General features: G+C 44.5%; 1 protein-coding gene across 1 annotated transcript; it reads right to left on the bottom strand.

Annotated features, from left to right (window-relative positions):
• Positions 1-8,337: 8,337 nt before the first annotated feature.
• On the bottom strand, positions 8,338-55,193 carry LOC149456827 (cytochrome P450 4B1-like). The gene is made up of 12 exons (XM_089684433.1): positions 54,962-55,193; positions 52,829-52,973; positions 52,342-52,386; positions 47,915-48,042; positions 28,553-28,677; positions 28,276-28,427; positions 26,059-26,165; positions 24,093-24,283; positions 20,620-20,753; positions 17,584-17,648; positions 12,590-12,672; positions 8,338-10,048 (listed from the first exon to the last, which is right to left on the bottom strand). Exons 1-12 carry the CDS (start codon positions 55,148-55,150, stop codon positions 9,871-9,873), a joined length of 1,542 nt encoding a protein of 513 aa, XP_089540559.1. The 5' UTR covers positions 55,151-55,193; the 3' UTR covers positions 8,338-9,870.
• Between the last annotated feature and the right edge of the window lie 16,896 nt (positions 55,194-72,089).

The following is a 72,089-nucleotide window of genomic DNA, read 5'->3' on the forward strand; positions in this document are numbered from 1 at the left end:
AGCAGGGCCCTCAATCCCCTCATGTTTTGCATTGTATTGGTATTGTTCTGTCACATGTTCTGTCCCCCTTTGTAATGTACAGCTCTGAGCGAACTATTGGCGCTTTATACATACTGTATAATAGTAATAATAATAAAGTAGTGTGCATGGACACAGGAGAACACTAGTTAGCTTCTAGGAGCAGGAAAAATGCTAATAAGAGCTTCTAGTAGCTTACAAAGCACTAGTGTGCATGGAGCCTTAGCTGTACATTTACAGGGCCATAAAATCACTTTAAATTATCTCATTTAGGTTATGAGTGAATCTAATGGGCCACTTCTATATAATAGGACAAATGGAAAAGTACAATATCCATAATTAGTCAATGGAATCCATGTTGTTACTATTTAGCTTAAGGAAACTGCAGTCGAATTAATCTCTGTGGATACAGATCTTTTCCCCTTCCCCAACTTTGCTGAAAAAGCCTATGGCCCATTAATGCTACCTGATAACAAATATCTTCTTTAATGTGATTTCAAGATAGTACACCGATGTCATCACTCTAACAACCATCCTATTCTTTATTTATGGAAAGGAAGGCAAAGGTAACTGATTCAAGTGTAGCGCTACTTCTTAGGGGCCACTAGATGATGTCTGTCCCTGGTTGTTGCCCTGACCTTGCAATTTCCTCAACAATTGTGACACCCTAGGTTCTGACATGCATAATGGCAGAAGTAATGCTCTCCAAATTGGTGATATAGAATATTAATACAGTGTATAATAAAAGCAAGAGATACAATTCTTTAGCAGCACTGTTATATTGTACAGGCTCCAAATAACAGGTGAATTGCCTGCACAATCTGAAAGGGAAACCTAAAATTAGTGAACTTTAACTACACTATAAACTTATAAAATTTTGCAAATAAATAATATTTCATCATAAATCTTGGCCAAAATTTATTCCGTTATCTTTTTAGTAAAAAAAAAAAAATACGCCAAATTAGTTTATAACCAAAAATGATAATTTTTAAACATATATTTTTACATTTTTATTTTTTTATATTATTATTTATGTTTTTTTTTTTTTACATACCACGGTGACACTGTACTACTTGTGGGGGTGATGAAGATTTATTTTTTTTTTTTACAGTGATTGCTTTTACACCCACAAAGGCTGTAAAAGCAATCATTTCTCCTCTTGGGCTGCATTCCTGCAGCCATTAAGAAATACTGTGAGAGCTGTGATTGGTCACAGCTTGTCACATGGTACAAGGCTGTTGTGAATAGCCTTGTACCATGTGATCTCTGTGATCATTCACAGATTTCACACATAGTAAGCAATGATGTCACAAGTGACATCTTGCTTACTACTTTGCATGTGATCACTGATTGGCCAATCAGTGATCACATGATCGGGACCTCGTACAGAGGTCCCATCCGACGATCAGTATTTCACTGTGTCTGGAGGACACAGCGGGCACCGGATCGCGGTGCTGCGTGCTCCCAGGGAGCACGCACAACTAGAAATAGCGGGTGCCGTTTATGAACAGCAACCCGCCCCTGGAGTGCCACCGCCCTGCCGTTTAAAAACAGCAGGCGGGCGGCAAGTGGTTAAGTAATAACAGAACCGCAATTTATATCTATCTAAAACAAGTTAGGTGCAATTAAAGGCAACTGCCAAAGTTCGACACTGAATGAAAGGGGAGGGGGGAGTTGGAGTTAGATATCTCCGAAATACCCTTTCTGGTTTAGTAATAACACACAAGGGTAGAGTGCTGGCTGCTAGCAATGTTGGGGCCCCTAAACGATGTTGGACATTTATAGGCCAGTACTACTAGGCTTCTTGTACACGAGCAGCTGCAAAATTCGAGTTTAGGAGCTTTTGGCATTTTTTTTGCCAAAGCTCCTAAACTCAGCTCCATAAAAGCCTGTGTGTCCATGCACACATAGGCTTTTAGAAGAGTTTAGGAGCTGCCACATTTAGTTGAGGTTAAACCGCCCTCTCCTGAATGTGGAAGAATCACATTCAGGATACAAACGTTTGACCGCCAACCTCGGGAAATCACAAACCGCAGCAAAACACGGAACTCGCGCTACCACGTTTTTGCCACGATTTGCATTTTCCTTTAGCTGGCTTTCAGGGTAGGCTCGTGTACATGAAGCCTTAAGCTGCTGAACAAATGGAGCGCTAATAGCAAAGGTTTCTCTGTGTATATAGATGTCTGCATGCAGTGTCTCTAAGCAGAGGGTTGGGCGTCTGCCAGTTCACCAATCCTGATATGGATACAGCCTCCGCGGAGGCTCAGATGAGAGAATGGTCACCCAGTGGGCTGCAAGTGCAGACAAAATGGCAGCATAAACGTGCAGATGGACCGTGTGACACCCAGTCTAATGAAATGTGTTACAGCTAGGCAGATCTGCTTTAGGCTGGGCATAAATTAACTTCAAAGCACCACCCAGTAACAGAACCACCAAACACATACAGTACTTGTATGAGAAATGGTTGTCACACTTGCTAAAGCTACGTTCACACCTATGCAGGTTGCGTTTGAGGCATTTCTGTATTGCATTTTGCGTTGCGTTGTTGCACTTGCGTTTTTGCCACTTTTTTAATGTATTTTGCATTTTTGTTTTCTTTTTTCCTTTTTCTTGTTGCTAGGCAGATTTTAAACGCAAAACACATCAAAAACGCATCAAAAAAGTGGCGAAAAGGCATCAAAAACACAATAAAAACGCAATACATGCTTTTCTTCAGTGTCCCTATTGAAGTCTATAGAACCAAAAATGCAATGTTTTCCGTTCAAAAAAGTCCATGACCCTTTCCAAAAAATGCACCGGGTGGAAACGCAGAGATGTGAACCTGTCCCATAGGAAATCATGTTAAATGGACTGTACTGCGTTTTGGCAAAACATGGCAGAAAACACTTAAGTGTGAACCTGGGGTAAGTGTCTGTGTAATTAGCATGCTAAGAGCTTTTGCTTTATGTAAGCTGAGTTCTCATAAAATAAGGTGTCAGGTTCTGGACGTTAAACAAAAGTTTTACATGTTTTAAGGCTAAGTTCACCTTTAAAAAAAAAAAATAATAAATGCATATTGGTTGCAGGTAACAATAATATGTGAGTTTATTTTTTTTTTCTTTGGAGCCTGTAAAGCATGACACCTGTGATCAGCAGATTGCAGTCAGCATAGTTGTCTGCCCATACCTCTCATATGGGCAGGCAGTTTGTAAGCGGGTTGCAATTTAGCCTAGTTAGGTGCTGCCCCAGACAGGAGGGTTAGGGATAACTGTATTTCCTGGGTCTTTTGCTTTGTGGGCTTTTTGGGTCTGATCCACTGGTCTTGTGCCTATAAAAAGGGACAGTGGTCCGGAGCCAGGCCTCTTGACTGGACGACAGTCACCCATAAGCCTGCTGTAAGGAACCTGCCATCATATAGGGGTGACCGCTGGGATCTTTGGTCCTCCCTGAAGACACCAGCTGCTGGACTCTGCCAATACATATAGACTCTACCTTTGCAGGTATACCAGGGCAGCACACAAGCCTGAGTTAGGGTTTAGGGACGTAGTAAAGAACTCTTTCTTGTGCCTTTGGACTCTGTCATATTTTGCACTTTTTCCTAAGTAAATCTGTCAAAAGGTTGCCTTCTGCCTGGTCTGAAGTTATTAAAGGAGTGTAGTGCATGTAACCAGCATCACACATAGGCTCCCGCTTAGGTCAATAGCACATTGGGGTGTTATAGCAGCAAGCAGTTACTAGTAACAGAAAGCAACGGTCAGTCAAGCAGCCTTTTGTTAAGCGTGTACCTATGGCAGGTGGGACAACTTCTAAGGGAGATGTTGTTGGCACTCCTTCCGCCAGTGGTCTGTCTCCCACAGGAAAGGAAGCAGACTTGCACTGCAGAGGTCCCCATCATGTGCAAAGAGGTACAGGATGCCAAGAGTTAAAGTGGCTCTAAAGGCTCAAGGCATTCTATGCATGAGGGTAAAAACCTTCTGTGTCTAGCAGCCCCCCTCCAGTCTCCCCTAACACTTACCTGAGCCTAAGCCTATCCCAATCCAGCGATATCGACGAGAGCCTCGGATCTTCAGGAGCTCTCACTCCTGATTGGCTGAGGCAGAAGCCACTGGCTCCCCCTGCTGTCAATCACAGCCATTGAGCCAATCAGTAGGTGGGGGAAGGGCCAAGCCATGCCTCTGTGTGTGAATAGACACGCAGAGCCATGGCTCAGAAGCATGCCTGCTTGGGTGCCCCCATAGAAAGCTGCTTGCTGTGGGGGCACCTGACAGGAGGGAGGGGCCAGAAGCACCTGCGGGGGACCCGAGAAGAGCAGGATCCAAGCTGCTCTTTGAAAAACCACTGCACAGAGCAGGTAAGCATGTGAGATGGGGAAACAGCTCTCATTGTTTGAACACTATTTGTGTGGAAGTAAATTAATGTTTTGACTGACATTCTGCGGTTTAGCCACAAGATGTCACTGTTTTTCTAACACAGCCTCAGACTGCATAGATATTTGTATATTCATGAAGAGGTGGGGTTTTTTTGCACACAGAGTTGGAGAGCAAAGGAAGGAGAGAGAGAAGCCATGTTTTGGGGCATGGTGAATAAGGGGCCCTGTGAGCTGAGAATCTGATGACATGCAGGTGTGAACGCGTCCCTCCGTAACCAGAGCTGCAGCTAAGTGAAGCTGATGAGATTGCTGCCAGGAATGCTGATGAGATTGCTGCCAGGAAGGCTGATGAGAGCAGAGGAACTAAGCAACATATATGGTGAGACCGCATGCTTGTTGGAGAGACATTTGTTCTGTTCAGAGTCACCAGCGGATGCAAATCAGACCCGGGTCTGTAAGATCATGCACGCACCTCATTTCAGTGTTGTTGCCTTGAGACTGAATCCAGACCTATAGTTAGTTAAGGTCTCTGTTTGTGTCAGGCCACAAGTGTTGTTACTGATCATTGGAAGGACTCCACAACTTAAAGTGACATTTCACATTGGAGAGCTGATAAAATCCTACAAACTCAAGCCAGACTGGCGTTTTGCTCAGAAGGAATACTCAGGCACGTGCTACAGGACCAGTTATGGGAGAGGGAATACTGTAGATTTGTGTAAGATTGTAAGCTGTTGTGCCTCACCGCAGGCTAGGCCATACCATACACCCATACGCAGGTAAAGTGTGGAAGCTTTGTTGTGCCCGCCAGTAGGTAAATTACTTCACTTTCTACCTTCATCCATCAGAAGGTGCCGTGCTGTGCAGCACAAGGGTCTCAGCCTTTGGGCTGGGTGTATGTAAATTTATGGTATGTTTCCAGCATTTGTGGTTGTGTTTATTTGCCACATCTAAGTAAAAATCTGTTGTGGCAAAAGCTGGTGTTGGGGTTGCTTTCCTCGTTTGTGACTTCACTGTATCCTGGGGAGCCCACCCCGGTACACGGCTTACAAGTATGACATGTTTGTTATTAAAAAAAAACTTTAGTATCACTTTAAGTCAAGTGCATGTATGGAGCCTGCACTAGGTGCATGGTGATCCATTCCGCTACTCGGAGTGAGATAGTGGAGAACTCTGGACAGGTGGAAGTGGACATCACAGGCTCAGCATGTCCCACCAAATTGCAACCAATTTCAGTGAAAGTGTATATTGGCATAAGGACCTGAAAGTTAACTTTAGGACAGTTATTGTGCAAGTGTACACGATGTACATTCATCTCGGAGAGAAGAGGCCCGCCGAAGGTTGAGTATTCCCTGCCGTTCCATGAATTCCATACGCTATATTGCCAAAAGCATTGGGACTCCTGCCTTTACACGCACATGAACTTTAATGACGTCCCAGTCTTGGTTCAATATTGAGTCGTTTCCCCCCCCCCCCACACCCCTTTGCAGCTACAACAGCTTCAACTCTTCGGGGAAGGCTGTCCACAAGGTTTAGGAGGGTGTCTATGGGAAGGTTTGACCATTCTTCCAGAAGCACATTTGTGAGGTCAGGCACTGATGTTGGACGAGAAGGCCTGGCTCGCAGTCTCCACTCTAATTCATCCCAAAGGTGTTCTATTGGGTTGAGGTCAGGACTCTGTGCAGGCCAGTCATGTTCCTCCAGCCCAAACTCACTCATCCATGTCTTTATGGACCTTGCTTTGTACTCTGGTGCGCAGTCATGTTGGAAAAGAAGGGGCCATCCCAACCCCTGGAAAACAACCCCCCACCATAATCCCCCCTCCACCAAACTTTACACTTGACACAATGTAGTCAGGCAAGTACCGTTCTCCAGGCTACCGCCAAACCCACACACATCCATCGGATTGCCAGACAGAGAAGCGTGATTTGTCAATCCAGAGAAACAAACAAACAAGAAATACCTGTGCTCACATCCCAATAGCTAGTATATGCATTTATCTATCAGGTGCTAAAGGGGTGTAACCACATATTAACACTAGAAATTCTGATGGACCCTCTGCACACTGGTATGTACCCTTTCCAGCAGACTTTGCAATAAAGAATAGGGATATTTGGTTCACACATATTGCAATACATGTTTAAGCCGGCCAACTGCGTCAAAGTAATCCCTCTCTGGCCAGTCCTACTCTGCTCTGCCTACAAAAAAAGCTACTGTGGACACAATACCAATATAGGGGAAAAGACACAATGGGGGAGAGCTACCAGGTTTAGTCTGGTCACTGACCAACAATACAACAAACAAGATATACCTCTGCTCACACATATTGCAATACGTTTCAGCTGGCCAACTGCATCAAAGTAATAAAGTAAAGTAATACAGGTAGTAATAAAGTAATATGTGTGAACCAAATATCCCTAATCTTTATTGCAAAGTCTACTGGAAAGGGTATATACCAGTGTAAAGATTAGTACTGTATGTAGTCACCCAGGTTTAACTTTTATATTTGATGCCCGTTGGGATGCACTGACAAATGTCATATTTTAATATGTCCTTAAAGTACTTTGACTTCTCTTCAGTGTTGTTTGTTTCAAGAATTTCATCCCATGTAGTATGGAGTGCAGTTTAGTAAAGTTGGATCTTCTGAAATTTAGCGTTCTTGTCCTAACCTGATGTCTCCTTTTCCTATAATTTATGGCAAACGTACAGGGGTTAGACAAAGGCATGGAAACACTACATCATTTGTAGCTGTAACAGCAACAGCATGTTTCGTGTTGAAAGTGGAAATGATGTAACATTCTTTTGCTTCCGCTGTGTGATGAGACACCTAGTTAACAGGTGGGTAGCCTCATTTTCATCATTCACTGTGTGCATTGCTAGTAATACGGAGTCATGTCAGAGCTTACTGAGCTTCAAAGATGGTGAATTGTTGGTGCCGCTTAGCTGGCGCCTCTGTGACTGAAGTTGCCAATTTATTTTCTGTGTCGTGGAGTACAGTATCAAAGGTTATGATGGCATATACAGTTCCATGAAGACTGAGATTGAGCTCTGCAGTTCCTTTTGCAGCAGCTGTTTTCTTATTCTGGTTCACAATCCTGCATAATGTCATTTTGTCTCTTTCTGTCAGTTAACCATGTTGACTTCGCTTATGCTTATCAGATGGCCGTTTCCCGGAAACTGTATATACCGTCATAATGTCAATAAAATATTTTCAACATCATTTTCCAGTGACAAAAACTAAACAAAAATTACTCTGAATTTGTGTCAATTGATGAAAACTATGACAAAAATCAATTCCAATTTTCGCTAACAAATGAAAATGGAACAAAAATGTGAAGGAGGGACGTTTTTACTTATAAAGTGAATCTAAATCTGCGTCTGTGTAGTTTGTTTAAACTTTAATACCAGAAATAATATCATATTAATCTATTTTTTTTTTTTTTACTCCAGGAGTATATAACAAGTTTGGAAATTCTAGAGAAATGCTTAAATAATACATTACAATTTACCTAAACCCATTAGGTTCTTAGTTGACTAAAATGCAGGAGATTTTAGTTGACTAAAATGTAGGAGATTTTAGTTGACTAAAATTTACTGCAGATTTTAGTCCACTAAAATACATCTAAAACTAAAACAATTCAGATGACTAAAATACGACTAAAACTAAAATGGCATTTTAGTCAAAAGACTATGACTAAAATTAAATCAAAATTTGATGTCAAAATTAACATTGAAGGTGACTCTGTCAAAATTCTGATTTAGCACCTGAGCTAAGAGCAGATGGATTCCAGGAAGTAAATGCTACACGAATCATCTGCCATTACTCAAAGACTGCCATGCCTAGAAATGCTAGAGGGATGATTTTTTTTCTAAAGTGATCTCTCAACAAAACATAGTATAGAGATATGGCTGCATGGTGGGGTAAGTCCTTAAAAATAATAGCTGAATGCTGCAGAATATTCACTATGCCAGTATTACAATGAATTATTATTTATTTCACGTACTTATATAACATCAATTTATGCAGTGATTTACATATATAGTACATTCACATCAGCTCCTAACCCACAAGGAGCATACAACTGAAGGTCCCCAACTCACCTACATACAAATACTAGGGCCAATTTACCTACCAGCATGTCTTTGGAGTGTGAGAGGAAACTGGAGTACCCGGAGGAAACCCACACAGGCACAGAGAGAACATGCAAACTCCAGGCAGGTGGTGACATGGCTGGGATTCAAAGCAAAATACTAACCATTTAGCCACTGTACTGGCCAGACACCCAAATATTATGCTAGCAGGTAAGCAACCGCAATACTTTTTCCCATTTGCTTTGTAGGGTTGAAAAGGGGAAAATAGCTCTTTTGAACTGAAATGTGATTTTGTTTTTTACATTGATATTTATTAATGCACGAGGTTATTTGAAAACTGCAATTATGTTCTTTCAGTCAGAAGATTTTGTTGATGGCATTTTTTGGTACATATCTGGAGATGTGGGATTTAAGGGAAGTTGTTTTGGAAAAAACTACAGGAAATGCAATGTTCTTCTAACATTTTCTGTATTTTCTGTAAATTAAAATCAAGGAAATTTAAATATATGTATTTAAAACAGCCACCAACTTAACCCCTTGACGCCGATCGCGCGCAAATATGTGGCCTCTCGGCGTCTGGGCCTTGATGCTGAGCGGCCACATATTTGCATGCAATTAAAAATGACATATTTGCTGAGAGTGCGCGCGCCCTGCATGCTACCAGCACATATGTCCGTGACTCCCAAAAAGGTCCCAATCTCCCCTTTCGATCGGGACCTTTTCCGATCATGTGACTGCCATGATGGCAAATCACTTGCCCCTAAAACCCTGCCCCGCCTCCCAGCTTCTGAAACTCTTAAAGGGCTGGGAGGCTTCGATGCCAAGAGGTTAAAGATCTATGAGTCCAAAAAGTATACATGTATAAGGCAGGAAATACAAACATCGCCAAAACGAAAAAAGGAAGGGAAAACAATGCTTTGGTGTGCTGGAGGTTGAGCATAAATGAACTTCATAGCACCACCAAACAAATACAGTACTTGTATGAGAAATGGTTGTTACACTTACTATATGTACTGTATTAATTAGCATGGTAAAAGCTTTAGCTTTAAGTATGCTACGTTGTCATGAAAAACGTTGTCAGGTTCTGGACCTTATAAAAGAACTGCTTCACTCATTTTATGGCTAAGTTCACCTTTTATAAAAAAATAATAAATGCACATTTTTTTTGCAAGTAAATAAATGTGCATTTATTATTTTTTCCTAGGATCCTGAAAAGATGGATTGGTGAGGAGGAAAGCTCTCCCTGGTGAGTGTGGCATCATGACAGAGTTTTTAAATGTACCTTCTAAAAAACAAAGTTATCAAAAGTTATAAAAAATAGCCACATTACACATACTGATGTATTTGTATATTACTTAGAAAGTACAGTGACTGCAGCAACATCACACACATGATATTCTTCTGTTTTCTGTGTCCTATTTTTTCTGTGATATTTTCTTCAGATATACATGGACACCATTTACAGATCGTAGAACGATCTTAGGAATTTTCTTTGGCACTATCTTGGGGTCTGGGCTCAGCTCAAATCTCTGCAATGCCAATGCGAGGGCAACTTTCATCTCATTCATGGCAAAGTTCTGTCCGATGCAGTTTCTGGAGAGGAGAGAGCAATAGTTATTTCATAATCATCTGTAAATGGAACCTAATAGAAAAGACCTATAAACATTATGTCATCTTATCCAATATTCTCATGAATGCAGCCTAATGGTACCTCCAGATAACAGGTATTCCCATTACCTTCATCTGGATCAACTGTTGGTATTGGAATATTGATATGGAGGTTATGTTTTTTTTTCTGTTGGTTGATCTAGTCCGATTTGTGTCTTTTTTCAACCAGACTTATCTATGTCTAATATAAACTGTTTCAGGGAATAGAGCTGTATGCACGCAGTGCAGACACATGATTGGATTTTGGTTAAAGAGAACCAAAAGAAATTGCTGGCTCCAAACTCTGCATCAAAAATGGCTAAAGGCCTGAGAGAAATAAAATTAACACTTTTTTATCATAGAAACAGAAGATTTACCTGCTGGCATTCTCACTTTCCTTTTTTAGAGATAAAAAAGGTACTGTTCCCCCCGTGACTTCCTTGATATAGTAGTCCAAGGATTAGCCAAAAAGGCATTTATATTCAAAAGGCATCCGCAAGAGATGCTTTTTTTCACAGAAGGTCGGCAAACAAACATTTGAGCCAAAAGATTCTCCTCATGTTTAACAAGGAGACCCATTTTAAATGATCTATTTAATTAATTTCTAGAGCACAATGAGAATTTTCCAAAGTGCACTTAGAAGTGCTGCTAGGTGATTGGCTAAGAATGGAGAGTGAGAGAAACACTGGCTGCAGCTGCTTTCTATGCTCTTACTGAAATGTTCATGCTGCACCTAGCAACATTGCCTGCCTCCATCAGTAGGGGGAACAGACAAGTCTAAAGAATTCAAGAGATCTCTATGCTTGCCACAATGGAATGTTGGAATTAAAGTTCAGGAAGGGAGCCATGCTATGTACTCGTATGGACCATAGACTCACATTAATCCTGGGTGAAAATTGCATCAATCCTATCTGAAAACATTTTTAAACAGACCCTCTAGTTTGTGTGAAATGATGGAAAATCCTCTATCCGCATCATGCAGTGATGAGCTCATTGCTTCCTAAAGGGTCACTTACCCTAAAAGAGATTTTGACATATAAAACTGGACACATAAATCTTGTGTAGTACCCTCCTAGATTAGTGTAGGCTATCAGGTAAATTTTGCTAGCTCCTCTGTAATCAGTGGACCAGGGGTGGATTGTTCATGCCTGCTCAGTGTCTCGCAGACTGTTGCTGCTTGAGAATCCCTTGTATTCTAGAAGATTCTAGAATTATAGTGGGAGGAAGAACAAAGTAAGCAGCCTGAATATTTATGAGACTTCAGTCAATCCCTGGTAAGCTGTGCCCAGTAGGTGGTTGGAGAGCCCATAAATTGTCTGACAGGGGAGAGAGAGTTCCTGGGCCCAGTTCTGCTGGAGGAAACCCCTATGCAAGAGCTCTGCCCCTGGGGCAGGAGTGCAAGAGGTGCCACTAGGAAGACTTTGAGGTCCCAGCTAAGCCTTAGCTGGAAGGCCTATTTGCAAGCTTAGTCCTGGAATCAGTTTGGATCTGGAGAAGCTTACTGGAAAGAACCAGGGGGAAGCTTTTAGAAAAGTGTCTAGCTGTCCTGTCGTGGTGTAAGCCTGCATCTCCCTCACTGAGAAGAGCCTGATGAATGTTGGAAGGAGGCAACCGATGATCCTGTGGCTGTGTAAGTAGATGATCCAAGTGCTGGAAAGTCAATGACTGTGTGTAGCTTTTTGTATCTGGGAGAATACATAGTCATCGCCAGCATAGAGGTCCTGTGGGACATTTTGTACAGACAGTAAGATAGCTTAAAGAGAAGCGCCAGTCTCCTATGTAAAAATTAAAAGTCAGCAGCTACAACAACTGTAGCTGCTGACTTTTAATAAGCTGTCACTCACCTGTCCCACAATCCAGCGGTGTACTCACCGCAGCCATTTTCATCTCCTACTGTCTGTCCCATGTTAACTGCGGGCACCCGGCTGTGACAGCTTCTGGATTCACAGCTGGGTGCCCGCTGCACATGTTCGAATCACGCTGCTCATTGTGAATGGTCCCGCAGCCTTCTGGGACCTGTCATGTGTCCCAGAAGACGGCAAGGAGGGAGGAGAACTTCCACTTGCAATCACCTAGGCAGTTGGAGAGCAAACCTGTCAAAATCAGGAACCCGCTTCCCCCTGCTCTCCAAAAGTGCCATTTATTTACCGGGAATGGGGGAGGAGGCCTTAAAGCAGAAGTTCCCCTTTTGGGTCGATCTCTGCTTTAAGGAGTCCTGAAAGTGTTTAGTTCTTCAGTTCTGGGATATCCCATGCGTCCTTCAACCCCATCCAAGTTCAAAGTTCCAATAAAAACCCTAAAAAAATACCCCTACACTATTTCTTCGAGCCAGTGGAAGAACGAAGAAAAAGTGCTGTGTGGCTGGCTGTGTGTACTTTAGCTGGGGGAACAGGACTAAGTTTGTCAGCAGCTCTTTAGGGGGGAACAACACTTGACAGAAATGAATGTAAAAGTTTTAATGCTGTAATATCAGGCTAAGACATATACCTTGATCCAGCTGAGAAAGGTACAAAGGCATATGAATGTCGGCCAGTGGAATTTTCTGGTGAAAATCTCAAGGGATCAAAAACCTGAAAGCATAAAATGAATCACAATGTGTGTACCATTTTATATATATCTGTAACAACATAAAATACCAATAGGGCAAGAAAAATAAAGTTTTCAACACTAGTTAGGAGCACCTATGCAGCATAAATATATCAGCATTCTCACCAGTATATGTACAGACCAATCTTTTTTTTTGTTTTGGATGGAATGTGAAAGGATTAAAACCCTGCCAAGTTTTTATTGGTGTCTGTATTCTCTCTGGGAGCGATTCACTATCTTGATTTGTCCTGTGACCATTGCCACCAAAACAGAAAATGATAAGAAATGCTTTTTTTTTTGTAGTTGTTACCAGAACAGGAGGCAAGAGTAAAGTAAGCCACAGGTTGCAGGGAAGAAAATTGCTTGATTTCCCCATCAACACAGTCAGTGTTGATAGGGGAATCCCTCCTGTAGCACTATCATGTTCTGCCAACGGGGAGCCTTCTCTGCCAGCAGAACACAATGTTCATTGCTGGCAGCAATAGTCACTGGAAATGATCGTATGAAAAAACTTCAACAGACTGATTGGACTGAAGTTGACCAATGGATTGATTTCAATACAACCACCCTGACCATAGATGGATCGAGTCTCAATCGGTCCCTGCTAAATCGGTCAAGATTCGATCCACCTATGGCCGACTTTAATCTTCAAATAGGAATAGGATACATACTCTTAACATGCTTTTGTAACTAGTTTAAATCAATTAGTTTCTGTACCGCCCCTTGATGACGTCGGTGTGACGAAACCGGTTGGGCGTAGCCTACTCGATGTGGACGTTAGAGAGCCTTGCTGTTCTGTGCTGTATGGGAGAGATCCACGGTGAGCGTTAACTGTATCTCAACCCTTTTTTTGCGATTGAAGCTGGTGTCTGTTGGACACCTTGTTTGTGAGTTTCCTTATACCTTTTATATTAAAGAGATTAATGAAAAAAACGTATTGCACCATTATGTTCTCTTTTTTGTCCCTGAGTGTACTGCATGCTCTCATGGAGGTATGAGAAAGAGTGGAGAAGTTCATCATAAGAGCTTGGGCTGCAAAGTTGTTTGTCTGTGATTATTATTATCTGGAAGTATCTGAAACATCACCATATCTGTTTGGACATCGGGTTCATTGCTCCCAGAGCACAAGCGCTGTTGCTGGTTTATTATCTGACCAGCCATTAGCTCTGGTGAGTTCATTTAATCTCCTTTGGTGGTGGATTTCTCACAATTGGTTCAAGTCACTGAAGATATATATATATTTTTTGGACACTAATTTATGTTTGGACACTATAATTATTTATTTAAAACACTAAATGTTTTTGGATGATGATATACACCTTTGTATAAGTTTGTTATTAGCTCATACCTTTTAATTAGGATTAAATCAATTAGTGCCCATTCACACTTGTGTGACTTGTCATGCAACTTTGGGGTCCACAAGTCGCACCCCATGTTTGTCAATGAGTACCATTCATATCTGTGTGACTTCAAGTCACAACAACTTGAAAGTAGTTCCTGCACTACTTTGGTCTGACTTTCATGTGACTTGAAGGCCATAGATTTCAATGTAAACCCCCCAAAGTCACATGAAAGTCGCACCTGAATGATATACATGCAACTTATTTGCGACTTTGTACAGCACAAACCAGCATCATTGGTCAAAGTCGCACTCATCTAAAGTCGCATCAAAGTCACATCAAGTTGCACTGTAAAGTTGTAATGAAAATTGAGGGATTTCGAAGTCCTACAAGTGTAAATGGAGCCTTAATGTACCCACGCTGTGACAGATAAATAAATACATACTGCATTAACCAATGATAATAATGTGCACTAAGAATAACAAACAATCTTGGCACTGCTGCTGTTATAAAGTTTTCCTCTTATTTTTATAGTCAAGTCATAGTTGAGATCTAGATAAGTTAATGATTTCCTATTGAAGATCTCAATGGAAAGAATAAGAGGAGAGTATGCACACCGCCCTAGTAAGGCCGATTTCACACTAGTGTGCTTCGTTCTGGCAGCACGGGTGTATCTATGATTTTTGTGAGCTCTACCCATGGTTTTAACCGTGGCCCCATACACTTTTTGATTTTGCCAGATTTCCTGAAAGTGCATCAAAAGTCTTGCATGCTGCATACTTTTGCTTTCAGAAACTGTGGCTAAAACACACAACCTAATAGGAAGTCAATGGGACAGCTAAAACTGCAGATTAAGTGCATGAAAATCGCAGATACACCCATGCTGCGATTAGGACACTGTGAAACCAGTCTAAAGAGGCCAGGAGGAGAGGGAGGCAGAGACTTAACCATAGTACTGCCGTCTATGAGACCTACAGAGCTTACATCCATACAGCCTGGAAATATAAGGACATTTGTCAGATATAGGATAAAGTCTCAAAAAACACAAGCAGAAAGGGTGCAAATGCCTAGTGCATTATCTTTAGCACTTCATTTGGTATAACAAATAAAAATATATAATTACAAACCAGATAGGCTGAAAGCATGTTAAACACATAAGGCACGAAACACAGTCGTCTGCTATCCAACTCCAACTTGTGAATGAATGACTGAGTCAGCTGAAGTGTTTCAGGGAACTGGCCCCCCGGTCTACCATAGCTCTAAGGAAGGGTGCCTTAGCTCTGACGAAGGGAGCCAGTTCCCCGAAACACATCAGCTGGCTCAGTCATCCATTTTTGTATTTCGTGCCTTGTGTGTTTTAAATGCTTTCAGGCTTGTGATTATATATTTTTATTTGCTTTACCAAATAAAGTGCTAAAGATAATGCACTAGGCATTTGCCCCCTTTCGGTTTGTGTTTATTTAGCATTGTATTTTCCTGATTTGAGGTGGACTGCACTGCTTACCCTTCCAGGTTGGGTTGCTTGGCTCTTGCATAACTCTGCAGCATAGGATGGGGCCCTCCACCATTTTTGAGCCTTGACGTGTCACATTTTTTGTCCATTTACAGTTATAGAAGAAAGCCTACCTGATGGGAGATTGCTTTTGAGGCAAAAAATTTTTACTCGCTTTAACCGAGGTAAGGTTCTTGCCAAAATTTCTTTTTTACTTCTTGATAGAGTGAGAAAGGATTAAAACCCCTTTTGAGGTTCCCATATGGAAGATTACGGACTTGAAGACTCAACTTTAACAGGAAATCTCTTCATAGAGGGGAATTTCTATCCCCGTTTGAAGATTTCCATTTACTCTTGACCGCTCTGAAATTTAGGAAGGCTTCCTATTACTTTTTGTACAGTCAATGATAGCCACCAGGACGAATAGATGTGCGAATATCCCCAGAAGAAGGACTGCAATAAAAATATGGCAGAGAATACCTTCTTCAGCTCTGTGAATACAAAGGAGCCTGGGGGAGCTCTTGTTCATAATGGGCATGGTATTGACACAGCTCCAGATGATCCACATTGGCTCACAACTGATATGATCCAAAAATATTTAGACAGAATAAAGGTGAATAAAGCACCTGGACCAGATGGCATACATCCACGGGTTCTTAAAGAATTGAGTTCTGTCATTTCAAAGCCATTGTTTCTAATTTTTAGGGACTTTAATGACTGGCATAGTACCACTGGATTGACGTAAGGCCAATGTGGTGCCAATATTTAAAAAGGGGTCAAAATCTTTACCAAGTAATTATAGACCTGTTAGTTTAACTTCTATAGTCGGGAAGATATTGGAGAGTTTAATAAAAGACCACATAGATGAGTTCATGGTGGAAAAAAATATTTTAAGCAACAGACAGCATGGATTCATGAAAGACAGAAGTTGTCAAACAAATCTGATTTCTTTTTATGAGGGGGTGATCAAAACCTTGGACAGAGGGGTGGTGGTGGATGTGGTATATTTGGATTTTGCAAAGGTGTTTGACACAGTTCCCCACACACAGCTAATGTGTAAGGTAAAGTCTACAGGCTTGGAAAAATCTGTATGTAAATGGATAGAAAACTGGCTAAAAAATCGTATTCAGAGAGTAGTGGTTAATGATTCATACTCTGAATGGTCTAGGGTTGTCAGTGGTGTATACCAAGGTTCAGTGTTGGGACCCTTACTTTTTAATATATTTATAAATGATATAGGGTCTAAGATTAATGATCCCGTTTTAGTCCTTGCAGATGACACCAAGCTGTGCAGTAGAATACCGTCCTTACAGGATGTCTCCAACATACAAGCCGACCTCAATGCGCTATTTAATTGGGCAACTATGTGGCAAATGAGGTTTAATGTTCACAAATGTAAGGTTCTGCACTTGGGGGCTAAGAATATGCATGCATCATACATACTAGAGGGAGTACAACTGGGGGAATAAATGGTAGCATTAGTAAATAGACAGGAAGATATATTCTATTTTCCTGTTTTACCTTTTTTTGTTTTACATTCCTTCAATTGCTTCCTGGTTTCTGGCCTAGGCCAAAATGATGTGATACATCCCAGGAGTCCTCTTGAGAATTGTTTTTATTTCAGCTGGAGGAGAGGAGGAGGGACTTTCTAAGCTAAGCACACCTTCCTTCATGCATGCCTGAGATAAGGGCAGATGGATTCCAGGAGGTGAATGCTACATAAATCATCTCACTCAAAATAGCCACAGTTAGAAATGCGGGTGTTTTTCAGAGAGATTTCTCAACAAAATAAAGCATGGAGACCTGGAAACATAGGCGAGTTTACTTTGAATGTTAAAAATGAATTAAATAGTATCTTCAGTTTGTGGTGCTCAGATACAATTTCATTCTGCTGTAAGGACACACCATGGATCATGCAATGCTGTACACAACAAACAATGTAAAACATGGTATACTTTATTAATGAAGACATAACTTGTTCAAGAGGGATCAGAATTTGCACAAAGCTTTTAATCAATTACATTTTATTATACACGTTAAGTTTTAAAGTAGACCAGCCTTACCTCTGGATCATCCCAGACAAGGGGGTTTCTGTTTATGAGAAATATACTCATAAAAACAATAGAATCTGCCAGATAAAAGAAAACAAAGCTTGATACATTGTAAACCTCAGATGTGGGAGGGTAATTTAATTTGATTATATATTTGTTTTTCAAGGAGTGCAACATTTTATGGGCCATATGCACACAAAATACAACTTAGCTTGTATTTAAAGGGACCCTTGTCAACACGGTATGGAAAGTGAAAAAGCCCAAATCTGTGGAAGAAGATGCTATATACTTATATAGCCACAAACACAGAATGCAGTTTTCCCTTCATCTATGTCATGCATTGCCATGGTGTGGGCAGGCCAGCCATTAGCATTAAAACTACCAATGAAGCTCCAAAGCCAGGACACAGAGCATCTCTCTCACACCATGGCTACACAGGATGCTGATCCCGGGCATGTGGCATGCAGGGCCTGTAATGGTTGCGCACATTAAGCACATGGAAGCTGTAGGTGACAGCCATCTTGTCAGGTCTCAGCTATTTTGTTTTTCCTGAGCTCAGCGATCGTACCTCTGCCTTCCTCCTGCAAACTATGGAATTCATAGCCTTAACTTTTAACATTCTTCAAAATAGCCTGTTATCTCAAATTAGGGACAGCAGACACCAGCACACAGATTGGGGTCAGAGCTGTAAACAGCTAATTGAGGTCTGACAGGATATCGGTTTCTATGGACCATAAAAAACTACAGATTAACACTTCCCTCCGACCTATCGTAAAACAATGACAAAATCCATCAGTTCTGTCACACATGATGTGTAAGACAATTAAAGCACTAGGAATGCATAGCATGCCATAAAACGTCTATCCAGAAAGTAGCCAGGCATGGACAACCTCTCTGAGACCTCTGCCTTATTCACAACTTAACAAAATCCACAAAAAATTAATAAAATCCAACAGGACCAAGAAACATTAATATTAAGTATATACAGTATTTGAATGGGGGATATTATACTGAACAAATCAAGGTCATACATGACTAAGCTAGCACATATGAAAGGGGAGATAGCAGTCTCCTGGGTGACAGACCCAACTGAAATACTCTGTTTGGTATCCCTGGACACAAAATATAATATTAATAATATTAATTATGATATTAATATTAGTATAGAACTGTGTGTAAGAGAGGGCATGATACAGTCATAAATAGGGCAGTACAGTGGCTAAATGGTTCCCGCCTGGCAGTACTAGGGTCGTTGTTTCGAATCCCAACCACAGCACCACCTGCCTGGAGTTTGCATGTTTTCCCTGTGCCTGCATAGGATTGTACACCCCGTGAGGGTTAGGGATTGATATGAATGTGCAATATACAGTATATGTAAAGCGCTGCGTAAATTGACAGTGCTATACAATTACCTGAAATAAATAAATAAATGTGGTGACCTCCCTGCCACCTTCCCTTAAACTGGGTAATTGGTCAGATGGCCTCTGTCAACACCCCCATGATGTCAGATAAAAAAGAGATTTCAAGCAGATTTGTCAGCTCTCATTTTAACATCAACCAAGGAACACCTAACTGGACTTGAGAGAGCCACTGCAATGTTTTTGCTTGGACAACTGGATGCTGCTAAAACCAAGGACTTTGCAAGTATTCTTCATTTTCAACTCTTAATTCTCTATTGCTTTATTTCTTTGTAACATCTTTTTTTCTGTAAATATTTGACCTTTTCATCATTAAACCCTATTTTGAAGTGTTAAACTGTCAATAAGGCTTTTAATGCAAACTAAAAGAATCCCTAACCCTCTGAATATACTTGTCTGTGGTGACAGTGTGTGTACAGATGTTTATTTTTCATATTCGTTCTTGCTAACATTACGAGTTCCCGCCTTCTCAGTTAAAAGGTGGTGGTGGCAGCTTAAAGGGTTAATTGCTAATCAACTTAAACCAGCAACAATCACTCTCAGGCTGCTGCCACATAGAATGTGGTCCCGCAAGCTGGACAATCTCTGTGCAGGGTGTAGCTGAGAGTAGCATTGTTAAAAAGGTGTGAGATTGGCTGGTCCTTTGAGAAGGGCAAGGGTTGGGCACTGCATTTGTTACAGGACCATCCCAGCATTCAGTAGGGGATGGACATGCAGCTCTGCCCAGAACGACTCTGCCTCCTGCCCCCTGCCAAGATGCTGGAGTAAGGCTCTGATGGGAGACAGGACTCTGTGATATGGAAACTGTGAAGGGGGAACTCTGATGTGATGAGGTGGCTCTCATGTTTATGGGAGGACTCCTGGACGGGAAGGGGAGGGCTTCTTATGTGATGGGGAGACTCTGATGTGATGGGGGGACCCTGATGGGAAGATGGGGATTCTTATGTGATGAAGGGACTACTCTCATACTGGTGTGATGGGGAACCTCTGATATGATGGGGAAGCTCTGATTGGTAAAAGGAAAAGAGAGAGCGCACAAACTCATAGTGCAGTTGACTTAATAAAATATTGTTAAAAACAAACATAAAAACACTACATTCATAAACAAAGGCTTGCATTTGAGATGACAATCACAATAATTGCTTGATAGCAGCTGTCTGAGCGATGCAGTGTTCACTGAGGACTGAATCATTCAAGTTTTTAGCTCACTGAAGTGATGGGGGGACCTCCTTTGTGAAGGGGGGCTTCTGATGTGAAGTTAAATTTCATCAAAGTCATTATGTGCATCACCACAGGGCTCAGGTTTCCCATCATTGGTAAGTAACACATGCATTCTTTTTACATTATAGGCTGGTTTGCCTCAAGATTTTGTGTATTTGTAATGCAGATCATGACTGACCAATTTGTTCATTAGCATGATGAAGGCATAACTTTGTGGCAACCACATTCTTGGAGTGCACCATTGATAAACAGTTTGTAAATGTGATGAGACCCTCATTATCTATTCAGAAAAATTTTACAACAGTAATGTTATAAGTGAAACCTCACAGAAGTATACTTTCAAACATAAAAAAAACAGTAGTTGGGCTTTAGAAACAGAACCCACAAGCTCAGTATGGTGATGACTGACCTTTAGGCAGACTCCGTCCATCAGGGAAGGTGACGGGTGAGGAAAGCTGACGGGCCACTCCTGGCACAGGTGGATACAGGCGCATGCTCTCCTTAATACACATGGTGGTGTATGGCATCTTACCCAGATCCTCCCTGATTACACACAAAAGTGAAATATATGTTAATATTTAAATCCCTACTCTTCGATTTTTTTTAAATAGTCTTCCGGACTATACTCAACTCTTACTTTTGTCTCCTGCAGTACAGGGTGATGCAGAGAGCATGATGACCATCATTGAGGACTGACCTTCTCTGAAGAACATCCAAAGGTAAGAGGATTCTACATGTCACATTCCAAGTCTGAAGAGTTGGCGGGAAAACCCAGAGTGGATTTTGCTCGGAGAGGCGGGAGAGCACCTCACGTGCTGAGAAGTGGGCGCTCAGCCTTGTCACTGCTGTGTTATCGAAGATTTGGGCATTACTCAATGGTGGTGGAAACAAAAAACAACACCTCATGCGCTCTATGGCCCAGAGCAAGGGTGGATAGATGGACACGGACCTTGAAGAAATTCACCACCAAAGCATCAAAGGTTGTGCGGCTCTAAACAAGGCTGGGGAAGCCCGACCAATACTGTACAGCGAAACAAAAAGCGCACCAACCTTGCGTTACCTCAGTAAAATGTGATTTTATTAAATTTGAAATTATACTCACAAACAGAGAAGTATAACAAGAGTGTAAAGTCCTTACTGAGACCAGCACGAGTCTTATCACGAGGGAAGATTCTCAAAGTCAGACTGACGCGTTTCGAAGGGAGTCCCTTCTTCATCAGAGCTCAATGAAGATGGGACTCCCTTTAAAACACATCAGCCTGACTTTGAGAATCTTCCCTCGCGCTGGTCTCAGACTCCTTGGGGTTTATTTACTAAAGCTGGAGAGTGCAAAATCAGACCCTTCTGCATAGAAACCAATCAGCTTCCAGGTTTCATTGCCAAAGCTTCATTGAACAAGCTGAGGTTAGAAGCTGATTGGTTTCTATGCAGAAGGGAGTCTGATTTTGGACTCTCAAGCTTTAGTAAATAAACCCCTTTGAGTCTCGCTAAGGACTTTAAACGGTTGTTATACTTCTCTTTTTGTGAATATATTTTCAAATTCAACAAAATCACATTTTACTGAGGTAATGCGCAAGGTTGGTGCGCTTTTTGTTTCGTTTTACAGTATTGCTCAATGGTCCCAGAGACTGCAGAGAAGCTGAAAGTTCAAATAGTCCAAACTCTCCCAAAACATGACAGGAGGGACCAACGGATATTGGAGAGTGGATAACATAGATCTCCTGTTACATTTGCTACCTAACAAGTAGCCCTCTGGTGAGTGCATAGTGATGGTGGATTACACACTGGACTCCAGTCAGTGTGTAATCATGGCAAAACCGAACACGTTTTGCCATGATTACTAGCATCACATCACTGATACACAGAACTATATTGGAAGGACTTTTTATTTATTATTGTATTGGTTGCACTGATATATATATATTTATTTATATTATTCTGATACGATACTTATTATTTATTTTTGTTAATATTAATATTTGTTTTAAGCGCTGCACTTTATATATATGTTTGTCTATTGAGATTTGCTTTCACTATCTCTGGTGCTAGTTGCTCTTATCTATATAGTGCTTGCCTTTTGCGTTTTGAGACTGATGTACTATAACAATTGGATTAAAGTACAACTAAAGCTCCTGTATGACAGTCTAGACAAGTGCCAGATCTAATTATGCACATGTATGATGTACAGTAAAAGCCTACCAAACAAAAAAAAAAAACTTCCTAAAATGTACATTCCCTGACTGAGCCTATTCCCCCTTTATTTGTGTCTCAAATGCTTTCCCTCCCAGACACTGCAGCTCAAAGTGGGAGGGTTTCAGTAACAAAGGCAGTGTTGTCAATCTAGAAAGCAGTGGGAAGCACTAGGTGTGGCCAGTTGATGATCAACAAGCTACAGGTGCTTGTGAATCAGCAGTGACAATGCTCATATGCATGGCTGTGCAACATATTTTCAACCCACTGTAGTTTAAAGAGGTACAGCCTTTAATAGAGTGACAATACTGCTTTGAATACAGGAGCTGTGCAGCATTGTTGCCACCCTATCACAAGAAGATACATTAGGTGAACTTCACTGACAAGATCAATGGGTAATTGTGGGACATTGCAGGGGAAACAAGAGAAAACTGTAAATCCAGATGCATTTATAATTGAGTGGTACAGCAGAAATGTTGTTTTGGAGGCCATGGTTTCATTTTTTTTAAATCTTTTTATTAAGATTTTTGTGGAAAAGCAATTACAACATAAACCAAAAAAAAAAGGAAAAATAACCAAGATGTTACCCATGCAGGGCTGTGTAATAAGAAACTTAGCAGTGATGTTAGATAGAAGCGTTGGCAACACTTGAACAGTTGTGGTGTGGCTTCTCAACGTTCAGCTATCAAGCCGCAGTAAGTAACTTATGAAATAATATAGTATATGTTACCACAGATGGGACATGTTATCCAGAAAAGCATTAAAAGGAGCTTCAGATCAACCAATCATGATGAAGCAGTAGTGGGGACCACTAACCATTTAGATTGTACTTTTTCATATTTAATGGGACATTCATGGTTAGTACAGGTGTCTTTATATAACAGGAGATTATTATTTACCAGTTGTTTCCAAAAGGAAATGGATGGGGGTGCTGTTTTTTTCCAGTGCAAGGTGATAGCCTTCCTGGCATAAAAATGGAGGAGACTAACCAAGGTTTCTCTGCCTTTGTAGGGATAAGCTTTTCCATTAATCCTAGGAGGCAAATTTCCATAGCTGAGGGTACAGGGGATGAAGTAATTGGATTAGGTATGACCACCATGTCTGCCCAGCACCCAGCAACAGTGGAACAATTCCAGAAGACATGGGAAAAATTACCCAGGAAATGGCCACACCTCCAGCACTCCGAGGAATGGGATGAATTCATTTTATGAAGCCTGGAGGGAGCAAAGTAGGCTCTGTGTACTATTTTGAATTGGATCAGCCAGTCATGCAAGGAAGCAAGTTTCCAGAATGAAAGATACTAGATGTCATCCCAGTGAGGCCATGGTTTCATTTTAGTAATAATCATGACATTGTATAATCGCAAACTATACATTCTTTTCTGGTCTCATTCTAACGTGAGTTAGGCAGAGTTAAATTTCAACCCCCTACTCCTCACTCACTATTACCATTGCTAAAAGGCACAGTACAACCAAAACTGATATTAATGCTGGGAATGGATAGGAGTGGGTTTAACAACCAGCTAGCCCTTTATATCTGGAATTTAGAAAACTGAGGGATGTTGGAAATGTTAACTTTCAAGCATCCACATAAAACTACTATTTAGATTTTGATTAGCCTTAACCATTATTACTGCACAGAAAGCTTTCTGGTGGGTCATCATATTTAAGGACAATGAGATAATGTTCTCACCATTCCAAAGTGTTCCGACCTCCCAGGAGCTCTCTGATCTCCTCCCGGCATTTGTTCTGGTGTTCAGGTTGTGTCGCCATACAGTACAATGTCCAGGAGATCCCGCTGGCCGTTGTATCGTGTCCCTCAAACATAAATGTATCCACCTCTGCACGCAAGTCCTCATCTGAAAGGCCCTGACCATTTTCATCCTAATGTTTTAAAAAATTCATATATTAGCAAACCTTCTTACATAGTATAACAAAAAATTTCAGAACAAGTCACAAATCCTGCCTTAATCTACCCAGAATTCTCAATGAAATAATCAGATGGGTCAGCAAAAGTACTTTCTATAGTTCTGCCCTCGAAGGTTGACTTTAAGTTTTGAATTCTGAGAAACTTATTACTGTAAACTGTGAGTGAATTTGTACATTAAAGTCCAACAGGTATTTTATTAAAGTGCCATTTTATTTACAAAGCCTTCCATCACTGTACTAGTAAATTGAATTTTACATGATGTTGCATCACTGTAAGGAAAGTGATTCTACAGCTGGCGGCATAATCACCTAGATGTGGTTTCCCTGTTTGGAATTATTCCCTTGCTGGCCCAGAATGCTGAAAAATCTCAGTCACAGTAAGCGAGCAGCAAGACAATAACATATCACTGATCCATTTAACAAGGATCCAACTCCAAAGAAAAAGATAAGAAGTCTGTTAGCATTATTCTCGGTGGTAATTTGCTGTACTTGTGAGATTTCTTTCTTCCTATCCCAGTTACAACTTTATCATCGGGTCAAATTTTCCCAATGGCACCATAGACAGCAAAAAAAATTGGATAGAGGTTCTAAACCCAGTGCAACTCTTAACTAAAACAAAAGTGGCTGGAGGTATACTTTAAATGCATTTTGATGTATTTTTGCTTTATGAGGTTCCAAGAAAACCTTTATACAGATTTGTCTGTCTCCAAATAACCAAAATAATTGTGGACTGTTAGTGTTACTGTCTTGGTGTGATAAAACCCAATAATACCTAATAATAATAATAATAAGTTAAAATACATATCAATCGCATTTTGTGAATGAATTTCTCATAATGCTTATTGTATTTATACTGTGAAAGTAAACGTTCTCAAAACTGAACACAAATAGGGATTTTTGGCATTTATGTTGCTTTGCTATGTAGTTTTTTGCTAAAGATAAATGTAAGTTGTTGCCATGGGGTAAAGAACAGAACAAAATTTTTTAGTTTTTTTTTTAAGCCTGATGCACACTGGAGGTTTCTCTATCTCTCCTAGACATCTTTCCTCTTGGAATCAGCATTTTGGCTTTGAAAAATGCTTGATACATGTAAAAGAACTTAATGTGTTTAGCCGCGTCAAGCGTTTGGGAGTTGATTCATTTATTTGGCAAGAATAAGCACAAAATGTGTGCTAGTGCATGTGCATTAATGCGCGTTTACACACGTTTACAAGCGTCAAGCGTTTTTTCTGCCAAAATGCTGCTGCTCCTGGACACACTGGAGCAGCTGAAAAAAACATCCAGTGTGCATGAGGCCACAGGAATCCTGGGAAGCAAGGCAAATTTGGGTTGGATAATTCTATTTTCACAAAGCATCCTTGGGCTAAAGAAAAACATAAGGATCGCCATCTGCCTATTTTTTTCTGAAAAAGCATATTACCTGGCTGTTATGTTGACCTCTGGCTTGAAACTTTTCTAAGACATTGACCCCCGAACAAGAACTTATATCGGCCCTTACATACTTGTTTTAAGTCCATGTCTCAGGTTTGAAGCAAGTGGATTAGCATTAAAACTAGTATTTTCAGAATGACAAGTAAACAAGCAAACCACGTTTCTCTATAAATCTATTTTGACAATCTAATAAAATTGTACACATGATCCATGGAAGTGAATTAAATCTTTGCTACAAGAATTAATGATGAAAATTATACTGTCTATATCAAGTGGTGCTTTCAGCCTGGATTTGGTACCTTGGCGTACAGAAGAATGTCGAGAAAGTCCAGGTGTCTCTTCTGTTTGACCTTCTCCAGCTCAGTGTCCTTTTTAAGAGATGCTTTCCGTTGTTTGATCACATTATCTGTATTGGAAAGAACAATACCAATGTTTCAACTAATATAACATCATGATGTTGTAAATGTATAAAATGTAATTGTCAAATTCCAAAATTCGGAAATTTGACAATATCAAACCCCCTTAGGACAAAACAAAAAGTTAAATTCAGAGAGGATTATTAATGTAGATGTTCAAGTGGAGCTATATATAACACGGCTCTGTGCCCCTTTTTGGGTGATTTCACCTATACATTTCTCACAAGCTCCATGCCCCGGGGCGAGCACCTTTTAAAAGCAGTCAAATTCCAGTCAAATCCTAACTCCCACCCAATTATTCAGTCCATTCAAATGATCTCTCCAGCGGCTGCTTTAGTGTAGAGGAGAAATTGATGATGACGGCCACAGAGCCCAGGAGATAATATCACCCATAGGCTTACTATGGGGCATCTGTTGTCAGCTGCCCCTCCTCTTCACTGAAGCTGCCACTGACAGCTGATCATGTGACCGGATCAGAGCAGCTTCATAATAGGTAAGTATACACATCTTTTCTTTCACAGGGTAGATAGAATAGTCTTAGAATGGGGGTGGGAGTAGATTTATCCTTAGAATTTTAATGAACTGCCACTTTAAGTTATGGTTATACTTAACAAAAGTTGAACACAACTTTTCTTTAAAGTGTATGTAAAGCCAAAACTGTTTTTAGTTTTGGATAAAGTAGGAAAGGGTTAATGTTATCTTTTTGTTGCTTGTGTAACATTGGGGACATTTCCCTTCACTTCCTGTTCTGAAATGCAGCAAGAATTCGGAAGAAATCTCCCAAAGTTAGGGATATTTTCATTTAGATATTTCCCATCAAAACAGGTGTCCCTGATGGAAGATTGCCTCTTACCTCATGTTCTGGGTACAACTATAGAATTTTGGATTCTCCCTCATGGTTTTCTACGTGACCAAGGTGACCTTAGTTACAATGAGACAAAATAGGCCTCGTTCACACCAGCACTGTTGGGCAGCTTTGCCCAACACAGTCAGTCAGTCTCAAAGCAAAGACAAGGCAAACTTTGCTCATTATAGCTCCTACTGAACTTAAGGGGGTGCATTTTGATATAAAGTAAATCTGCATGATCAATTAAAAAACAAAAACGGTACTCCATGGGCCTCTATAGCCAATACTGAAGGGATAAGTAGATATAAATTACCCTGCATTCATAACGGCTGCCGGATGATTGCTGTCTCCACCCAAAGAGAGTAAATTCTAGTAAATGATTGGGTGTGGTCACCGAAACTCACAATCAGTACACATATAAAAAAGGGTAGAAGATACCCCTAAAGGAAAGTTTCATATGAGACCTTGCAGCTTAATCAAAAGGACATGAATGAAAAATAAATGCCCATAGCACAAATGATACACAAAATGAGCAAACCACCACCGCTACTTAACTAAATTAAAAAGACAACGTCTGGTCACCCAGGCAGCTGATCACTCGACCACATACATACATACATACATACATACATACATACATACATGGGAGGTAATGGATTAATAGAATATAATGTGAGGAATCTCAAGGGATAATGTTCCTGTTTATATGGCATCAAAAGATCTATACTGTATGTGTAATGATCACTGTAATAATGCCTTGTAGTGATGAATAAATAGAGAGTCATGTGGAACCCATCGAAATTGTGGGCATTTTATGAGTGAAGTCACAATTGGCGCCTGGATAGATGGTTCACTAATTCTATAGCAAGATATATGATCCACTAATCAGCATTGATCCAAATATAGACTTTCAGTAAAGTGAAGGTAACTTTAAGCCATACATAGTAGCACAGTCGGCTCCATGACCTCACAGATAATGCAAATAGATTATATCACCAGCAAAATGCACATATGATCACTAGCATCTCACCATCCCTTGTGGCATTTTCATAACCGTCTGCTCCAGCAATCCAGGAGTAATGTCATGGCATCCTCTGCCCAACCCCCATTACTATCATGGGCATCAAGCATTTCTAGTAATACACCTACAGAAGCAGCCAGAGAAATACCATTTTCTTAAGCAGGTCAGTGATGTTAGCCTTCATACTTTTCCCATGGCTGCTGTCCTGTAGCATTCATAGACTGACACTTACCTGTGTGTTCATGAGCTGTTCTTAGTGCCCTCCGGAAGCGAAATCCATATGGGCTCAGGTTGAAGATGAGATCACTATGGAATAGGAAAGTTCGGAATCGATACTCTGCCAGATAGGACAGCTCATAGACAGCCTTGATGTATTCACTCTCACTGCAAAGAGACAAAATGTGGGACCAGTCTATGCCATGCAGTAATCACTTTTAGCCCCAGGTATCCTCATAGCAGTAAACCAAAAAGTTCTCAATATTTTAATACTGCTTTCAGGAGATACTGACCTGTCATTCTGGCAGTTGCTTTGGTAACTGAAGGCACATTTCATGATGCTGTCCAACGTCATGAGGCTGACATGATGGAACAATTCTACAGACTTCTTCTCTGAGACCAGATGCTCCCATTTGTCCTACAAAGATCAAACAGGAAGGAATATATTAATGCAATCATTCAATAAAGACTAAATTCAGCTTTTTTTGTTTGTTAGTCTGGCCATACATTATACAATTTTCTTGAGATCTTTGGTTTAGATTTACCAAAAACCATATAATAGGAGGTCAAACCTAACAACACTTTCAATTGTATCCAGTTAGGCAGGCTCTTGAACTACGGGGTTGAAGTTAAATCTGATGGAAATTGGGCAGAAATTGGACAGAAAATTGTATAGCATATGGCCAGCCTTAGAGTGGGGAAAAGTAAAAACTTCTACCTGTTTTTTTAAATTGCCTGTGTCTACACTAGTGAAATGTATCCTTTACTTCTTGTCGCTGTGTGACCAGGACAAGAAGGCACAGACAGCAATACTAAAGCAGGCTATACACTAGATTTTTAATAAGTTCTTTGTTTTAGGACCCCTCAATTTTTGAATCATTAATGGGTCAAATAACATTCATGTTTGACCACAGTGATGAGAAAATTTGAGAGAGCCGGGTGGAAATTTTTTCTCAAATCAAGGAGTTTCTAACAATATACAGTATGTGGTTTTCAATCAGGAAATCACTGTCATTCCCGAATCGAATGTTAAAAGCAAAAAAAGCTTTTTAAATACTGCTGAACAACATTTGTCCAGCCATCAAATGCACTAAGAATTACAAATTATTCATGTGAATGTCCATTTGAAAAATTGTTGTGTATTGCCAGCTTAACTATTTCAGTTCTATCCCTTCTCAACTCCTCTATATTTATCCTGTTCTGACTGGAACCTAGTGGGGACACAGCAATAAAACCCTGACAGAGGCTCCTACCCTTCCCTGCTCCAATCAAAGCAACACAAAAAAGATTTGGGTGGATTTGAACTTTACGCATGAGTTAGTTGACAAATAAAGTGGCACTATACTCTGGATAAAAAAATATTCTATTCAAGTATGTATTTTTTTTTTTGTTTTGAAAATTGTTTTTATTTGAATGTATTCTTAACTCAGAAAAGCACCTTCTATTGTTCTCAGCCTCTTCCTAATCTCAAATGTGAACAAATCACCAGGACCTAAAAGAACTTCGCCAGGTCATTGCCAGACCATTATTCCTAAATCTTCAAGTCAAGCATATTGACTGCAATGGTGCCAGCTGAGATGCATAAAGTTAACGTGGTACCAATATTAAAAAAAAGGGCCGCGATACAGCGGGTAAAATAAGTATTGAACATGTCACCATTTTTCTAAGTAAATATATTTCTAAAGGTGCTATTGACATTTTTCGTCAGTAACAATCCATGCAATCCATACATTATTATTATTATTATTATACAGTATTTATAAAGCGCCAACAGTTCACTCAGCGCTGTACATTGTAAAAGGAGACAGAAAATGCAACAGTACAATAGCAATACAATGCGATACACGAGGGGTTCTAGAGCCCTGCTCTTTCGAGCTTCCAATCTAGGATATAAAGGAACCAAATTAAATAAATTCAGAAATTAAGTTATGTGTAATAAAATGGAATGACACAGGGAAAAAGTATTGAATACGCTAACTGAAATTTATTTAATACTTAATAAAAATCCTTTGATGGTAATGACAGCTTCAAGACGCCTTCTGTATGGAGAAACTAGTCGAATGCATTGCTCAGATGTGATTTTGGTCAATTCTTCCACACAAACAGTTTTCAAATCTTAAAGGTTCTGTAGGCCTCCTCTATGAACTCTGATCTTTAATTCTTTCCTTAGATTTTCTATTGGATTCAAGTCAGGTGATTGGCTGGGCCATTCTAGCATCTTTAATTGCGAGTTCCCTTGGCTTTGTGTTTGGGATCATTGCCTTGCTCAAATGTCCACCCTCATTTCATCTTCATCATCCTGGTTGATGGCAGCAGATTTTTATCAAGAATGTCTTGGTACATTTTCCCATTCATCCTTCCTTCAATGACATGAAGTCTGCCAGTACCGTATGCTGAAAAGCAGCTCCATACCATGATGTTCCCACCTCCAAATGTTAATGTTGGTATGGTGTCTTTGGGGTGATGTGCAGTGTCATTTTACCTCCAAACCTGGTGTGTATTATGGCTAGAGATGAGCGAATCGAACATGACGAAGTGGAATTCGTTTCGAAGATTAGGAAAAATTCGATTCGCGCCGAATCTGAAAATTAGCAAACTTCGGATGCACGAATCGAATTTTCCCAAAAATGGCGGCGACATGTGTGGCGACGGAGCGGGGATCTCTGGGAAGGCGTGCAGACAAGGCGCGCTGACCCATAATGCATTCATTCATGACATGTGATCGCATTAGCCAATCAGCAGCCAGCCAGCCAGCACTGTGTAATGGTGGAGCTATACAGTTGTGGCCAAAATTATTCAACCCCCAATGCTGTAAAGGGGTTTAGGGACTATAGTGTACATTTGGAATTGTATTCAGAATCAAATCCTACAAGGACGTTGTAACTACCCAAATGCAACTAAAATGACATCAATTGTTTATGTAATACAGTAGTAAATGGTTCTTATGTGGTTTCTTCATTGCCACAATTATTCAACCCCTTAAAGACTACCACTCTGAAGAACAGAGGTTCATACAGGTGCTTTCCATCAGGTATTGAAAACACCTGTGGATGTCACCGAGCAGCAATCAAGCATAATAAGCACCAATTAGGCAGCTTTAAAATGACTGTGATACTCAGCTCCTTCTAGACATTTACTGGTGTGGTTACAAACATGGTGAAGGCAAGAGAATGGTCCAGGAAGACAAGAGAAGAGGTGATTTCTCTTCACAGGAAGGGCAATGGCTATAAGAAGATTGCAAAGATGTTAAACATACCAAGAGACACCTTAGGAAGCATCATTCGCAAATTCAAGGCAAAGGGCACTGTTGAAACGCTACCTGGTCGTGGCAGAAAGAAGATGCTGACTTCGACTGCTGTGCGCTACCTGAAGCGTAGAGTGGAGAGAAGTCCCCGTGTGACTGCTGAGGAACTGAGAAAAGATTTGTCAGATGTGGGTACAGAAGTTTCAGCCCAGACAATAAGACGCACACTGCGTAATGAAGGCCTCCGTGCCAGAACTCCCAGGCGTACCCCCTTGCTGTCTCCAAAGAATAAGAAGAGTCGACTGCAGTATGCCAAAAGCCATGTGGACAAACCACAAAAGTTGTGGGATAGTGTTCTGTGGACTGATGAAACAAAATTAGAACTGTTTGGGCCCATGGATCAACGCTATGTTTGGAGGAGGAAGAACAAGGCCTATGATGAAAAGAACACCTTGCCTACTGTGAAGCATGGTGGAGGGTCAATCATGCTTTGGGGCTGTTTTGCTTCTGCAGGTACAGGGAAGCTTCAGCGTGTGCAAGGTACCATGAATTCTCTTCAGTACCAGGAGATATTGGATGGAAACGTGATGCAGTCCGTCACACACCTGAGGCTTGGGAGACGTTGGACCTTTCAACAGGACAATGATCCCAAGCATACCTCCAAGTCCACTAGAGCATGGTTGCAGAGGAAAGGCTGGAACATTTTGGAGTGGCCATCGCAGTCACCAGACTTAAATCCGATTGAGAACCTCTGGTGGGACTTAAAGAAAGCAGTTGCAGTGCGCAAGCCTAAGAATGTGACTGAACTGGAGGCCTTTGCCCATGAAGAATGGGCGAAGATACCCGTAGATCGCTGCAAGACACTTGTGTCAAGCTATGCTTCACGTTTAAAAGCTGTTATAACTGTAAAAGGATGCTGTACTAAGTACTAAGATTGAATGTCACTTGGGGGTTGAATAAAACTGATAATGCTGTGAGCACAGAAAAGACATTTGTGGTTATTTCATTATAACTGTTATGTTATATTTGTCTGACCTACAAGTGCCTCTTTAATGTAAATGTAAGCAAGATGACTGAATGATCAAAAGCAATGTCAAACTGGCCAAAACACTCAATTTCAGTGGGGGTTGAATAATTTTGGCCACAACTGTAAATCGCGGCCATCTTAGAATTCTCCATTAGCCTCCGGTCATTCAAGAGAGACAGACCTGTGTGTATTAGGGACAGAGTTAGGGCCACAGAGACTTTAGGGCCACAGAATCGTTACTCAGGGCCACAGAATCGTTACTGAGGGACACACAATCGTTACTCAGGGACACACAATCGTTACTCAGGGACACAGAATCGTTACTCAGGGACAGACACAGAATTGTTACTCAGGGACACAGAATTGTTACTCAAGGTCACAGAATCGTTACTCAGGGACACAGAATTGTTACTCAGGGACACAGAATCGTTACTCAGGGACACAGAATCGTTACTCAAGGACACAGAATCGTTACTCAGGGACACAGAATCGTTACTCAGGGACACAGAATTGTTACTCAGGGACACAGAATTGTTACTGAGGGACACAGAATTGTTACTGAGGGACACAGAATCGTTACTCAGGGACACAGAATCGTTACTCAGGGACACAGAATCGTTACTCAGGGACAGACACAGAATTGTTACTCAGGGACAGACACAGAATTGTTACTCAGGGACACAGAATTGTTACTCAGGGACACAGAATTGTTACTCAGGGACACAGAATCGTTACTCAGGGACAGACACAGAATTGTTACTCAGGGACACAGAATCGTTACTCAGGGACACAGAATTGTTACTCAGGGACACAGAATCGTTACTCAGGGACACAGAATCGTTACTCAAGGACACAGAATCGTTACTCAGGGACACAGAATCGTTACTCAGGGACACAGAATTGTTACTCAGGGACACAGAATTGTTACTGAGGGACACAGAATTGTTACTGAGGGACACAGAATTGTTACTCAGGGACACAGAATCGTTACTCAGGGACACAGAATCGTTACTCAGGGACACAGAATCGTTACTCAGGGACAGACACAGAATCGTTACTCAGGGACACAGAATCGTTACTCAGGGACACAGAATAGTTACTCAGGGACACAGAATCGTTACTCAGGGACACAGAATCGTTACTTTCTGCTTCACAACCACTATTGTACGTTCAAAGAGTTAAATCCGGTTTTATTTTTGGGGTGCTTATTGAATTAAATAGTATGTCAGACAACACGCAGAGGAGTGGCAGAGGAGGCAATGTTTCAGGAGTGAGCAGACGTGGCAGCAGAGGAAGGGGTCGAGGCAGCACTAGTCGCAGCCAGAGGCCAGTGCTCCCGGTGTCATCCAGCGGTCGTGTCTCCACCGACAACCCTGCCGTCATCGATTGGTTGGCTCGGTCGTCTTCCTCTTCCCAGGTCACCTCTGACACCTACAGCCAACGGTCGGTGGGTACGTCAGACACAACCGTTAGTTGGCATGGCCCGGGACCAAGCCCACTGAAATCACGTGTCCTCTACCTGCCCCTGTCCTTTGGTGTTCCCTCACCAAGCGAAGTATCGCATGCTGTGGGCTCAGCCCCACTGTACAGTGAGGAAGAGCTAACAGAGGGCGGTCAGGAACGGGGGGAGACATCCGCCTCTTCAGCAGCCAGGCGAAGAAGTACTGGCGAGGAGAGTGGCTCGGTAGCCGGTCTAGAGACAGGTCTGTCTCCTGACCCGAACGCAGCCGAGGGGGCTAGTAGTGAGGCGGAGACGCTAATTGATGATGATGAGGCTGATCGCACTTGGCAGCCTCGTCGTCATCAGGCTATTGCTTCCGCATCATCAGGAGAAGAGGGTGCCAGCTTGGCAGCGAGCAAAACAGTCGGTGGGTTGCCCAGGAGGCAGCAGGGTCGCAGCAGTGTCAGTGGAGGCAAACGGCCACGGAGTAGAGCACCAGCTCCACTGCAGCCTACCACCACGGCCAGTAGTGGTGCCGGTGTGCACGGAGGAAGTAGCAGTCAGCCAGTGAGGAGTAGCGGGGGCAAAGTTTCCTACTCGGCGGTGTGGCAATTTTTCGTCAAGCCGCCCGAGGAAGTAAACGTAGCCGTATGTCGACTATGTGGCCAGAAAGTCAAGCGTGGCCAGGGGGCCCATGTTGGGACTACAGCGTTGCGTCAGCATATGCAGCGTCGCCATTCGGTGGCCTGGGAAAACCGTGATAAAGATACGGCGGTTCTGCCTGCCCCAGCCCCCGCTCCATCACCCGCTCCGTTACTTGCTCCGTCACCCGACGTCAATCGCCCTCTATCAGCCAGTCAAGGCTCCAACACCTCTGCTGAGGGGAGTTGTCGCTCGTTGGCATCTTCCGCTCGTTCAGATGCTCCTTCTCCTGCTACTCCTCTTCACGGATTCCGTCAGCAGTCTTTCTTGGAATCCGTTTCCAAGAGACAACAGTTTGCGAGCACGCACCCGACGGTGCAGAAGCTGAACGTCCTCCTGTCCAAGTTGCTGGTGCTGCAGTCCCTCCCTTTCCAAGTGGTGGACTCAGCACCTTTCCGAGAAATGATGGCTTGTGCCGCGCCGCGGTGGAGAGTGCCAAGCCGGCATTTCTTCGCCAAAAAGGCAGTGCCAGCCCTGCATTCACATGTAGAAGAGATGGTGGGCCAGTCTTTGAGCATGTCGGTCTCTGCCAAAGTGCACGGCAGCGCCGACGTGTGGAGCTGTAACTACGGTCAGGGACAGTACATGTCATTTACGGCCCACTGGGTGAACGTGGTGCCGGCACAGCCGCACCAGCAACTTGGACAGGTCACGCCGCTTTTGCCTCCACGTTTGCACGTCCTTGGTCCAGCAAAGATGTCCGCCTCTACCATCTCTTCTTCCGCCGTGTCCTCAGCCGCCACCCCCGTGCCAAGTCCCATTACCCGACCGGCATATCACATGTGCAGGGCGCAACGGTGTCACGCTGTGCTGCACCTGGTATGCCTTGGCGAACGTAGTCACACAGGGGAGGAACTTCTGAGTGTAATGAACAGAGAAATCGACAGATGGCTGTCTCCGCACAAACTGAAAATCGGAACCATGTTGACCGACAACGGAAAGAACATGGTGTCTGCTCTGCGTCAAGGAAGGTTGTGCCATGCGCCATGCATGGCTCACGTGTTCAATCTGGTTGTCAAGCGGTTCCTAAAATCCACCATCCCACTGCAAGACATCCTTAAAATGTCACGTAAACTTTGCATGCATTTCAGCCATTCCTACATCGCAAAGCACACCCTCCTTGAGCTGCAGCGGCAGAACGGAATTCCACAGCATCGCCTGATCTGCGACGTTGCAACAAGGTGGAATTCAACCCTACATATGTTAGACCGCCTTTACGAACAGCGAAAGGCCATCACCGATTTCCTGATGTTACAAGCGGATAAAGGTACTCCCCTGTGTAACTTAGATGTCAGCCATTGGCAGCTCATGCGTGACACCTGCCGCTTGCTCAGGCCCTTTGAGGAGGCCACGCTATTCGTGAGTCGGCAGGACTATGGGATGAACGACGTCATTCCTCTGTTGCACGTCCTGGAACAAATGCTGTTAACAATGGCTGGTCAGGGTGCGGTAGACGTGGCGCACAGATCTCAACGCCACATGACCCCTGTGGGGGCAGGACAGGAAGAAGAGGAGGAGGTAGAGGAGGACATTGGTGCTCAGGAATTATTGAGTGAAATGGGTGGTTTTTCCACTCAGCGGACAGGAGTGGAGGAGCAGGAGCATCTGGTAGAGGAGGAGGAGGAGACAGAGGACCCAGACGCACCGTGGCAGTATGCTGTGGAGATGGAGGCAGGGAGTCCCTCGCATTCCTTGGCACAAATGGCCCATAGCATGCTCGGTTGCTTGCGTAGCGACAGCCGAATAATAACCATCAGACAGAGGGATGACTTTTGGCTGTCCACCTTGTTGGACCCTCGCTACCGTTCAAAAATGGTGGCCTTTTTCACACCTGCTGAGAGGGAGGCCAAAATAAATTACTATAAAAACCACCTATGTAGTCAGTTGGTCTCTGCCTTTCTGCGCCAACGTCCATCCTCAGACACTGTGGGCCCTGTGCGCTCGCGTTCCGCTGCCATGGCAGCAGGGGAGGGGTGGGGTGGTAGGAGCAGTGGCAGCTCCACCAGCAGCGGCTGCCTCAGTCTGCAGTCGATGATGAGTAGCTTTCTTCACCAGCGCAGTGAGGAAACTACTAACCAGCCGCAGCAGCAGCAGCATCAGGTGGACCTGGAGCAGGACCTCAAACAACAGGCTTGGGCCTACTTGGACAGCACCCTGCCAACCGAGGTAGACAATCCCCTTGACTACTGGGCAACGAAACTTGACCTTTGGCCCCAACTAGCTGAATTTGCCCTTGAAAGGCTGTCATGCCCGGCCAGTAGCGTGGCATCGGAGCGCGTGTTTAGTGCGGCAGGAGGTATTGTAACTCCGCGGAGGACACGACTGTCCACCCAAAGTGTGGAGAGACACACGTTTGTGAAAATGAATCAGGCGTGGATTAGTCTGGATTTCAAACCACCAGTTCCTGACACAACTGACTAAATCATGCCCCAAACATGTTATTATTTTTAACATAGGCCTCTGTATGGCCTTCAATTTAAGCTGCTTACGCTTCGCCACTCTGCCATGGGCCCCTGTACCGCCTCCTCTTGCTGCTGCCAGGTCCAGAGTGTGTCATGGGTCCCTGTACGGCCTCCCATTGCTGCTGACTTCATCGCCAGACTCTGCCATGTGCCACTTTCAGGTCTCCTTACACTGTTGGTGGGTTCCATTTTGTGATAGGGTGCTGTATGGCCTTCCATTGCTGCTGCCTCCACCGCCACCCTGCGCCATGTGCCTCTGTTGTCTGCTCACGCTGCTGACGGCTTCCGCTTTTTAACCGAGGCCTGTGTTTGGCTTCCGAATACTGCTGCATCCACCGCCACCCTGCGCCATGTGTCTCTGTCGTCTGATCACGTCGACTATGAAGAGTCCAATGGCAGAGTGGCGGAGCAGAAGCAGCTTCAATTGAAGGCCATACACAGGCCTAGGTTTAAAAGTCCCTCACAGTTAATTCCAATAACGAACTCTACTCCTCCGTGCAATCTACTTACGAGACCCTGGGCAGGTCTGGGTCCAATTTGTGGTAGAGACTGGTTTTGTTCAGCCATGCTTGAGCGAGTAATAACAGGTCTGTGCTGCCCTTTGGTGTCTGGCTTAATGCGCACAACACTGAACGTCCCAGCGTTTGTCAACGATTTGCCATTAAGTGATGCAAACCCGCTGAACCACGTTCATGAGGAGCCGGTACAGGGGGCCATGAATCAGTATGGACCTGGCAGCAGCGTGAGCAGACGACAGAGGCACATGGCGCAGGGTGGCGGTGTAGGCAGCATTATTCTGAAGCCATACACAGGCCTAGGTTAAAAAGCGGAAGCCGTCAGCAGCGTGAGCAGACGACAGAGGCACATGGCGCAGGGTTGCGGTGGATGCAGCAGTATTCGGAAGCCAAACACAGGCCTCGGTTAAAAAGCGGAAGCCGTCAGCAGCGCGAGCAGACAGAGGCACATGGCGCAGGGTGGCGGAGGAGGCAGCAGCAATGGAAGGCCATACAGCACCCTATCACAAAATGGAACCCACCAACAGTGTAAGGAGACCTGAAAGTGGCACATGGCAGAGTCTGGCGATGAAGTCAGCAGCAATGGGAGGCCGTACAGGGACCCATGACACACTCTGGACCTGGCAGCAGCAAAAGGAGGCGGTACAGGGGCCCATGGCAGAGTGGCGAAGCGTAAGCAGCTTAAATTGAAGGCCATACAGAGGCCTATGTTAAAAAGTCCCCCCAGCAGCAGCGTGGGGAGACGACTATTAGTCGTCTCCCCACGCTGCTGCTGGGGAGACTTTTTAACATAGGCCTCTGTATGGCCTTCAATTTTAGCTGCTTACGCTCCGCCACTCTGCCATGGGCCCCTGTACCGCCTCCTCATGCTGCTGCCAGGCCCGTAATCTGCCATGGGCCCCCGTACCGACTCCTCATGCTGCTGCCAGGCCCGTAATCTGTCATGGGCCCCTGTACCGCCTCCTCATGCTGCTGCCAGGTCCAGAGTGTGTCATGGGTCCCTGTACGGCCTCCCATTGCTGCTGTCTCCATCGCCACACTCTGCCATGTGCCACTTTCAGGTCTCCTCACACTGCTGGTGGGTTCCATTTTGTCATAGGGTGCTGTATGGCCTCCCATTGCTGCTGCCAGGCCCGTAATCTGCCATGGGCCCCCGTACCGACTCCTCATGCTGCTGCCAGGCCCGTAATCTGTCATGGGCCCCTGTACCGCCTCCTCATGCTGCTGCCAGGTCCAGAGTGTGTCATGGGTCCCTGTACGGCCTCCCATTGCTGCTGTCTCCATCGCCACACTCTGCCATGTGCCACTTTCAGGTCTCCTCACACTGCTGGTGGGTTCCATTTTGTCATAGGGTGCTGTATGGCCTCCCATTGCTGCTGCCAGGCCCGTAATCTGCCATGGGCCCCCGTACCGACTCCTCATGCTGCTGCCAGGCCCGTAATCTGTCATGGGCCCCTGTACCGCCTCCTCACGCTGCTGCCAGGTCCAGAGTGTGTCATGGGTCCCTGTACGGCCTCCCATTGCTGCTGTCTCCATCGCCACACTCTGCCATGTGCCACTTTCAGGTCTCCTCACACTGCTGGTGGGTTCCATTTTGTCATAGGGTGCTGTATGGCCTCCCATTGCTGCTGCCAGGCCCGTAATCTGCCATGGGCCCCCGTACCGACTCCTCATGCTGCTGCCAGGCCCGTAATCTGTCATGGGCCCCTGTACCGCCTCCTCACGCTGCTGCCAGGTCCAGAGTGTGTCATGGGTCCCTGTACGGCCTCCCATTGCTGCTGTCTCCATCGCCACACTCTGCCATGTGCCACTTTCAGGTCTCCTCACACTGCTAGTGGGTTCCATTTTGTCATAGGGTGCTGTATGGCCTCCCATTGCTGCTGCCAGGCCCGTAATCTGCCATGGGCCCCCGTACCGACTCCTCATGCTGCTGCCAGGCCCGTAATCTGTCATGGGCCCCTGTACCGCCTCCTCATGCTGCTGCCAGGTCCAGAGTGTGTCATGGGTCCCTGTACGGCCTCCCATTGCTGCTGTCTCCATCGCCACACTCTGCCATGTGCCACTTTCAGGTCTCCTCACACTGCTGGTGGGTTCCATTTTGCCATAGGGTGCTGTATGGCCTCCCATTGCTGCTGCCAGGCCCGTAATCTGCCATGGGCCCCCGTACCGACTCCTCATGCTGCTGCCAGGCCCGTAATCTGTCATGGGCCCCTGTACCGCCTCCTCATGCTGCTGCCAGGTCCAGAGTGTGTCATGGGTCCCTGTACGGCCTCCCATTGCTGCTGTCTCCATCGCCACACTCTGCCATGTGCCACTTTCAGGTCTCCTCACACTGCTGGTGGGTTCCATTTTGTTATAGGGTGCTGTATGGCCTCCCATTGCTGCTGCCAGGCCCGTAATCTGCCATGGGCCCCCGTACCGACTCCTCATGCTGCTGCCAGGCCCGTAATCTGTCATGGGCCCCTGTACCGCCTCCTCATGCTGCTGCCAGGTCCAGAGTGTGTCATGGGTCCCTGTACGGCCTCCCATTGCTGCTGTCTCCATCGCCACACTCTGCCATGTGCCACTTTCAGGTCTCCTCACACTGCTGGTGGGTTCCATTTTGTCATAGGGTGCTGTATGGCCTCCCATTGCTGCTGCCTCCACCGCCACACTGTGGCTCCACACTCTGGTTTTGGCCCCGTGACTGCCCAAATGAGTGAAGTGTGCGGTGATTCTAAGATCGACGGCACTCATCTGCATGTCATACTGACTGACAGTATTATTTCTCTTCCCCAGCAGACTCCAAGGGCATTTAAATTAAAGGTACAGTGTTCTGCACTAATATAAAGGCTCTCTGAAGCCTAGAAACACCCTTTTTATAGGTTAAATTCGCAGCGAATATATTCGCATCGAATCGAATTTATTCCGCGAATTCGGCGAATCAGCCGAATCGAATTTTTGAATAATTCGCTCATCTCTAATTATGGCATCCAAAAAGTTCAATTTTGGTCTCATCTGACCAGACTAGATTCTCCCAGTATTTCACCAGCTTGTCTAAATGTTGTGCAGCAAACTTAAAACGAGCCACAACATGCTTTTTCTTCAGCAATGGAGTCTTGCATGATGAGTGTGCATACAGGCCATGACGGTTTAGTGCATTACTTACCGTTTTCTTTGAAACAACTGTACCTGCTAATTCCAGGTCTTTCTGAAGTTCTCAAGTGGTCCTTGGCTCTTGGAAAGTTCTTCTGATAATTCTTTTCATTCCTCTGTCAGAAATCTTACGAGGAGCACCTGGTCGTGGCTGGTTTATGGTGAAATAATGTTCTTGCCACTTCCGGATTATGGCCCCAACAGTGTTCACTGAAACATTCAGAAGTTTAGAAATCCTTGTGTAATCAATGCCATCAGTATGTTTTGCAACCATTAGGTTGCGAAGGTCTTGAGAGAGCTCTTTGCTTTTCCACATCATGAGATGTTTTTTGTGTGACACCTTGGTAATGAGACACCTTTTTATAGGCCATCGGTTGATATTAATTTGTACTGATAAGGGGCATGATTGCTTTCTAATTACTGATAGATTTCAGCTGCTGTATTGGATTTCCATGCCTTTTTGCACCTCCTTTTCATCATGTGTTCAATAATTTTCCCCTGTGTCATTCCATTTTATTACACATAACTTAATTTCTGAACTTATTTGTTTTGTTTTCTTTGTATGTATGGATTGCATGGGTTAATACCAACATGGTGAAAATTTCATGTCAATAACACCTTTAGATAGATGTTTACCTAGAAAAATGGTGATGTGTTCAATACTCATTTTGCCCACTGTATATACCTGGAAACTACAGACCAGTCAGCTTAATATCAAACGGTTTTAAACTATTGGAGGTGATGAGAAGGGACCATATCCAGGAACTTGCAGGTAAGAATAGTATCATTAGTAGTAACCAGCATGGATTTATGAAAGAGAATTCTTGCCAGACCAACCTATTACCTATTACCAGTCTATGAGGAAATGAGCTGTAATTTGGATAGAGGAAGGCCTATGGATGTAGTGTGTCTAGACTTCACCAAAGCATTTGATACAGTACCCCATAAACCCTTACGCCACAAATTGAGATCTGTTGGCATCGACGATAGTGTATGAAAAATTACAACAAACAAACTTATTCTCCCTGGGGAAGAGATGCTTAAGAGGGGATATGTTGGCGATATACAAATATCTTAGTGGTGATTCCAGCCACTCAATGAAGTTGGACAATAAGCGGTTCAACCTTAAACTGCGTAAGGGTTTTTTTTTACTTTTAGAGCAGTAAGGATGTGGAATTTCCTTCCACAGTTGGTGGTTGCAGCAGATAATGTTGCTAATTTCAAAAAAATTCTTAGATGGGCATCTTATCGAACACAGTATACAAGAATATGGGAAGTTGTAGAGACAAAATACATACACACACACCCACACAGGTTGAACAGGATGAACTGGTGTCTTTAGTCAACCTTACCAACTATGTAACTATGCAAAATCTCCAAATTCCTTTTTTTTTTTTGCTGCTGTAATCCAACTTACTATTGGAGGATGGCTACATTCATTCTCCATGGCCCCGCTATAAGTAAGAGCATGGGCCCCTCTATTGCTCACTCTCAAGATAGACTAGGGACTATGGAATCTGTAGTGTGTATACAGTAGAGCAACTAATGTGCGCTGTTTATGATCACACGGCAGGATCCTTGGTGACTGACACTGGGAATTCAAAGGAGGGGGACAAGGATGCGGAACAGGTGCGGCTGGCGGACTCGGCTTGGTGCAAGCTGTATGTGTGCTTTGAGAGTCCTCTCGGGGCTCACCTGAAGGTGGATGTGCGTGAGAAGATATGGAAAGGTGAGTACAAGGAAATTTTTTCCTTACTCCCACTGGAAAAATGTTATTTGGATAGAGGGAAGCCGGACGAAAGCAGGAGAAAGGAGGAAGAGAAGAGGAGGTATCAGCTCATTCCTCAGACATCTGCCAATTGCTTGCAGGCGTTCGTGATTCAAGCTAGCATTATGGGGGAAAAGGCTCCGGAGCATTGTTCGGCCCCTTTTTGCTATCTGGATGCCATTAGTGAGACTCATCGGGTTTATGGCAGGCTGGCTTGGCTCTGCTACGATGAGCAGTTTCGATAGCGTAAGGCGATTTGTCCTTCCATACACTGGGATCACAAGGATATCAGCTTACGGATGACGTTGAGGATTTCTTCCACGTCTGGGGGTCAGTCTTTTCCTGGGGGGGCCAGTGGCTCCTCCCACCTCAGTACCGCCGGCCGATAGAAAGAAGGGCTTTTGTTGGCAGTTCAATGACAGCACATGTCGGTTTGGTAGCGCCTGCTGCTTCAAACATGAATGCTCTGGTTGCAGAGGCAGCCATTTCCTTAGTCAGTGTTTTAAACAAGAAAAGGGACATGGAGGTGATGTAGCTGGAAAAGGGGAGGATGCCAGTGCGTTTGGAAAGGATTCTTCCTTTCCGAAATAGGTATCCGGATTGGGCGGCGGCCCACGTCTTGGAAGCAGGGTTTTGGGAAGGTTTTTGCATCCCAAGCCTGTTACGGGCAGTTCCCCCGGATTCCAAAAATTTGACTTCAGCGCTCCTTCATCTGGAGGTTGTGTTGGAAAAGCTCCGCAAGGAGGTGGCTTTGGATCGCATGAGTGGCCCGTTTCAATCTCCGCCTATTCCAGGACTGGTGATATCCCTGTTAGGTGTGGTTTCGAAGAAGGAGGCGGGTAAGTTCAAGATGATTCATCATTTTTTGTATCTGGCCGGGGCTCGGTGAATGATGGTATCGACCTGCAGGATTGTGCGGTTACCTATATGTCATTCAACACCGCGGTGTCCTGGGTCCGCAAATGAAGCCAGGGCGCTAATGTTGAATCAGTATTCTGTCTCCATCCGGTCCATCCTCAAAGTATCCATTTGTTGGGTGTGTCGTTGGCAAGGTTCTTACATTGTTGATCGTTGCCTGCCGATGGGCTGTTCAGTCTCGTGAGTCTTATTTGAGAAGTTTAGTTTGTTTCTCAAATGGGCAGTCAGAGATGTTTCCGGTCTTAACTCTGTTATCCACTATTTGGATGATTTTTTGTGTGTTGGCCCATTTGGGACTAGGGCTTGTGCAATTCTGCTGGGTACACTGCAATATCTGATGGCCTGTTTCAGCGTTCCTTTGGCCTCAGATAAAATGGAGGGCCTGACTACAGAACTGGTTGTTTTGGGTATTACCATGGATTCCAGGAACATGGAATGCAGATTGCCCATGGGCTCTTCGGATGGAAGTGGGACTTGTATGTGTGGACGTCGGAGGATCCGTTTGCGTGAACTACAGTCTCTGCTTGGTAAGTTGAATTTCACCTGCAGGATTATTCCCATGGGCAGCATTTTCTGTAGGCAGTTGGTGGCGGCTCCATCGGGGCTCCAGGCCTCCGGCCATTACATCAGGCTGTCTGGTGAGCTTCGCGCTGATCTTTGTATTTGGGTGTTTTTCTTGGTTCTTTCAACAGCCGTTCTCTGTGGATGGCTGGTTTAGTCAGCAATGCCGATATGGTTCTGTTCACAGATGCAGCCGGTTCTGCTGGCTATGACGCGTACTTTCAGGGCTGTTAGAGTACAGAGCTGTGGCCAGCTGAATGGCAAGATGCTGGTTTTTTGAGGAACCTTGTGCTCCTCAAACTATTTCACATAGTCTTGGCAGTGGAGATTTAGGGGGAGGCTTTTCGGAACAAGAGGGCTCGCTTCCACTGTGATAATATGGGGGTGGTCTTGGTGATTAATAATATATCGACTTCTTCTCCACCTGTGGTTCAGTTATTGCATTACTTGGATTTGGGTTGTTTGAGACTTGATACTTTCCTTTCTGCTGTACAAATCCCGGGAACTTCCAAAAGGGTGGAAGATGTTTTGTCTTGTTTTCAGTGGGATGAGTTTCACAAGTTGGCACCAGAGGCGGACCAACATGGGGTGCCTTGTCCTTGGCTCTGGAAAGTTGCACTGGAATCGCCGCTGGACTGATTCAGGAATTTCTGAACGCTGCTACGTGGATATCCTACTCCAAGGTTTGGGAGGAGTGGTTTTCTTTGCTGGCAGTGGTAGACGGGTAAGGTTCTGGGGTAGACATGTCTTCCTTGGTTTTGTATTTTGTGTGTTGTAATTTTTTACAGGCTGTCTTGGTGTTGTCAGTTGATCGTAAACTGGCAGGACTCGCCTTCTTATTTAAATTGCTGGGGTCCGCTGATTTCACCAAGTCTTATGTGGTGCATCAGGCCCTGCGGGGTTACCGTAGGGGGGCGTCGTACTTGCAATTCCAGACGACCTGTTTCCTTCTCAGTTCTGGGCTTGGTGATGGACCATTTGTATTCAGTCTATCTGTCTACTTATGAGGTGATTCTGTTCTTGGCTGCTTTTTTGGTGCTTTCCGCATTAGTGAGCTGGTGAGCCTGTCCCGTCGGGTTTCTGAGGGTCTGCAGTGGGGGATGTTTTATGTTTAGCCTCGGCCAAGAGGTTTTGAATGTAGATCCAAGACAGAGCAGGGTGACAAGGATGCAGCGGTTGAATTGTTACGGGGGAATGGTTCAGAGTTTTGTCCTGTCCTCACGGTGGAGCAGTTCTTGTGGGTGCGGGTACGGCCCCGGCTGGGGGGGGGACTTTTTAATACACTCAGATGGTTCTTTGTTGTCTAAGTTTCAGTTTGTGGCTGTTTTCCGTAGATGTTTGTCCGCGGTGGGGTTGAATAGTGGGGATTATTCTTCCCATTCCTTCCACATAGAGGCAGCCACTGAGGCGTCCAGGTGGGGCCTGGTCAAGGGGGTGGCTAAGAGAATCAGCAGGTGGGAGTCCAAGCAGTATAGATTATACATCAGACCCTACCTTGCAGTAACTGGGGTGTGTTGTGTTTCTTTCTGTCTGCATGTCTTCTGGTTTTCTTTATGTAGTGGGTTGCCGGCTTTTACTGTCCAGTTAGTGCACGGATGTCCCCTTTTTCTTTACAAGTCCTCCTTGATGTCTCCTCTGGATACTGGGGCATTCGTATGTATTTTGGGGGGGCTAAGAGGGAGGACGTCAGGCCCAATGACCGGCAGCTGGGTGTCCCCATAGCCCTGGGCAGGGTTAGATGGATTGGGGTGCCGGGTATGCTTTGGCAACAGGTGGTACCCAAGGTGCATCCATTTATCTGTCTGGATAGTCCTCTGCATTTTTTTGGTCTAACATGCAGGGGGCAATGATTTGGGTTTATGTTCCATGAGAGAGCTTATTAGGGACATTAAATTTGATTTCCTGCGGCTTCGATCGTCCTGTTCAGGGATGATTATTGTGTGGTCGGATATTGTGGCCCGCACTTCATGGCGTGGTGCCAGATCTGTGGAGTGGTTGAATAAGGCCCGTATAAAGGTGAATAAGGAGGTGGGCAGATTCGTGACTAGGAATGGTGGCCGGATGGTTTAGCATTTGGAGTTGGAGAAGGATTCGGGGCTACACCATAGAGGGGATGGAGTTCACCTTAACGTTGTATTCACTGATTTGTGGTTCTTTGGATTGCAAGACGGTATCCAGCAGGCCTTAGGGGTTTGGCAGCAGGCTCAAGTGTAAGGTATATTGGTAAAACAGTGGGACCCATCTCAGGTATTGAGTCCTCCGGATGGGCTGGTTCAGTTTAAACTGACTCAGGAGGTAAGGTTGGTAGGGGTCTGCGGTCAGTTAGGATAGTCCCCGAGGCGGTGTTTGGCGGCCTGGGATAGAACCTAGCTTAATGGTACCACGGACTCCAAAATGGTGTGAGAAGGTGTCGTTGTCAAGGATCTGCAACTGTACTTGGAGCTAGATTGTTTATAACGGTGAATGTTTTTCTTGTTATATATGGTTTTTGTTTAATAAAGGGCCAATTCGCCCATTTACTCCATTTTGGGTGTTGGTGTTGTTATTTAAGGAAATAGGGGATGGAAATGGGGGCAGTTTTAGAGTGGGCATAGGCAACAGGTGTATCTGAACTACCCTAGTCATGATGAGCTTATCTCTCTGTTGCTCTGTTAGCAAAATTGATTGGCTCCTTGTGCTGCTTATCCCTCACCTAATCTGAATGTTGCTGTACAGAGACTGCAGGAGGCTGTGCAAATTCAGATACCTATATTGCTAAAAAAAAAAACAGAGTGGCATAAATGTGTGTCTTTTAGATTTACCTGGAGTTTAGCTTTAACTTTCTGCATACATGCTCTGGGTCAGCAAAGGCAAGTTAAAGCAGAGTTCTGGCCCCCGCCTCCTCTGAAAAAAAATTAAAAGTTAGCAGCTTCAAATACTGAAGCTGCCGACTTTTAATAGTAGGGCACTTACCTGTCCATGCATCCAGCAGTGTCCTCACCCCAAGGCTAATTCTTCAATTGGCTGTTGGGTGCTGGTGCCACCATCTTGACTAAGAGAAACTGGTAGAGAACCCTTGCCGCTTCACCACCAGTTTCCTACTGCGCATACTGAAGTGTGCTGCGCTTTGTGAATGGGTCGCAGTCCTCTGGGTCCTTGAAAGTGTCCCAGAGGGCTGTGGGGGGTGCCGAACTTTCGGCTCAGTTTACCATGGTACCTGGTTTTGACAGGTACCCGGTCCCCCCCAAAAGGTGCCAAATGTGGAAGCGGTGGGGAGTAGGAGGCAGAAAAGCGGAGCTTTCATTTTTGGATGGAACTCTGCTTTAAAGCAGAACTACACTGCATCTGAGCACCACAAACCAAAAATGCTATTTAGTTCATCTTTGTCATTCAAAGCAAACACTCCCATCCATGTCTCTATATTTATATATTTTGCTGAGAAATCACTTTGAAAAAAAACCCCTAGCATTTCTGGCTGCAGCCATCTTCAGTAAGGGCAGAGAATTCTTGTAGCATTTACTTCCTGGAATCTGTTAGCCCTTAGCTCAGGCATACAGGCAGAAGGGTGTGCTTAGCTCAACAAACCCCTGTTCCCCTAATGAAGACTCCTGGGATGTATGACATAATTTGCCTAGGCATGGAAACCAGGAAGTAACTGAAGAAATGTAAGAATATAGTTTAAAACAAGCAAATATAATGTACTTTCCTATCTATTTACTAATGCTAGCAGTATAAGGATTACAAATCAATGTTGACTGAGAGAGTAAAGTTCCGCTTTAACATGTGACTGACAATCGGAGGTCAGTTTCCCCTTCACCATATGAGATAATGGTGGGCAGCTTCTTGCTTGCTCACCTTCTACAAGGCCCTCCTACGTATATCACAGCACTGTTTATTCCTTACCAGCATCACATTAGTGCAGTCTGACATCAGTCTCACATATGGCTTCAGAACATCATAATGGAAACCCGGGGTCAGCAGCTTGCGGTGCTGGAACCACTTTGCACCAGATAATACCAATAACCCTTTCCCTGCATATCAAGAGCACAGTAGAAGGATTAGAGCAAAAGATACACAACTACATGTACACGGCCAATGCACAACTAACTAAAAGACACAATTGAGTATAATTTTCCACTGGCTCTTCAAAGTGGAGTGTTAGGGATCCGGGTATGACCAGAAATGTGTGGACTGACACAGGGAAGTAGCATGCTTCAGGAACACAGGCGTAGTCAGGCTGGAGAGGTGGAATAGTCAGGCAGGCCGTAAGGTACTGTCAGGTGCCGCCTGGCAGTGTCTCTAGCAGCCCACAGCACGGATTTCCTCAGGACGCGGGGTCTAAGTCCCAGCCTGCTATTCACCAGGGCCCCTGATGGTGGGGATGGACTTGGTGCAGACTGGAACTAGGTCACGACCCCTGAGTGCGTCCGGCTGTGGTAGAGAGTACTGGCAGGGGAGTGCAGGAACGGAGTCTGATGGGAAGAGGCAGGCAGACTTACTAAAGGTGATCTGTGTGGGATGGATGGATCGTCGGGTGAAGTAAGCGTAGTCAGACAGGCCGGGTCGGTATCGTGCGGGCAGCGTGGTACAGGAGGAGCAAGCAGAGAATGGTCGGGGTCACAAGCCAGGTTCAGCAGGCAGAAGGATGGTCAGGCAAGCCAGGGGTTCAACAGGAGATGGTCAGCAGAGGTCAGAGTCCATTCCTGAAATGGAGTTTCAAACTTTTTTTTAAAACTTAGACTTTTTGCAATGCCCACCGATAGTGCCACTAACTTTGGATAGTATTGCTTTGCAATATTGTCAGAAAGTACCCTTTTTTATATGTTTCCCCTGGACTTCCGGCCTCGGCCGCCTAGGTGACTACGTCATCAGCCTGCCCCATTGACTCTAGGGAAATCTATGTCATAGAACTCAGGAGTCTTTGGGCATCTAAAGCTTCTCAAAGTGCACCTTGCAGAGTCATTACTGCGCAGGCACGAGACGAGGAGGTGCATGCTGGGTAGCCATGGAAACCTGGAAAAGAATGCAAGCTGGCTTCAGCTGCTCACAGCTACCATGGCCATGACCAAGGGGAATAAAAACAACAAATTATTTGGTAAGTAAATTGAGAATGGAAATGTGCAGCAATGTCAATGTGGACAATATTATTTACAGCCATGTTGATTTTGTTGTTATTATAATTTGGCTTATCAGACTGTAGCTCCTGTTTAAGGCTTTGTTCACATGTGCAGCTATGGGGCTATAAAACCAGGTGATTGAACAGTTTTACAGTGCCCCCACCAACCGCCTGTTTGAACCTGGACATGCAGCCACTCAGAGCTGTACACATGCCTCGACGGTGGCAAAAATTAAAAAGCATGCCAGATTTGGCAGGCATTACCACTGCCAAACTCAACCAATGTTGTGCCGCAACTGCCTCACAACCCTGTGCAATGCATAGTTTAGCATTTATGGGGTTAACTCTGTGGTGAGAAGGAAACATAATGCCTCATCACAACTTGCAAAGGGGAGACTTTTGAAAAAAGAAAATAAAATGTCCTCATGTATATAGAGGATATACATTTCGGCAGTTGAGCCCTGGAACGTTGTTGGCAGATATTAACCACATTACAGCACAGTACAAAAGATGGGATATGGAAAAATGGTCTGCTGATTACAAGTATTCCATTTATTTCACAGAAAAATGAAGAAAAAAAAATGTACTACAAGCCCCTATCTAAAATCCTCACTGTGGACATGGTGGCAACATTGTCAATGATCTCCAAGCCACTCATTCATGCATACATCAATCATACTACTGAGGTACAGGTACTATAGTGCCCTATGTAAACTGCGAATGCAGTATGTGTGCAAAATGCCATATAGAGACTCACAACAAGCCTCAGAGATAAAAGTATGTTGACAATAGACACAAAATTATGGCAACTGTGCTAGTCAGTAGGAGAACTATACTGTATACGTCTTCCAGCATTGAGTACTTTTCTGGTGCAATGCATGAATGGCAGTGGTAGCTAGTGCAACCAATATCAAAAAGCCTCTCTGGAGTCAAGTATCACAGTACTTGATCCCCAATCCTTCTTGAGAGCAAAAAATGTAGAAACATATCCATTTAAACAGCACATGTGCAATCAGAACTGCATGCAGAGCACATAGACACAGAATGAGGCTCAGCATGTGCAATTCAAGTGCCACCATAGTCCTTGACTGAGAGATAAGAACTTGCGGAGGTGGGGGTTCATATTCCAAAGCAAGATACACTATATTGCCAAAAGTATTGGGACACCCCTCCAAATAATTGGATTCAGGTGTTCCACTCACCTCCATGGCCACAGGTGTTCAAAATCAAGCACCTAGGCATGCAGACTGCTTCTGCAAACATTTGTGAAAGCTCTCAGGAGCTCAGTGAATTTAAGCATTGTACCATGATAGGCTGCCACCTGTCCATCCGTGAAATTTCTTTACTACTAAACAGGGGCGGACTGACAACTCATGGGGCCCCCGGGCAATAGGGGATCATGGGGCTCCTGTGTCCTTGCCCAAATTCAAAAGAGCCTATGAAAAAGGTACCAGGGGCATCTCATGGGGCCCCCTACTGACCCCGGGCCCTCAGGCAATGCCCAAGTTTCCAAATGGTCAGTCCGCCCCTGCTACTAAATATTCCACGGTCAACTGTTAGTGGTATTATAACAAAGTGAAGCAACTGGCAACAACAGCAATTCAACCATGAAGTGGTAGGCCATGTAAAACGACAGAGCAGCGTCAGCGCATGCTGAAGCACACAGTGTGCAGAAGTAGCCAACTGTCTGCAGAGTTAATAGCTAAAGACCTCCAAACTGCATGTGCCCTTCAGATTAGCACAACAACAGTGCGTAGAGATCTTCATGGAATGGGTTTCCATGGCTGAGCAGCTGCATCCAAGCCTTACATCACCAAGTACAATGCAAAGCGTCGGATGTATAGTTTGGTGGAGGGGGAATTATGGTATGGGGTTGTTTTTCAGGGGTTGGGTTTGGCCCCCTAGTTCTAATGAAGGGAACTCTTAAGGCATCAGCATACAAGACATTTTGGACAATTTCATGCTCCCAACTTTGTGGGAACAGTTTGCGGATGGCCCCTTCCTGTTCCAACATGACTGCGCACCAGTGCACAGAGCAAGGTCCATAAAGACATGGATGAGCGAGTTTGGGGTGGAGGAACTTGACTGGCCTGCACAGAGTCCTGACCTCAACCCGACTGAACATCTTTGGGATGAATTAGAGCAGAGACTGCGAGCCAGGCCTTCTCGTCCGACATCAGTGCCTGGCCTCACAAATGCGCTTCTGGAAGAATGGTCAAACCTTCCCATAGACACCCTCCTAAACCTTGTGGACGGCCTTCCCAGAAGAGTTGAAGCTGTTATAGCTGCAAAGGGTGGGCCAACTCAATATTGAACCCTACGGACTAAGGCTGGGATGCCACTAAAGATCAAAGTTGCATGTAAAGGCAGGTGTTCCAATACTTTTGGCAATAAGTGTATTATTTTTGGATTTGAGGACTCTTTTTAGAAGCATACATAAGTGTCACCTGCCAATAAGGCTGCTTTCACACTGCTCTGTTGCACAAATATAGTAAAAACGCATATGCAATTAAGCTATGTCTCCTCTGTGTTTTTTGGTTGTCTGGTATCAGCATTTGAAAAACCAGACACACAAAAAAAAAACACGGGTGTGTTTTTAATACATTTTTATGCGTTTTCAATAGATTTCAGTGGAGAGGTTTTAAACATGCACCAAAAATGCAGCAACCAGGTCTTTTAAAAATGCAACTAATCTGCAACTGGCTGGTGTGAAGAATTTCTAAGCAGTGTGCAGGAATGTACAGTAGAATTATAAACTGTGGCAGAACTACCAGGGTTGCAAAAGTCGCACCTGAAACCAGGACCTGGCTCTCCACGACTGTGAAGGGGGGCCCAAGATGGCAGGAAGCTGAGAAACGTGCAGAACATGTGAAAGGGTCCTGCTGAGGGACTGTAATAAAGGGCCCTGCAACAGGAGTATAGGGTCCCGGGATCAGTGGAAGTGGCCCCAGGTTCAGAGGGAAGGGCCCCAGGACCGATGGAAAGGGCCCTGCCCTGTTGACAATTACAGTGAGTTGAAATCAGAAACATTAATGTTTTACTGTTTTCTATATTGAAAAAATGTATCAAAATCATGCTTTTTTGAAGGTGGGGGGTCAGGGGGGCCCTTTATGGTTTCTTGCACCAAGGCCCTGCAGGTTCTACTTATGCCTTTGATTATAGGTATGCAAATCCTAATCTAATGTTAATTGATGATAAGAAAACTATTCCATACCAATCCATGGGGTGAGGAGGTTATAGGAAAAGTTATCCTTTGGATCTGTAAGAAAAAACAGAGCTTGATAATTCTGGTTTCCTGACCTAGTTTTTCAGTATTTAAATGCATGAGGTTTTATCTTCCTTTTTAACGAGTGGTAATGAACATTGTAGGGACTGAGTGCTGATTGCCAGCTGCTAGCAAGCTTTCAACAAGCTTCAAGAAGTGCTGAGCCTGCTAGCAGCTTGCTTAAAATGGCAATCAGCACTCCCGTCTGGATCTGTGTTCAACATTTACAAACTGGAGCCGAATGGTACTTTAAAAGCTTCAACAATACTTCCTGAAAGCTCTGCAAATGCTGAAGCCTGTGTGAAACTGGCCTTTGGCACAGCTCAGACTGCAAAGTAACCTTTATTACTATATCCAAACCCTTTTCACCAAAAAGGTGATCCTTTTATAAATTTATTTTCTTTAACAAAAAAAGAGAAAAAAAGAAAAACCTTACCTTGTCTGGACAAAATGGTCTTTGCATAGTCTGGATGGCAGATTGTGACAGTTGCAAAGAATCTTCCAAACCACATGGGAAATGCATATTCAAATTTTTTTCCATAACTAGCCACAATGTCAAGATCTATGCCATCTTTTTTAAACTACAAAAAAAAAGTAATTTTTGAAAATGAAGAAAATAAAGCATGATAGTTTTACAACAGATTCTATCATTAAAAATCCCGCACCAGGTAAATGTGTGAAGATGAACACTAAACATTTGCTATGTGCTATTTAAAGTGTAACTGCGCTTCTCACTGTCTTAGGCTTGGCTCACACCAATGCTTTAGTGCTTTTTGCAAAAAACGTACTACAGTCCATCTAACATTGTTTCCTATAGGACATGTTCACATCTATGCGCTGTTGAGCAGCTGTGTTTTTGGAAAGGGTCAGGGACTTTTTTTTAATTCAAAATTGTGTGATTTTGGTTCAAAAGATTTCAATGGAGGTGCTGCACAAAAGCATGCAGTATTTTTTTTTAAGCATTTTGATGTGTTTTTGACACTTTTTGTATTTCTGTCCAAAATGAATTGCCCCCCCAAAAAAAAAAAAAGCATTAAAAATGCATAGTGCATCAAAAACGTGTATGCAAAAATGCAAGAGGCACCAAAGAGCACTGTAGAAACAGATCAAAAGCAAACTTCATAGGTGTATGCCAGGCCCTATATAACTGTAGCTGACAAATCACCTGGCTGCTCACACGTGAGCTTTGCTGTTCCATTTATTCGTGTATTCCTGTGATTCTGTGTAAAAATTGCCATACCTGGAATTCAACTTTAACAATAAAGTGTCCCTATCACTACAGTTCCAGAAGTAAAGTAAAGCCACCCTGTAGGAATGTACAGTATATATTTGTACCGCTCCGACAGCCCTCCTCTGTTTGCTGATCCCCAGCTGCTGCAAATATCTGAAACTTCTGGGTGAGTGCCTATTCCTCCCTCTATGGTTTCTCCTGTGGACTGGTACATGATTTCATGTTGTACAAGCTGACAGGGATAAAGTGTTTGACACAACTCAAAGTGTTAGATATTTTCAAGGGCCTGGGTTCAGCAACTCAACAGAGTTTTAACATACAGATCTGCCAAAAAATTTAAATTTATATCACCTTGTTTTGCAGGGTGGCTTTACTTTATATTATAGTGCTATCCTGTTAATGGACAAAGGGAGATCTTACTATTTTCTTGCCCCTCCTCTCTTCTTGTTCATAGAACGACTTTAATTCTGTAAAAATAATTTTGGGCTTTTTGTGAATGGATGAGGGGAGAGTAAGTGACTGCACTGTACTATAGGCAAAGGTGCGAGCAGCCAATTGTATTAGGCTGTGCACCCCAAAGCTAAAACACACACATACACATATATATATATATATATATATATATATGTGTATATGTATGTGTGTGTGTGTGTGTGTGTGTATATAAATATATATACATTTTTTTTTCTTTTAAGATATTAAAACATGGGTGGTGTCATAATGGATGTGGATGTGTCAGTAGAGCACTGGCACAGTGTCAGTAGATTTTTATTTTTTCTACAATGGTTTTTTTGCAATACTGTTTTTTGTTAATTTTTTACTATTTTTTTTAGGAGCCCTGTTGGGAACTTTGGGGAAATATCAGGGGTTTAAACACACTCCTGATGTCTCACATTTGAGCCAGAATAAGGCACTGAGGATAGATTCCCCAGTCCCTTTCTCTGCAGCCTCAGCTGCACTGGACATTGAATGAATGGGAAGTGCTGTGTGCTGAGAGGCTTCCATGTTCATTCATAAACGGAAGCATAGTAATCACTGTTTACTATGCTACAACTATGAATGAACACAGTGAGTGATCTGTACTAAGTGCTGGCCCCGACAGTAGGGGGAATCTGCTAAGCTTTGTGTGATTAGGGCGTGCCCATGCACATCCAGAATACCCCCTGCGCACGCCTATGCTGTCCGTAGTATCTGGTCAGAAGTCAGACAGGCACAGTCAGCATTAAAGGTAACATTTACTTTAAAAAAAAAAACTTTTTTCCTGGAGTTCCACTTTACAATACAGATTGCCAAAGCTAAGCTTACATTATTGTCAAGATGAGCATAGGAGTGCCTTACCACATGAGTATTCCCATAGAACCAGTGCGTCTCAGGACCTGGAAAAGAACGGAAACTTTTCAGCAGCTGCTTCCTCCTCAGATGCAATGAATAGGCTTTAAATAGGAGATAGAGGACACACAGCCAGGCAACCCAATGAAAAATATCTGAGAAACTCAGAGAGGACAATCCAAATATAGAGGACACCATGCTGGAAGTGTACTCAGCGCTGTGCACAGCACACTGATATCTATGCTATATGTCACGTCACATATGTAGTCTAGGGTCAGGAGAAGGCACGTCTTCACAAATGCAATTGATAGGACAATGTACAGAGTAGGAGGACAAATCCTGTAGGAAGGTGCAACTTCCCAACAATCATTCACAGACAATCACAGCAGTGCAGCATGTCTATGAGAGACTTGGAAGAAAGAGAAAGCAAGCAATGCCGTTGATTAAAAAACACAATTTACAACAGAATTCAGTTTATCAGGAACGTGTTAGCCAAATTTATTTAAAATAATTATTTGTAACTGATTTACTGAAATGGCACACTTACATAAAAAAAAAATCTAAGCAAGTTGAAATAATTTTATTTTCACTTGTGCTACACAGGTAAAAAAAAGTCCATAGAACAGACAAAAAAAAAATTAGAAATAAAGGCAAAACTTTTTTTTATTATTATGGACAAAGCAAGGGTGAGTTATAACCCTTGCCAATTTTCTTTCACTATCTGTGTCCCATTGCGGAGATTCCCCTTCACTTCCTGTCCCATAGCCAAATAGGAAGTGAGAGGAAATCCCTGCAGTCTATTGTGTCCGTTAAAATGAGATCCTTTGTACAACTCTTGCACATTTTCACAGCTTGTACAGTAAAGAACTCTTCCCACATGTGGAGGTGAAACCTCATTTACTCCAGTCAAAAGGGTGTCATGAGTTTTCATTTTTTCTTGAGAACGTCCGTTCGGAGGAAATGCATCAGGGTGGAGCCTGAACTGACGTCATCAAGCACGCTAGAGTCGGAACTAGTGATGCTGAATACTGTGTGGCACGCTTGTAGTTTTAGAAAGATTGTGAGTAGATGTACAATATTTCTAGCAATAAACCAAATGGTTTTACACTATTGGAAGTTATTTGTTTTCTTTTGTCGGATTAACATCCACAGGTGAATAAGGTGATGCACTTAAGCCGCTCTATTGGTGTGTCCTGTGGTTTCCTAATAGCTGGATACATTGGCGGTAGCAAAGTCCGTGTACCTCAGAGCAGTTATAGACCACCTATTAATTTACACGTATTGGGATTTTTTTTTTAGCAAAGACATGTCGCAGAATGCATTTTGGCCTAAATTTGTGACAAAATTAGATTTTTTTCTTTTTTTTACTGGATATGTTTAATAGCAAAAAGTAGAAAATATAGTTTTTTTTCTCAAAATTGTCATTTATTTTTTGTTTATAGCACAAAAAATAGAAACTGCACAGGCGATCACCGAAAGAATGCTCTATTTGTGGGGGAAAAAGGACGTAAATTTCATTTTGGCGTAGCGTTGCATGACCGCACAATTGTTAGTTAAAATAACGTAGCGCCGTAACGCAAAAATGGCCTGGCCAGGATGAGGGGTAAATCCTCTGGAGGGCAAGTGGTTAATTCACGTTGATTTCTTTGTTTACTAAATTATGAATGTTTCCACACTGCTGGGGATTTAAAGTTACATTGCATTACCTAGGTTCTATCCAGGGCTTTTGTCCCAGAGAATAGGCGCAGGAACTCTCCTTTTCAAAGTCATCCCTTGTCTCCGCCTCTAACCACCTGATCCTTGGTTCCACCCCCTACCCACCTCCCAGTACTGACCTTTTAGAGATTACAGAACCAAGTATCATTTTGTGGTGCTAAATAATTTGTATGGAATTTGTTAATAGGAAAAGCAGTAAAATAGATCTCCTGCAGCCATCAACAATAGATCCCTCCAGCGACAACAGACCCCTTCTCAGCCAGCAAAAATAACCCCCTCCCTCAACTGTAGATCCATACCATCAACAATATGCTGCCCAGCAACATAAGATCTACTCCCAGCAACAATAGGTCCGCCAACAAAATCAATAGACCGTCTTAGCACAATAGATCCCCCCAGCAACAACAGATCTCCCCTCAGCCAGCAACAATAAAGCCCTCCCTCAACTGCAGATCCCTACTATCAACAATATGCTGCCCAGCAACATAAGATCCACCCCCAGCAACAATAGGTCCGCCAACAGCATCAATAGACCGCCTTAGCACATTAGATCCCCCCAGCAACAACGGATCTCCCCTCAGCCAGCAACAATAAAGCCCTCCCTCAACTGTAGATCCCTGCCATCAACAATATGGTGACCAGCAACATAAGATCTCTCCCCAGAAACAATAGGTCAGTCAACAACATCAATAGACCGCCTTAGCACAATAGATCCCCCCAGCAACAACGGATCTCCCCTCAGCCAGCAACAATAAAGCCCTCCCTCAACTGTAGATCCCTACCATCAACAATATGCTGCCCAGCAACATAAGATCCACCCCCAGCAACAATAGGTCTGCCAACAGCATCAATAGACCGCCTTAGCACATTAGATCCCCCCAGCAACAACAGATCTTCCCTCAGCCAGCAACAATGACCCCCTCCCTCAACTTTAGATCCCTACCATCAACAATATGCTGCCCAGCAACATAAGATCCACCCCCGGCAACAATAGGTCCGCCAACAACATCAATAGACCGTTTTAACACATTAGATCACCCCAGCAACAACGGATCTCCCCTCAGCCAGCAACAATAGGTCGGCCAACAATATCAATAGAATGCCTTAACACATTAGATCCCCCAGCAACAATGGATCTCCCCTCAGCCAGCAACAATAACCCCACTGTGCATGCGCAAGAAGTCTTCTGGGACCTGTCATGTGTCCCTGAAGACTACAGGGAGGGAGGACAACTTCCGTTTCCGATCGCCTAGGTGATCACAGCGGAAGTGGGAGCGGGTACCTGTCAAATTCGGGTACCCGCTCCCCAAAGGTGTCAATCCTTAGTGTGGAGCGAGGGACAAAGGCTTAAAGCGGAACTTCCCCTTTTGGGTGGAGCTCCGCTTTAAGTGGATAATACTATATTACAGTCCTGTCTGAAAATCTGCAAAACAGCGTTTTAGGTCTTTTACAATTTTTCTTTCTTTGCATAAAAATTTAGATTTTTGAGTCTGATGATATGTACCAGATTCAACCTGTAATAGTATATACATCTCTTCTGTCTGTTATTCTGAGTGTGGATTAGATATTTTATTCCCCAACCATATAGCTGGTTATTTATATTTACCACTGCATGTAGATATTCAAGAATAAATTGTCTGTTTTAAAACTTTACATATCAACTAAATTATACACCATCTTTTTTTTTAGTTTTGTACCCGATAAGTCAATTCATCGAAACAATAATCGGACAACTAATCAATTATGGGAATAATTGTTAGTTGCAGCTCTGCATTGCGTTGACATCCGCTTACATCCGTTTTGTTGCACTAAAATGCATACATGTTGCACTTTAGCGCAATGCAGGTCAACGCATTATTATGGTGTGAATAGGACACGTTGGAAATTATTGTTTTTCAGATGTCCTTCCATTGATCCGCATTTTACAGCTGCGCTTGCACTGGTGCAAATTGGCACTAGGCGCAGTTTTTTCTTTTCACATATAGCCAGGATTCCAGACTGATTTCAAGTCAATGACTGAGAAAGTACTGAAGCCATTGCCTTGGCATGACAGCCAGGAAATTAGTATTTCTCTGAAAAGAGATTAACGCAGAAAACCTTCATACTTTCTCAGTACAGATTCCTTTGACATTACAGATTCCACTGAATGCGGCTTTGAAATTGAGATATTTCACTTGAAGTAGCGTGATTTCAAAGTCGCTGGTCAGTGAGATTTCATGTGCTGCTTGCTTGACATCTGTGTGACTTCATGCACAGATGTCTGTGGAACTCACAAATAAAATCGACAAAAATACTGCAACTACCTTTTTTCCAAAATTGGTGCAGCACTGCAAAGTTGGAATCGCAGCGGTTTGAATGGTTCCATAGGCTGCGACTTGTCATGTGATTTTGAACTGTCAAATCACATTGGTGTGAACGGGGGCTAAAGATGAGATCAGAACAAACTGAACTGCTTAAAGCAATGGGGATAGGCTTCTCTTGTATGGCCTGCATACGTAATTTCCAACCCAGTTTTTTTCACAAGGATCAGCCCAAATCGGACACCCTCCAAGTGGACTTTTTGCTTTTAGCACAGTGCATCAAGATGAATGCATTCACCTGTACAATATTCTAACACAAACATTTACAGGACGATAAAATCTCTTTAGATTATGAGTGAAACTACTGGACCAGTTCTATAAAACAGGACAAGGAGCAAAGTGCTAAGTACAAATACCCATAATATCTCATTGCAATCCATGATGTACTTGTTTGGCTTCAGCAAACTGCAATCTAATTATTTACTGTGGATACAGATATTTGCCTCTTGCACTACTTCCCTGAAAAAGCCTATTGCCCATGAATGCTGGCTGATAACAAATATCTTTTTTTGATGTGAGTTCAGGATAATACAGCCGATGTCATCACAACTGTCCTATTCTTTGTTTATGGAAAGGAAGGTAAAGGTAAATCATTTTAGTCTCATGATTACTATATGACCTTAACCTCTGTATTACATAATCACTTTTTCTTGACTTCTCAATTTTTTAACTGTTTACAAGGTTATAACATGTATAAAATCCACACCAACAAGTTTACAGTAAAGTATAGGGCTGGTGTAAAGAATCTGCTGATAATTTAAAAGTGTTTTTACACAGGGGCTAAGTGGGTAGCGCTTCCGCCAGTAGATCTGGGGTCATCAGTTCAAATCCCAACCATGGCACTACCTTCCTGGAGTTTGCATGTTCTCCCTTTGCCCAATCACGATATTGTGAACAAAAAATCCAGTTGAACAACAGTGAAAAATGTTGTTGTTTTGCATATGAACGATGAATTTTCTATGCGGTGCAGGGGCGGACTGACAACTCATTGGGCCCCCGGGCAATAGGGGATCATGGGGCCCCCGTGTCTTCGTCCACACTCAAACCACATCCAAAAAAGCCTATAAAAGGTACCAGGGGCATCTCATGGGGCCCCCTACTGATTCCGGGCCCTCGGGCAGTGCTGGAGTGCTCAATTGGTCAGTCCGCCCCTGATGCGGTGGTATGACGGTCGTATGAAAAAAATCTATCAAGCGCTATCACGCATGAGCGGAAACAGAAGATGACCCGGATGATTATGTCCAAGGAATCTTCGTAAACACAAATGAAAAAAGTAGATTGGCCTAATGAGATACTGAAACCAGAATTCTGCAGATTATTTTTTATGTATCACTATTTATGTATATAGGTCATGTAATAAACGATATTATACTCATTGCTGGTAATTGTTGTGTATATCGCTCGTTCTGGCCGGAAGGGCGTGGCTACAAGGTCACATGCACACTGCATCACTTCCACTTGTATGGAAGACGTCAACACTACGTATTGCCTGACAATTTTTTTAGATTGGTTAATGTGGGCCACGATTTCGACCAACAAACGAACGCTCTCTCTTGGCCACAATGGAGACAAGGGATTTTGCCTTGTCTTGCAGTGGAGGTAAAGTGAAACTGCAGTGCCCAACGTAGTCCCACCGTATCTGGTGTGAATGGACCCCAATGGCAGATAATTCATGTAGCTTTACTTCATGGAATCCATTTGTCCTTAGCTCAGGCATGCAGGCAGGAGGGTGTGCTTAGCTGAGAAAGCCTCTCCTCCAGATAAAAGAAAAAATGCCCATGAAGACTCCTGGGATGTATGACATCATTTTGGTCTAGGGCAGAAATCAGGAAGCAACTGAAGAAATGTATGTAGCACTACCCCCTTAGGAGTTGCAGAAGTTTTAGTTACCCCTATAGTGCTTCACAGCCAGGCAACACGCATTTTCCACACTAACTTGCATCTAGGAGACAGTAAGTTTTATTAGGGGATTTGAACTGGGATAGGGTTAGGGGTGTACGGGATGCCCAATGGAACTGTGAAACCGAGGACAACTTCCTGGAACTATATACAATTTTCTATATGAAACTCCTCTTCTTGGAGAGTTAGCCAGTGTCTCCAGTAGTACCACCCCAGACCCTAGATACCCCTTATCCAGCTGTTCTGGGTGAATCCCTAAACAGGGGATCCAGTGAATGTCACTTTAAGAAAAGACAGTCCCAAGTACTTGCTAATGTGGTATTCCACAAGAGTGCTCCTTCCCCTATTTGGCCCAGGGGGTGCAGGTTTACTCACTCAGTCCTTCTCCTGTGCTGCTAGTGGGTCGGTGGCTGCTACCAGCCTTCTAGCTGGGCCATGCCTTCCCTGCTGCACAGGTGGTCCTCGCTCTGGGAGAGTCCTGAGTTTTCCTCCCTCCAAGGTCCTCTGCCTGTAGGTGAGCCCCTCTCCATCTGGGCCCACTCCCAGGCTCCTGCTCTCAAGTCTCCCCATTTTCCACCCAAACTCTCCTCCTGCTGAGCAGGCTCATTTACTCTTAAAAGCTGTCCTGGCCCCTTGCCAAGCCTCCTGTTGGGGATTGGGGGCCAGGATCCTCTAAGAGTACTGACCAGCCACTCCTCACCTATGCCCACTGCCTCTAGACCTTTCTCCAAAGTTCTACAGCAGGTGGAAATCCCAGAGAGCTGGTCTGCAGAGCTTCTTAGCTCTGACCTCAAATTGACCCACCTGGCTATCACACCCAGGCTGCTACTCAGCCCTCCTCTCTAACAATCTAAACTAGATCTCCGCCTAGCTACCTAGGAAGGCGCTACATGTAAAAAAAAAAAGTGTAACCACTTGCCCTCCAGAGGATTTACCCCCCTTAATGAGCAGACCTCTTTTTGCTATTCGGCGCTGCCCTATTTCAGTTGATAATTGCCCAGTCATGCAATGCTGTACCCAAACAAAATGTATGTCCTTTTTTTCACACAAATAGAGCTTTCTTTCAGTGGAATTTGATCACCTGTGATTAATTTTTCGCCCAAAAATTTTGAAGAAAAACAATATTTTTTACTTTCGGCTATAAAAAATATATAGTAAACTCAAAGTTAGTCATAAATTTAGGCCAAAATGTATTCTGCTACATGTTCTCAAGGAAAACTTAAAACAATAGTGCCGCGCTCCCATGATAATTCTCCTGCGCCCGATATTCTTTCCAAGTGCTGTATCGATAGCTGTAGTATTGTAATATTCCACCTGGGGTCTCTCCAGTAGATTGATCCCTGTATTTACAGCATTTGGAAAGAATATCGGGCGCAGGAGAATTTTTTGCATCTATCCATATAGGACAAAAAGATGTTTTAGCCTAATGTCAGTTAGGCTATTAGTAAGGTGAGCGCATAAAAAGATCACACTGTATCCATTTACTGGAGTTGGATTTTCTGTATCTAAAGAGGACTTTTCTATATATATATTGACTTTGGTTATGGGGTTCATTGTGAATAAGTTTTATAATTTGATTTCACATTGGTCATGAACACAGTTATCATGGTTTGATGTTTATACATTTTCAGTCATATTTATATATTTTTTCACGTATAATAACGCATCTGATATTAGGTGCATATATAGTATTTGTTCATCACGGGAGCGCGGCACTATTGTTTTAAGTTTTCCTTTAGTCACAAACACTATTTATGAGTTGATTGCAAGCAAACCTTATGTGAGCTTATTTAATTACACTTAATTAATTGATTAGCACATCCACAAATTTACCATAGTAGCTCAGACGTTTTTATATATATTTTCTGCTACATGTTCTTGGTTTAAAAAAATGCAATAAATGTATATTGATTGCTTTGTGTGAAAGTTATAGCGTCTACAAACTATGGTATTGTCAGGGCAGGGGCTGTGGAACGGACAGGCAGGCCTAGTGGCCGGGTAACGCACTGACTGAAGACAACCACCACCCACAGACCGAAGTCCCTCTGGGCGCGGAGTCTAAGTCCCAGGCTGCCCTTCACCAGAGCCCCTGATGGTGGGGATGGACTTGATGCAGCCAGGGACCAGGTCGCGGCCTCCGAGACACCCCAGCTGCGGCAATGGCGTGTAGCTGGTAGGAATGACAATAGCGTAGTCAGGCAGGCCAGGTCGACAACAACGGGACAAAATGGTACAGAAACAGTGGACAAGAATCACAGGTCATGGGCCAGGTTCAGCAACGGAAGGTCAGATCAAAGGAAACCACAGAGAATGGTCTAGTCACAAGCCGAGTCAGATTCCAGGAGAGTCACGAGAGTATACACAGAGCTGTAGCGACACAAAGACACAAGACACAAGTGCAAAGGGCATGTGCGGATCACAGGCTTATATGTAATTAGCCACACCCCTCTGGAGGATGGACCTCAGAGGCCTGAAGGCATAAAAGACTCCCACCATGATCTGCAGAAACCCAAGATGGACGCCAGCACATGAAGCAGCACAATCTCTGGGAAAAGGTAGGACCTTGACAGGTATAGATAATGGAATTTACACAGCTTTTACTTTCTGACTGCCCATCAAATTTCTTGAGGTGCTAAAATACCAGGACAGTACAAATACCCCAAATGGCACCTTTTCAGAAAATAGACACCCTAAGCTATCTGCTGAGAGGCATATTGAGTCCATGAAAGATTTTTTTTTTCCACAAGTTTTTGGAATATGACAAAAACATTTTTTTAACACAAAGTTGTAATTTAAATGATATATTTCTCATACGAGTCATGGGGATATGTGGAATTACACCCCAAAATACATTTTGCTACTTCTACCGAGTATGGGGATACCACATGTGTGAGAGTTTTTGGTAGCCTAGCCACATACAGGAGCCTGAAAGCCAATGAGCCTGATGGTGCATAACTTCCTCATTTCACTTCCTCACTATCTATCACAGTTTCAGAGGCCCTGAAATGCCAGGATAGCACCCCCCCCCCCCCCAAATGACCCCTTTTTTGAAAGTAGACACCCCAAGGAATTTAAAAAGAGGCATGGTGAGTATTTTGCAGATCTCATTTTTTCTCACAAGGTTTTGAAATATAAAAAAAGAAAAGAAAAAATGTTTTGTTTTCTTCATTTTCCAAAAACTTGTGGCAACAAACGAGATCTGCAAAATACTCACCATGCTTCTAATCAAATTCCTTGGGGTGTCTACTTTCCAAAAAGGGTCATTTGGGGGGGTTTGGTGTTATCCTGGCATTTCAGGGCCTCCAAAACTGTGATAGGTAGTCAGGAAGTGTAATGAGGAAATAAAGCCCTTTAAAAGCCTGAAAGTGCTTATTGGATTTTGGGGTCCTGTACTTGGCTAGACTACCAAAATGTCTCTCACATGTGGTACCCCCATACTCGGGAGAAGTAGCAGAATGTATTTTAGGAAGCAATTCCACATATACCCATGGCATGTGTGAGCAATAAATCATTTAAGTGACAATTTTGTGTCAAAATTTTTTTTTATTTTTTTTGCCATTTTCCAAAAACTTGTGGTAAAAAAATAAATTCTTCTATTGACTCAACATGCCTCTCAGCAAATAGTTTGGGGTGTCCACTTTCCAAAAAGGGGTCATTTTTGGGGGGTGGGGGCATTTTATGCCAAGCATAAGAAGTTTATGCCACACATCATTCACTTTTCTAACCACCTGAAGACCAAGCCTTTTCTGACACTTTGGTTCACATGAAAAAAAATCTGTATTTTTTGCTAGGAAATTACTTTGAACCCCCAAAGATTATATATTTTTTTAAAGGAGACACCCTAGTGAATAAAATGGTAGGTGCTGCAATTTTTGTATGTCACATAGTACTCGCACAGCGATTTTTCAAATGCAGTTTTTTTGAAAAAATACACTTTTTTTACTTTTAATGTACAAAAACACAATATGTTGGCTAATTATGTGGTAAAATATAAAAGATGATGGTATACCAAACATGACATGCTTTAAAATGCGACAAACTGCATACATTTTTTGTAAACAATGCAGCCCTCCTCCCTGTCTGTGCCGGCAATCACCAGGTGCTGGCGTTTTTTATCACCGGCCAGGACTCAGTGATTGATACCCAGGGCCGTGATCGGTGGAGCAGGTAGGGCGGTCGCGCGCCTCGTGCATGCCCCCTACCCGGTAATGCAAAATCACGTATATTTATGTGATTTTGCGCAGCGGGTCCGCCCTTCCACAGTAAATGTATTGTGGGCGGGAGTAAAGTAGTTAAAAAATAAAAATAATGGTCTGACTATAACATGGCTAAGTCATTTGAGAACTCTTTTATTTTAACTTTTTTTATAGGACTTTTTTTGCCTTTTTAGGTTAGTACTGTATTTAGTCACCCAGGTTTAACTTTTATATTTGATGTTCGTTGGAATGCACTGACAAATGTCATATTTTAATACGTTCTTAAAGTACTTTGACTTCTCTTCAGTGTTCTTTGTTTCAAGAATTTGATCCCATGTAGTATGGAGTGCAGCGTAGTAAAGTTGGAAAAAACGCTCTGGTATGCTGGAGGTTGAGCATAAATGAACTTCATAGCACCACCAAACACATACAGTACTTGTATGAGAAATGGTTGTTGGACTTACTGTATGTACTGTATTAATTATCATTAGAGATGAGCGAAGTATTCAAAAATTCGATTCGACTGATTCGGCGAATTCGTGGAAAATATTCGATTCGAGTCGAAAATATTCGCTGTGAATTTAACTTAAAAAAGGGTGTTTCTAGGCTTCAGAGAGACTTAATATTAGTGCAGAATACTGTACCTTTAATTTAAATGCCCTTGGAGTCTGCTGGGGAAGAGAAATAATACTGTCAGTCAGTATGACATGCAGATGAGTGCCGTCGATCTTAGAATCACCGCACACTTCACTCATTTGGGCAGTCACGGGGCCAAAACCAGTGTTTGGAGCCACAGTGTGGCGGTGGAGGCAGCAGCAATGGGAGGCCATACAGCAACCTATGGCAAAATGGAAACCAGCAGGAGTGTGAGGAGACCTGAAAGTGGCACATGGCAGAGTGGGAGCAATGGGAGGCGGTACAGGGACCCATGTCACACTGTGGACCCAGCAGCAGCGTGACGAGGCGGTACGGGGGCCCATGGCAGATTTGGGGCCTGGCAGCACCTATAGGAGGCCTGTAATCTGCCAGCAACCTATGACAAAATGGAAACCAGCAGGAGTGTGAGGAGACCTGAAAGTGGCACATGGCAGAGTGGGAGCAATGGGAGGCGTTACAGGGACCCATGTCACACTGTGGACCCAGCAGCAGCGTGACCAGGCGGTACCGGGGCCCATGGCAGATTACAGGCCTGGCAGCAGCAATGGGAGGCCCGTAATCTGCCAGCACCCTATGACAAAAAATGGAACACACCAGCAGTGTGTGAGGAGACCTGAAAGTGGCACATGGCAGAGTGTGGCGATGGAGACAGCAGCAATGGGAGGCCGTACAGGGACCCATGAGAGACTGTGGACCTGGCAGCAGCATGAGGAGGCGGTATAGGGGCCCATGGCAGATTAGGGGCCTGGCAGCAGCTATAGGAGGCCCATAATCTGCCAGCACCCTATGTCAAAAAATTCAACACACCAGCAGTGTGAGGAGACCTGAAAGTGGCACATGGCAGAGTGTGGCGATGGAGACAGCAGCAATGGGAGGCCGTACAGGGACCCATGAAAAACTCTGGACTTGCCAGCAGCATGAGGAGGCGGTATAGGGGCCCATGGCAGATTAGGGGCCTGGCAGCAGCTATGGGAGGCCCGTAATCTGCCAGCACCCTATGTCAAAAAATTGAACACACCAGCAGTGTGAGGAGACCTGAAAGTGGCACATGGCAGAGTGTGGCGATGGAGACAGCAGCAATGGGAGGCCGTACAGGGACCCATGAGAGACTCTGGACTTGGCAGCAGCATGAGGAGGCGGTATATAGGGGCCCATGGCAGATTAGGGGCCTGGCAGCAGCTATGGGAGGCCCGTAATCTGCCAGCACCCTATGACAAAAAATGGAACACACCAGCAGTGTGAGGAGACCTGAAAGTGGCACATGTTTGGGGCATGATTCATGGCGGATTTAGTCAGTTGTGTCAGGAACTAGTGGTTTGAAATCCAGACTAATCCACGCCTGATTCATTTTCACAACCGTGAGTCTCTCCACACTTTGGGTGGACAGTCGTGTCCTCCGCGGAGTTGCAATACCTCCTGCCGCTCCGATGCCACGCTACTGGCCGGACATGACAGCCTTTCAAGGGCAAATTCAGCTAGTTGGGGCCAAAGGTCAAGTTTCGTTGCCCAGTAGTCAAGGGGATTGTCTACCTCGGTTGGCAGGGTGCTGTCCAAGTAGGCCCAAGCCTGTTGTTTGAGGTCCTGCTCCAGGTCCACCTGATGCTGCTGCTGCTGGTTAGTAGTTTCCTCACTGCGCTGGTGAAGAAAGCTACTCATCATCGACTGCAGACTGAGGCAGCCGCTGCTGGTGGAGCTGCCACTGCTCCTACCACCCCACCCCTCCCCTGCTGCCATGGCAGCGGAACGCGAGCGCACAGGGCCCACAGTGTCTGAGGATGGACGTTGGCGCACAAAGGCAGAGACCAACTGACTACATAGGTGGTTTTTATAGTACGTTATTTTGGCCTCCCTCTCAGCAGGTGTGAAAAAGGCCACCATTTTGGAACGGTAGCGAGGGTCCAACAAGGTGGACAGCCAAAAGTCATCCCTCTGTCTGATGGTTATTATTCGGCTGTCGCTATGCAAGCAACCGAGCATGCTATGGGCCATTTGTGCCAAGGAATGCGAGGGACTCCCTGCCTCCATCTCCACAGCATACTGCCACGGTGCGTCTGGGTCCTCTGTCTCCTCCTCCTCCTCCTCTACCAGATGCTCCTGCTCCTCCACTCCTGTCCGCTGAGTGGAAAAACCACCCATTTCACTCAATAATTCCTGAGCACCAATGTCCTCCTCTACCTCCTCCTCTTCTTCCTGTCCTGCCCCCACAGGGGTCATGTGGCGTTGAGATCTGTGCGCCACGTCTGCCGCACCCTGACCAGCCATTGTTAACAGCATTTGTTCCAGGACGTGCAACAGAGGAATGACGTCGTTCATCCCATAGTCCTGCCGACTCACGAATAGCGTGGCCTCCTCAAAGGGCCTGAGCAAGCGGCAGGTGTCACGCATGAGCTGCCAATGGCTGACATCGAAGTTACACAGGGGAGTACCTTTATCCGCTTGTAACATCAGGAAATCGGTGATGGCCTTTCGCTGTTCGTAAAGGCGGTCTAACATGTGTAGGGTTGAATTCCACCTTGTTGCAACGTCGCAGATCAGGCGATGCTGTGCAATTCCGTTCTGCCGCTGCAGCTCAAGGAGGGTGTGCTTTGCGGTGTAGGAATGGCTGAAATGCATGCAAAGTTTACGTGACATTTTAAGGATGTCTTGCAGTGGGATGGTGGATTTTAGGAACCGCTTGACAACCAGATTGAACACGTGAGCCATGCATGGCGCATGGCACAACCTTCCTTGACGCAGAGCAGACACCATGTTCTTTCTGTTGTCGGTCAACATGGTTCAGATTTTCAGTTTGCGCGGAGACAGCCATCTGTTGATTTCTCTGTTCATTACACTGAGAAGTTCCTCCCCTGTGTGACTACGTTCGCCTGGACCTGGCAGCAGCATGAGGAGGCGGTATAGGGGCCCATGGCAGATTAAGGGCCTGGCAGCAGCTATGGGAGGCCCGTAATCTGCCAGCACCCTATGTCAAAAAATTCAACACACCAGCAGTGTGAGGAGACCTGAAAGTGGCACATGGCAGAGTGTGGCGATGGAGACAGCAGCAATGGGAGGCCGTACAGGGACCCATGAGAGACTGTGGACCTGGCAGCAGCATGAGGAGGCGGTATATAGGGGCCTATGGCAGATTAGGGGCCTGGCAGCAGCTATAGGAGGCCCGTAATCTGCCAGCACCCTATGTCAAAAAATTCAACACACCAGCAGTGTGAGGAGACCTGAAAGTGGCACATGGCAGAGTGTGGCGATGGAGACAGCAGCAATGGGAGGCCGTACAGGGACCCATGAGAGACTCTGGACCTGGCAGCAGCATGAGGAGGCGGTATATAGGGGCCTATGGCAGATTAGGGGCCTGGCAGCAGCTATAGGAGGCCCGTAATCTGCCAGCACCCTATGTCAAAAAATTCAACACACCAGCAGTGTGAGGAGACCTGAAAGTGGCACATGGCAGAGTGTGGCGATGGAGACAGCAGCAATGGGAGGCCGTACAGGGACCCATGAGAGACTGTGGACCTGGCAGCAGCATGAGGAGGCGGTATATAGGGGCCTATGGCAGATTAGGGGCCTGGCAGCAGCTATAGGAGGCCCGTAATCTGCCAGCACCCTATGTCAAAAAATTCAACACACCAGCAGTGTGAGGAGACCTGAAAGTGGCACATGGCAGAGTGTGGCGATGGAGACAGCAGCAATGGGAGGCCGTACAGGGACCCATGAGAGACTCTGGACCTGGCAGCAGCATGAGGAGGCGGTATATAGGGGCCTATGGCAGATTAGGGGCCTGGCAGCAGCTATAGGAGGCCCGTAATCTGCCAGCACCCTATGTCAAAAAATTCAACACACCAGCAGTGTGAGGAGACCTGAAAGTGGCACATGGCAGAGTGTGGCGATGGAGACAGCAGCAATGGGAGGCCGTACAGGGACCCATGAGAGACTCTGGACTTGGCAGCAGCATGAGGAGGCGGTATATAGGGGCCCATGGCAGATTAGGGGCCTGGCAGCAGCTATGGGAGGCCCGTAATCTGCCAGCACCCTATGTCAAAAAATTGAACACACCAGCAGTGTGTGAGGAGACCTGAAAGTGGCACATGGCAGAGTGTGGCGATGGAGACAGCAGCAATGGGAGGCCGTACAGGGACCCATGAGAGACTCTGGACCTGGCAGCAGCATGAGGAGGCGGTATATAGGGGCCCATGGCAGATTAGGGGCCTGGCAGCAGCTATGGGAGGCCCGTAATCTGCCAGCACCCTATGTCAAAAAATTGAACACACCAGCAGTGTGTGAGGAGACCTGAAAGTGGCACATGGCAGAGTGTGGCGATGGAGACAGCAGCAATGGGAGGCCGTACAGGGACCCATGAGAGACTCTGGACTTGGCAGCAGCATGAGGAGGCGGTATATAGGGGCCCATGGCAGATTAGGGGCCTGGCAGCAGCTATGGGAGGCCCGTAATCTGCCAGCACCCTATGTCAAAAAATTCAACACACCAGCAGTGTGTGAGGAGACCTGAAAGTGGCACATGGCAGAGTGTGGCGATGGAGACAGCAGCAATGGGAGGCCGTATAGGGACCCATGAGAGACTCTGGACCTGGCAGCAGCATGAGGAGGCGGTATATAGGGGCCTATGGCAGATTAGGGGCCTGGCAGCAGCTATAGGAGGCCCGTAATCTGCCAGCACCCTATGTCAAAAAATTCAACACACCAGCAGTGTGAGGAGACCTGAAAGTGGCACATGGCAGAGTGTGGCGATGGAGACAGCAGCAATGGGAGACCGTACAGGGACCCATGAGAGACTCTGGACTTGGCAGCAGCATGAGGAGGCGGTATATAGGGGCCCATGGCAGATTAGGGGCCTGGCAGCAGCTATGGGAGGCCCGTAATCTGCCAGCACCCTATGTCAAAAAATTGAACACACCAGCAGTGTGTGAGGAGACCTGAAAGTGGCACATGGCAGAGTGTGGCGATGGAGACAGCAGCAATGGGAGGCCGTACAGGGACCCATGAGAGACTCTGGACTTGGCAGCAGCATGAGGAGGCGGTATATAGGGGCCCATGGCAGATTAGGGGCCTGGCAGCAGCTATGGGAGGCCCGTAATCTGCCAGCACCCTATGTCAAAAAACTGAACACACCAGCAGTGTGTGAGGAGACCTGAAAGTGGCACATGGCAGAGTGTGGCGATGGAGACAGCAGCAATGGGAGGCCGTACAGGGACCCATGAGAGACTGTGGACCTGGCAGCAGCATGAGGAGGCGGTATATAGGGGCCTATGGCAGATTAGGGGCCTGGCAGCAGCTATAGGAGGCCCGTAATCTGCCAGCACCCTATGTCAAAAAATTCAACACACCAGCAGTGTGAGGAGACCTGAAAGTGGCACATGGCAGAGTGTGGCGATGGAGACAGCAGCAATGGGAGGCCGTACAGGGACCCATGAGAGACTCTGGACTTGGCAGCAGCATGAGGAGGCGGTATATAGGGGCCCATGGCAGATTAGGGGCCTGGCAGCAGCTATGGGAGGCCCGTAATCTGCCAGCACCCTATGTCAAAAAATTCAACACACCAGCAGTGTGTGAGGAGACCTGAAAGTGGCACATGGCAGAGTGTGGCGATGGAGACAGCAGCAATGGGAGGCCGTACAGGGACCCATGAGAGACTCTGGACTTGGCAGCAGCATGAGGAGGCAGTATATAGGGGCCCATGGCAGATTAGGGGCCTGGCAGCAGCTATGGGAGGCCCGTAATCTGCCAGCACCCTATGTCAAAAAATTCAACACACCAGCAGTGTGTGAGGAGACCTGAAAGTGGCACATGGCAGAGTGTGGCGATGGAGACAGCAGCAATGGGAGGCCGTACAGGGACCCATGAGAGACTCTGGACCTGGCAGCAGCATGAGGAGGCGGTATATAGGGGCCTATGGCAGATTAGGGACCTGGCAGCAGCTATAGGAGGCCCGTAATCTGCCAGCACCCTATGTCAAAAAATTCAACACACCAGCAGTGTGAGGAGACCTGAAAGTGGCACATGGCAGAGTGTGGAGATGGAGACAGCAGCAATGGGAGGCCGTACAGGGACCCATGAGAGACTCTGGACTTGGCAGCAGCATGAGGAGGCGGTATATAGGGGCCCATGGCAGATTAGGGGCCTGGCAGCAGCTATGGGAGGTCCGTAATCTGCCAGCACCCTATGTCAAAAAATTCAACACACCAGCAGTGTGTGAGGAGACCTGAAAGTGGCACATGGCAGAGTGTGGCGATGGAGACAGCAGCAATGGGAGGCCGTACAGGGACCCATGAGAGACTCTGGACCTGGCAGCAGCATGAGG

This window comes from Staurois parvus, unplaced genomic scaffold (genome assembly GCF_062004578.1).
Source record: "Staurois parvus isolate SC_StPar_1 unplaced genomic scaffold, SC_StPar_1.0 ptg000347l, whole genome shotgun sequence".
Lineage (NCBI taxonomy): Eukaryota > Metazoa > Chordata > Amphibia > Anura > Ranidae > Staurois > Staurois parvus.

What these genes read in the sequence shown, in the direction of transcription:
- LOC149456827 (XM_089684433.1), bottom strand. Translation starts at nt 55,150, where the DNA reads ATGGTGTCCTCTATATTTGGATTGTCCTCTCTGAGTTTCTCAGATATT. An exon ending in CCTCCTCACCCCATGGATTG is followed by an intron (nt 48,043 to 52,341) that starts GTATGGAATAGT and finishes CTTGATATGCAG; the next exon opens with GGAAAGGGTTATTGGTATTA. An exon ending in AGCAACTGCCAGAATGACAG is followed by an intron (nt 28,428 to 28,552) that starts GTCAGTATCTCC and finishes GTCTCTTTGCAG; the next exon opens with TGAGAGTGAATACATCAAGG.